The sequence below is a fragment of the Xenopus tropicalis genome, chromosome 9, assembly GCF_000004195.4.
Source record: "Xenopus tropicalis strain Nigerian chromosome 9, UCB_Xtro_10.0, whole genome shotgun sequence".
Lineage (NCBI taxonomy): Eukaryota > Metazoa > Chordata > Amphibia > Anura > Pipidae > Xenopus > Xenopus tropicalis.
This window is the reverse complement of record NC_030685.2, coordinates 16864456-16925403: the sequence shown is the minus strand read 5'-3', so window position 1 is coordinate 16925403 and position 60948 is coordinate 16864456. Positions and strand designations below refer to the sequence as shown.

At 42.4% G+C, this 60948-nt stretch overlaps 5 protein-coding genes and 2 long non-coding RNA genes across 12 annotated transcripts; 6 read left to right on the top strand and 1 right to left on the bottom strand.

Moving 5' to 3' along the window:
• Positions 1-511: 511 nt before the first annotated feature.
• Positions 512-45987, bottom strand: noxo1 (NADPH oxidase organizer 1). 6 transcript variants are annotated; one of them, XM_031892476.1, is made up of 9 exons: positions 45907-45977; positions 44719-44886; positions 6732-6812; positions 6521-6596; positions 5592-5769; positions 4143-4336; positions 3580-3690; positions 3231-3348; positions 512-2684 (listed from the first exon to the last, which is right to left on the bottom strand). In XM_031892476.1, exons 3-9 carry the CDS (start codon positions 6804-6806, stop codon positions 2090-2092), a joined length of 1347 nt encoding a protein of 448 aa, XP_031748336.1. In that variant the 5' UTR covers positions 6807-6812; positions 44719-44886; positions 45907-45977; the 3' UTR covers positions 512-2089.
• Positions 21662-23322, top strand: LOC116407532 (sprT-like domain-containing protein Spartan). The gene is made up of 4 exons (XM_031892928.1): positions 21662-21979; positions 22373-22472; positions 22827-22949; positions 23102-23322. The coding sequence occupies exons 1-4, from the start codon at positions 21681-21683 to the stop codon at positions 23291-23293; spliced, it is 714 nt and encodes a 237-aa protein (XP_031748788.1). The 5' UTR covers positions 21662-21680; the 3' UTR covers positions 23294-23322.
• On the top strand, positions 23704-25110 carry LOC116407536. Its single transcript, XR_004220394.1, has 2 exons — positions 23704-24044; positions 24399-25110. It is a non-coding gene; the product is annotated as an uncharacterized LOC116407536 (long non-coding RNA).
• On the top strand, positions 30192-31194 carry LOC116407535. Its single transcript, XR_004220393.1, has 3 exons — positions 30192-30249; positions 30633-30732; positions 31087-31194. It is a non-coding gene; the product is annotated as an uncharacterized LOC116407535 (long non-coding RNA).
• On the top strand, positions 34283-36996 carry LOC116407533 (sprT-like domain-containing protein Spartan). Its single transcript, XM_031892929.1, has 5 exons — positions 34283-34850; positions 35248-35347; positions 35702-35824; positions 35951-36346; positions 36796-36996. Exons 1-4 carry the CDS (start codon positions 34552-34554, stop codon positions 36140-36142), a joined length of 714 nt encoding a protein of 237 aa, XP_031748789.1. The 5' UTR covers positions 34283-34551; the 3' UTR covers positions 36143-36346; positions 36796-36996.
• LOC116407534 (sprT-like domain-containing protein Spartan) lies at positions 40029-41074 on the top strand. Its single transcript, XM_031892930.1, has 3 exons — positions 40029-40171; positions 40526-40648; positions 40787-41074. The coding sequence occupies exons 1-3, from the start codon at positions 40061-40063 to the stop codon at positions 40976-40978; spliced, it is 426 nt and encodes a 141-aa protein (XP_031748790.1). The 5' UTR covers positions 40029-40060; the 3' UTR covers positions 40979-41074.
• A 47-nt stretch (positions 45988-46034) lies between the features above and the next one.
• msrb1 (methionine sulfoxide reductase B1) lies at positions 46035-53903 on the top strand. Its single transcript, NM_001004972.2, is given in 4 exon segments — positions 46035-46164; positions 48320-48462; positions 49953-50067; positions 51409-53903. Coding segments are annotated over 4 exon segments (345 nt in total). The 5' UTR covers positions 46035-46109; the 3' UTR covers positions 51441-53903.
• Positions 53904-60948: the final 7045 nt, after the last annotated feature.

The following is a 60948-nucleotide window of genomic DNA, read 5'->3' as shown; positions in this document are numbered from 1 at the left end:
AGAACCTCAGAGGGTGGGGGTTTGAAGATTCACTCTCTTTTTTAATACAGCTTTTGGCAAAAAGTATCCTTCAGTTTTGAAAATGTGGCCTTTTTGCTTATATTGAATGTTACATGCCCCTCTTTCACTCAAAAAGCAGCAATTCTGTCATGCTTTACGGCTGACATCCTAGCTATCTTCATACCGGAACTTGCAGACCTCAGTGCTCAGATTTTGAAAATGATTGTTTATATATATATATCAACAGCAGCTCCCCATCTTGGATCTTGTTAGGCCATCTTTCGTGTGCCAGTGACACTGCACATGCTCAGTGTGCTCCGGGGCTGCTGCTGAGAAGCTGAACGTCAAAATGGGTATTTATACTGTATATTGAGAGTCAGACCCCATAGGCAACTGCCCAGCCCAGAGAAAGAAAATGTTGGTGTATTCTGCAACTCATATATATATATATCTCCTATTTAATGTTTCTCCTTTACTGAACCATACTATGTCAATATAAGAGAGCCATAGGTACCATTATAACGTTTATTAAAAACATTTGCTTAAATAAATCAAAACATACAGTGTGTGTGTGTATATATATATATATATATTTTGCAAACATCACAATAAGGTAAATATACAAAATTTACTTAAAGCGACAGTGTAACGACCTCTGTCAGTTTCTTTGGACAGCATGGCAAATGTTCTACCACGTTTTTTTCATAATGATTTGGCCACACAAGCCAAGGTGAACTGACCAATGAGAATGCTGATTCCCAGCACTGTGTCAGGCATCTTGCTGGTACCTTACATATAGAGATAATTATATCATTATTTCCCCTCATTATATGGCACAGGAATCAGACATGGGGATAAAGGGACAGACTTGTTCAGTGCTGGGAAACTGGGCTTAATGCTCCCAACTCCAATTGCAGGAACAGAGAACAGGGAGCCGGATTTACACAGATCAGCTGGGATTCTCATTGGAGGATTCTTTGCACTTTAAAGCAGCCGCTGGCTGTGGGGATTTGGGGAAAAGTTTTATTGTGCAATATTGCTTTAAGAATACAACCCTGATGTTGCTGGACTACAGCTCCCAGCATGCCTCACCCTTCATTATATGTTACATTATTCTGGGATTTGTAGTTCAGCAACAACTGAGTAAAAGTTGATGGAGCAGTGCAGCAGGGTTTACATCCCCTTAAAAATACAAAAATAAGCCTAATTCTGAATCACTCAGGTGCATCACTGTTTCTTCAGCCCCGGTAACAGGTTCTATAAATAATCACACTGTATGGGTCAAAATAAATAACATATAAATATAAAGTTCACTGTGTGGCCAAAAGTATGGGGACATCCCTTATCATTACTGGCATATTACTGAAATCAGCTCTCTAAGCCACGCCCATTATTAAAGACACAGGTACCGTGACATTCTTGATAATTCCATGCTTCCTACTTTGGGGCTAGAGTTGGGGAAGGTTTCCTGTTTCAGCACAACAAAGCCCCATGGACTAAAGGTCCCCATACACAGGCCGATTCTAGCTGCCGATATCAGTCCGTTAGACCGATTCAGCAGCTAATCGGCCCATGTAGGGGCACTACCGACGGGCCTGCCCGACCGGCATCTGGCCTGAAATCGGCCAGATCTCGATCAAGCAGGTTAGAAAATCTAGTCGGATCAGGGACCGCATCGGCTCATTGATGCGGTCCCCGGACCCACTTTGCCTATACCCGTCCCAGGGCCAAACGATCGAATTACCCTGGATTCTCCTGATATCGCCCACCCATAGGTGGGGGATATCGGGAGAAGATCTGCTCGCTTGGCGACATCGCCAAGAGAGCAGATCTTAAGGTGTATGGGGACCTTAAGCAAGGTCCGTACAGGTTGGGTTTGCTGAGATGAGAGTGGAACTGAGCCCTGGCCTCAACCCAAATCCCACCAACAATGTCCCACCATCCAGTAGAAAGCCTTCCCACACAAATAGAGGCAATCATTGCAGCAAAGAGAGGAGCAACTTCCTATGAATGGGAATGAGATGTTGGACAGGCAGGTATTCCCATACTTTTGGCCATATGTTGTCTGTTAGATTAGGGGAGGTGGGTCTCAGCTGATCTGTGGGGCTGGAACAGAGTTATCTATGAGTTCACTGGTTTTCTGTAGGGCATTTTTTGTCACAGTAGTGCATCTGTGTAGTATCTCATGATGCTTGGGGCGTTGGGGCATTAATGGGGTATGTGGTTTATAACTGATAGCGGGTGGCTCTGGCATGGTGGTAGGAGAATTAGGTTGTTCCTGGCCACCGAAATCCAGCTCTGTGGTGTTCTGCTTTGGTTTGTCCTTCCAGTCTGTGCTGAGAGTTTGATTGCTTCCCCCTCCGAGACCCTTTTGCCCATTCCCTAATCCACTGGCAAGTGATGGGAGAGCTCTCTGTATGTTTGATGGAAGCCCATAGAGAGATCGAGATTTTCTCCTGTCTAACATTAGTGGGGTTCTTGATGCCTGGTCGCCATTGGAGCCCATGTCCGGTGACTGTTGTGGCCTTCTGCCCACAGTGACCCTGTTCAAGGACAAATTGCTGGCTGCCTTGAACAAGTTTGGGGTGGATGTGAATTTCCCTTGGCTGATCATTTGTAGCTGCTGGTAAGTGCGATATGGCTTGAGATACATGGATGGGACGTACCCAGCTTTTCCATTATACCTGGCGAGAAAACATGCAAACGCTGGTCAACAAAATGACAAAAAAGATTTATTTGCCCATCACAGTTCCTTTAGATCAGGGTGCTGCAATTAGGGTTTTCAAGATGGACCTCAACGTTCCTATAACCTTTCCGTTTACTGTGTGTATCTAATGGAAATGGCCTACAAATCAAGTGGTCAGTCTTTGATGTGGAAGCTTATGCTAGGAACCCTCTGGCTACTCCTTGTGACCCTGGAACATGTCTGGACTGAGATGGCATTTGCCAGAATCTACACATTGCTAGTCCAAGCCTGCCCTGGATAAATCCTGCCATACTTAGTGCTCTTATCATGGCTTTGAGTTCCATGGTTGAATGAGCCATATATATATAATTCCCATTGCCTTCTATTGCCAGAGTCCTGCATGGTGAATTATTGGTGGGCAGTGATGTTGGATAATTGACTATATTGTGCATACACCGGCCCAGGGTAGCCTAAGGAATCTCTAGGAATTTGAGTCAAGACAGTGGCACCCCCATATAAAGTACATATTAGTATATATTCTCACCTGATCAGCCACCAGCCATTGTTGGACTTCTCTATGACCTCCACAAGGACACCGACAGTAATGGAAACCTCATCAGAGTTCATAGCTTCATAAGCTTTAGCTGCATAATAAAGGACCCCTGGAAGGATACACAAGCAGGACATGTTACAAATTCAACCTCAACTTGAACTTTTTACGATTTGCTTTGATGAGGGTTAGTATCTACAAATCACAATGAGGCTAGCTTGACTTGATGTCCTTTATGGAATTCCCCCCTCTTCCGTTTATGGAAGGTAAGCGCTACACTAGGGCTGCTGTACTAATCAACCAATACAAACAGCCCCATATCTAGCATTTTTTAATAACTTACCTTCATCTTCTGAAGTTCCTGAGTCTGTGTCCTCACTGTTATCAACGTCTTTGAGGTATGGAGCTGGAAACCAAGCCAAATGTTTCTCCTCGTTCTCCACCAGCCACCAGCCTAGACGCAACAGTGGAAATATTAAGCATGAAACTATAACCAACTTTCTCTTTCCTACATATTGTAAATTATATTAATGCTGGGTGGAAATATATTCCTCATTAATGTATATGTTTGAGAAGGCTTCAAGTTTCACTGAAGTACAAGACCCAAACACATATGTCTATCTGAGATAGAAACCTCCAAGTGATGTCTTTGCCACTTAAGTCATTTGTAGCTATTTGTAGTAAGTGGTGTGCTCCATAGAAAACAATGGAAGCTATAGTTAGACAGCTATACGAAGCTGCTCATGTGACATCATAACGTCTTTAGAAGAAGTCGCTACGACCATTATGGGACTTGCATCTCTACATGCCTCCAGATGGCATAACCAGCCCAGAGTTGCTTCAACTCCCTTAGCCCACAAGATAGTGATCTTGCAACATGGTAGTGAAATAGCCTCGGGCTCCTACCTGTGTTCTCCTTGATTAAGACCCCCACAAGCTCATGGCGCTTCACTTTTAAAGGTCGATTTTTGGTGTCTTTGGTCTCGTAGTCTTCCATGCATATGTACTGCTGGGATACAATGGGGTGTATGGCTGGGGCTTCAGGCAGAGGCTTCTTCTGTTCTTTCTGATCCTTGCTGTCGGAGGTCATCATCACTAAGCTGGAACAGACAGGGTAGGAATAGCTTAGTATCAACAACCTACATAAGTTAGGAAGATGCTTTCACTTAAATCAAGGCCTATGTGAGTCATTGTTTCCGTACTTTCTACCCCAACCATGCACCTTGCTGACCAACAAAACCCAGCATGCTTGAGGGCTTCATTATATGTTGGAGAAGTTTTTGGCTAGTAACATTTATAAACGCTAATACGGTAATATAACAGTTTGCACAAGGTCTAGTAACCCATAGCAACCAAACAACAGGTAACATCATTGACTGGTATATTCTTTTGAATTGTTATGTGTTATTGTACCTGGAGTAGGTTTAGGGGGTTACGTAATAAAAGGCACTAAAGATCCCCATACACGTTAAGATTTCAGGCCAGATATCGGTCGGGCAGGCCCCTCATTTCTGCCCCATACACGGGCCGATAAGCTGCCGAATCGGTCCAAGGGACCAATATGTATGGGGACCTTGAGTTTGCTCAGGAGCAGTAACTCATAGCAACCAATCAGTAGATTTTCTGGTCATTTATTAAAAATCCAAAATCTTATTGGTAGCTATGGGTTACTGCTTCTGGGCAAACTTGGTGCCTACATATGGGGGTTAGTGTCTATTATGATGTTGCTAGACCATTTGGAAGTCTTGGGGCCCTACCAAAGTTTCTTTTGGCTCTCTGTAGCCCCTAGATTTCTTTATATGGCATGATCATTTTAATCTAGACCATAAACATGGCATATTGAATAAACTGGCCTTTCATTGGGTGAAAAGGGCCATTAGCACTGAAGTAGACAAGATTATTCTCTAACAATTTGCAGTTGCCCTTCATTTCTAAATTTTGATTTTTGGCTTTTCAGTTTGGCATATAGGTTGGAGTGTAGAAGCTGAGGGTTATAGTCTTTGGAATGACTATTGGGAAAGGGCCTCAGTAGAAAAATGATACAAATTTAGCCTCTTCCCTATTAATACAAATGACTACAAATATTGTTATTTATTTACTGGCCAAGCCAATAAACTACTAGCCAGATGGCAAGCATCGACTTGATAGAACCAGATTTAATTAGTACTCCTTGCTACCTGCATTACCTGTTCCCAAAGGAGGAGGTACTACATGATTAGCAAAGAGGAAATAATGAGCAATCCTACAATTCAGTATTGGGTAATGTTGGGTGAAAGGCACATAAATTAATCTGAATTACTTCCTGTTTCAATCACATGATATAAGACTCTGATGGGGGAACCTTCACCAACTGACCTGTTTTCGGGGAATTTCGGATTCAGATCGTTATTGCTAGGAGTGAAAAACTTCAGGACCAAGTCGCACTGTGAGATTTTCCCGTCCGTTCTCAGCAGTTCCTGGGAATATTTCTCCAGGAGCCGGAGTCTCTCGATGAAACGATTTGTAGTCCTGTTTTTTCTGAAGATTGGGACATCTTGGTGGAAAAAAAAAAACATTTATGTGACAAGGATCCCCATTTCTTGGTCATGTTGTGCTTTTACAGTGCCAGTTGTAGCTATCTTTTGTAGCAGGACCTCAAGTCACAAAAGTCACAGATCCCCTATTTGACTTCTCCATAACCAAGAACATTAGTGGTTCCAAGTTGTGGAGGCACCAAGCTCTCATATCACTTAAGAGGACTTGGTGGCTTGTAGTGGGTTTTTACTGGGGCTTTTGCTACTGATTTGAGTTTATATGTAGGAGCATTAAGTCCATCAAATCCAAATATGCCATTTTATCTAGTTCTGTGTCCTTGAAATTTGACATTTTTGCTGTAAAAACCTTTGGTGTTTCTTCTACTCACCATCAGTATGTTATAAGCTACACCAAAATAGCTTTTATATCTGCAAATTTCTGCAATTTATTGAAATTGAAACATCACTGTTGGATGGGGACAAAACATAGAACCTGACGCCCTGTCCAACTCTCATAGCAATTAGATAGAGAAGGTGCCATATGGTAGAGGTCCTTTTTGGAAATAAGGGTCTTCTCCTAGACTGGGGCTTCTTAGGGCCTTTGCCCACCAAGAGTAGGAGCTCTGGTATTCTGGCCAGTTCAGCCCTCAAACCACCAGAGAAGAACCACTTTTAACTTGGTCTCCTAACCACAACATAAGTTCTGTGCTAACCATTATTTGGCAGGGAAGACAAAACAGAAATATTTAGGTGAGTGAGTTAAATCCTTACCTTTTAGTTTTGGGAGAAGATTATCAGACTTCCGGAATAATCCAGCTTCAAGGGGGAACTTCTTTTTTAGTTGTCTCTATAAGGAAAAATTAATAGTTATTTCCTAACATCCAAAGGTTGAAACATCTAAAGGTGAGTAGTCATCAATATATCCCGTCAATACCATTATTTTTGTTGGTAAACAAAGGTAAAGGGGGGTTCTTCAACTTACATTCAGCTTCTTAAAATCTTCAAATGTTCGGTAAATCAAAATCTCATTGTGGTCAGACCACAGGATGGAGAACATGTTATGCTAGAAGGATACAAATAGGCAGAATTACTAATGACATCTTATCATGCTTATGCAGACTAAACACAGATGCAGAAATCATGTTATCTTCAGAAATCCTGAATTCAATATCCTTATCAGTGGCCAGTATTTGACTGGACCTCCTAGGGCCCACCAGAGAACCTGATATTGAAGGCAAACCCATCTCAATGATAGGAATTGTCTGGGGCCCAATAGGGAGTAATGGAAGATCCTCTGGAACCCTGGCAGGCCAGTATCTCTCTGACTATGAGAACTCTGCACTATTCCTAATAGGAGGTTTAATGCACTACAGGTTTACACCTCTATAAGTCATGTACCCCCAAATAAGTCCAAATATCCTGTTAAACAGCAGGTGATACCATTCAGTGGGGGATGACCAGACTTGTAGCCCAATAAAAATCCACATTGACCAAGGAATGAGGCACTGGGCCTCCCCTATGCATTTATAGAAAACCTTACCAGTAACACTGCTGTACTGAGGTGGTTCAGAAACAGGAGAGCCATTTTAGTGAATGAAACCCAGTTTACAGATATGTAAAGCTAACAGTTGCCACTGACCACGGTGCCATTTAAAATATTAATGAAGCAGTGAAGAGCAAGAAGGAAGTGCAAACTACCAATCAGATATCAGCATTTGTCCAAAGAGCTGATTTTGTAGAAAAGAGGGCAGCAGAAAGACATGAGATGACTACATATGGGAAGTCACTTTGGCTTTTGATCCCCACCGCCAACAGAAATAGGCAAGAACAGGTCAAAGATGACTAGTGAATATTTCCACTTGCACCGGTTTTAGAACAGAGTGCAAGCTCTTTGCTGTATATAAGGAAGCAGTCCATTAAGCATCCAAGGATACCTTGAGTCGTCCATACTGGAGAACCCCAATAGCTGTGGCTTCCAAAGGATGCCGGGCTGTTCCACTCGCATGTGCTTCTGGCATCTTGCAACTGGCGGTTCTGTGTGAGTGCAAGTCAAGGAACTGACAGCTGATTTATTATGGAGCATCAGGAACGCCCAGTCTTGTAAGACTCATCTTCACTCCTTCCAGAGAGAGGAAGATTTGGCCCAGGGTTTTCCCCTGATATTACTAGTATATTTATTTCCTTCTCTTGTCTTGACACGCTTTCATCCACAGCAGCAACAACCTACCTCACTCACAAAATATGTGCTGTTGTTTCCTTTACAGGCGACCTTTGTACTGAACAACTTGTGTCATTTGGGCACTTCAGAAAAATAATCATGTTTTCCTGCTCGGGTTTCCTACCTGTGAGGATAAGGTGCATACTTCCCAGAGGTGAAAATACATTCTTGTGGCTAAAGCTGGTGTAAGCGTTTGGCAATACAGCAGCCCTATGAAGAAGAGGGATATTTGTAGTGTTGGTTATAGAAGGTTTTGTTATGGGCATCAAAAATGGCAGTGGTTGTTGGATGTTTTTGGTTCTAGAGACCCTTGGTGAACAGTGGTGGATCTATAGAGGAACTAGACCCAGCAACCCTGTCTTGGGCAAGTGGGCTTAGGGACATGGGGTTCCCCAGCCGCTCTCCTACCTAAAAGCAGGTGGGCAGTGTGAGAGGTGGGTCTGGGCGGTGGTGTCGCTGTGTGTGTCAGGCTCCTCCTAAGATTTTTGGTGGGGGAACCCAGCCTGGGGTATTTACACCACTGTTGGAGGTCCAATCTTTGTTCTGCCCACTCCTTAGCTCAGTGGTCCCCAACCAGTGGCTCGGGGGCAACATGTTGCTCACTAACCCCTTGGATGTTGCTCCCAGTAGTGCTTATTTTTGAATTTTTGGTTTATTGGTAAGTTTTGGAGGAATAAAGGCCATGTGTACTGCCCAACAGAGCCTCCTGTAGGCTGCCAATCCACATAGGGGCTACCAAATAGCCGATCACAGCCCTTATTTGGCACCCCCAGGTACATTTTTCATTCTTGTGTTGCTCTCCAACTCTTTTTATGTTTGATTGTTGCTCAGGGGTACAAAAGGATGGGGACCCCTGCCTTAGCTCATAACAAGATTATAGATATAAGAAAACATTGATCTATCCTTCATTCAGCGATAGTTCCAACATATATAGGACAGCAAATCAATGCAAACCCACAAAGCTTCAACATATATATTATCCCCCAAATCTCACTCTTACTGGCCTGTGCTTTACCTCAACTCTGCTACTGCCCAGTGGGAATTGCACCATGTCCCTTGGCATCAGGGGTATAGGCAAGGCCACTCTTACCTGTGTAGGTACAGTAAGTTGCATTGTCTATATAGAAAGGCCGCTGTACCGAGCTTCCCCTACTGTAAAAAACCGGGGCCATTAAATGAGACGTTGACACTCTATTTATTCTGCTATGTATTATAGGGGCATTAAATGTGAAGATGGCACTGCATTCATTCTGCTATGTGTTCTGGGTGCATTACATGTGAAGTTAATGCTGCATTTATACTGATATGTGTTCTGGGGACTTTAAATGTGAAGTTGGTGCTGCATTTATTCTATTTGTTCTGGGGGCATTAATGTGAAGTCGTGCTGTATTTATTCTGCAATGTGTTCTGGGGAAGTTGGCACTGCATTTATACTGCTGGGTGCATTTAACATGGAACCCAACAGTCAAAGCAATGAAACCGTTGCAGGTGAATTGGACTCAACTGCAATGCGTCTGACTCCACCTGCACTCGATTTTTTAGCTGCAAGGAAGCCTAAGCCCCAATTTTAAGGAAATCACCATGTTTCAAGATGAGGACCTTGAGTGGGTGTGACCAAAGCTCGAGGGGGGGGCAAAGGTTGAAAAAATACGGACCTACCATCCCAATATATAGTGACTGTCCATTGCATCTTACAGCAGCCCCTCTGGCATTTGTCGAAATCCACAGACTGCCATCTGGGCCTGTTGTGCACCTTTGTACATTTCCCCCGATGTGTGTCTTCCTACTACGTACCATGCAAGTGCTGGCCCCACAGTTACTGGTGGGGGAGCCGGCTTGGGTGGGTGGGGCATCAGGACCCACAAGAGAGCTGGGGCCCACCGGGTTTTATCCCAGGGCCCTGCCAGCCAGTCCGACCCTGGTGAGCTGCCAGTGTAGGAAGTAAGCAGACAGAAAATGCCCCAGGGGTGGGTAATTTGTAAACACTGCTACAAAATATTAACAGCATTGCACAAGAGTATCTTCCCGGAACAGATATTGATATCCGTGTATCAGTGTCATCTTCTCTGGGCTTTTGTGCCAAGGGAAATATTCAGACGGATATTCCATGATACTGACATGGGGCACACCTAACCAGGAGTGCCAGAGGGCACCTCTCACTAATATATCTTATTTATCACTGAGGGGCTAGCTAAGCCATAGTTACCTGTACTTCTAAAATGTCCATATCCCCTGACAACACCCAGCAGGGTGGAGCAGTGTGTATAGTAAGGCATGGGGCAAAGTATGGATTAGTGGGTATTAAGGCAAGATGGTGCCAGGGAAGCGCTATTTCCCCTTCCTTGCAGTTAGTGCCTTGGAATGAGGAAAGCCATACAAGGAAGTTCCAATGATGAACGTCTGTATAGGAATTGCCGGTCGCATCCTCGTGCATGTGTGACATCACCGTATTCCTAAAACCTGTTGGACCGGTGACATCATGCTGTGAGGCAATTACGGTTCTGCCTGCAACATTTTACACTGCATAACCTCTCTCTCTCACGGGCTTAGCCTTTACAGGGCTCTGCTATATCTATACATTCTTATAAGCTATCCTCACCCACTATTCAGAGGCTACAACTGAAGCGCTCCAGTCCCAGATTTGGAGCAGAGAAATGCAAGGACCCCATGGTTGGCACCAGAGCTGTTTTATTGGGGGCCCAAGAAGGGATGACAGCCCAGATGGTAATGGGCCCGGACTGGGATTCAAAATAGGTCCTGGTGTTCCAAGTACACAGAGGCCCAAACAGCCCCCCAACAAGCCCATTAAATAGTGACTGTCTATGGCAAGGGTCCTCAAACTTTTTAAGCAAGGGGCCAATTCATGGTCCCTCAGACTGTTAGGGGGCCGGACTAAAGTCCTCCCCCCGCATCTTCATACTATGGTCCGCTCCCCCCTGCTTCCTCCAGATCATAGTGGGGGCCAGGTAAATTACCTTGGGGGGCCGTATCTGGCCTGTGGGATACGCAGGGTCTGCTGGCAAGGGTCCTCAAACTTTTTAAGCAAGGGGCCAATTCATGGTCCCTCAGACTGTTGGGGGGCAGGACTAAAGCCCTCCCCCCGCATCTTCATACTATGGTCCGCTCCCCCTGCTTCCTCCAGATCATAGTGGGGCCAGGTAAATTACCTTGGGGGGCCATATCTGGCCTGTGGGATACGGCAGGGTCTGCTGGCAAGGGTCCTCAAACTTTTTAAGCAGGGGGCCATTTCATGGTCCCTCAGACTGTTGGGGGGCCAGACTAAAGTCTTCCCCCCGCGTCATTATACTTTTGGCCTGTTCCCCCCTGCTTCCTGCTTCCTTGGGGGGCCGTATCCGGCCTGTGGGCCATAGTTTGAGAATGCCTGGTCTATGGCATCTTACAGCAGCCCCTCTGGCATTTGCCAGAACCCACACATTGCCACTCTGGAAGGTAGAAAGTGCAAGGGCAATAACCCAACACAACTATAGGTGAGGGGGCTACTGTGGGCCAAGTTAGTGACAGTAACACTTTCTATCATTATTGCCCAACGTGTTGAGGTCAAGCCTGGCCCTACTTATGGGGTGGGTCTGCTTATCTGGGTTTCTATAACCTTCATGGAAAAACAAATTAGTGGCATCCGGGCAGCTTTACTGAGGCATTTTGCTTACTCAAGCGGATTCGCTCGCGGCACGACACGTGTTTAGTTATTATTATGAGATAATAAATAGCAATTTGCCTTCAACGGCTTTCTCTTTTATTTGGGCTGTGCCTCTCTCACTATCTAACTAATTAAATCCAAGTTCTGCCACTTTGCATGAGATGCCAGTTAAAATAACTGCGCCCATGGCCAGCGCCCAGGAAGGCACAGCGCCTAAGGAAAGTACATAGGGATCCACTTGGTATCCAATTTTAGTTCCCCCTATAGATTCCAAGACATGAGAGTTGTGGGTTAACTCCCCCAGAGCCCCAAATTGCAATTGGTCTTTATTTTTTATTATTAGTATTATTTCACTTTTTGTTCAACAGCTCTCCAGTTTGGAATTTCAGCAGCTATCTGGTTGCTAGGGTTCAAATTACCTTAGCAACTAGGGAGTGGCTTGGATGAGAGACTGATATATGAATAGGAGAGGGGCTGAATAGAAAGATAACGAATAAAAAATAACGATAAAACTGTAGCCTTGCAAAGCAAGTCATTTTTTGGCAGCCGGGGTCAGTGACCCCCTATTTGAAAGCTGGAAAGATGTAGAAGTGGAATAATTCAAAAACTACTTAGAATTGGCCATTTTATAACATACTAAGGGTTAATTTAAAGGTAAATCACCCGGTTAAGGGGATAACTGACATCCCTAGTGGCACGCAACCTACCATCTTCCATGGGGGGGTCAATTCCAAATATCGATGTTTTCCACACACATTTTACAATGTCATTTTCTCTAAAGCTCCACTCCCTGCTATTAAATAAAGCACAGTATGCAGGGTGTGGCGTTTCTTGGAAGTAGTGAAAGGAGGTGAGCGGGTTCCTTATTGCGCCAGTATACTGGCACGTGCTCATAAATGCATGGGGTTTGCCCATGCCGGGCGTGGGAGCCTATCACCCTCAAATAGTTTCCCCTATCGGAGGTGTGAGCTAATAAAGCCTCCACTCGGGTGGGAGGAAACAATTGAAAATATAGCCTCTGTGTGGGCAGCCATGTTGTGACACTAATGAGTGATTGGGGAGACACATTATGCTCATGCGTGGCAAACAACATGGCTGCCCACACCGGGAGCTCCCGTCTGTTGTGGGCAGCCTAGCAATTGCAGGGTGGGGGGACCAATTAGAGGGATAGGTGCCCTTTAACTGGGAACTTACTACAGGTATGGGATCCCTTATCCGGAAAGCCTGTCTCCCATAGACTCCATTTTAATCAATTAATTCAGATTTTTAAAATTGCTTTCCTTTTTCTCTGTAATAATAAAACAGTACCTGTACTTGATCCCAACTAAGATATAATTACCCCTTATTGGGGCAGAACAGCCCTATTGGGTTTATTTAATGGTTAAATGATTCCCTTTTCTCTGTAATAATAAAACAGTACCTGTACTTGATCCCAACTAAGATATAATTACCCCTTATTGGGGCAGAACAGCCCTATTGGGTTTATTTAATGGTTAAATGATTCCCTTTTCTCTGTAATAATAAAACAGTACCTGTACTTGATCCCAACTAAGATATAATTACCCCTTATTGGGGGCAGAACAGCCCTATTGGGGTTATTCAATGGTTAAATGATTCCCTTTTCTCTGTAATAATAAAACAGTACCTGTACTTGATCCCAACTAAGATATAATTACCCCTTATTGGGGGCAGAACAGCCCTATTGGGGTTATTCAATGGTTAAATGATTCCCTTTTCTCTGTAATAATAAAACAGTACCTGTACTTGATCCCAACTAAGATATAATTACCCCTTATTGGGGACGGAACAGCCCTATTGGGTTTATTTAATGGTTAAATGATTCCCTTTTCTCTGTAATAATAAAACAGTACCTGTACTTGATCCCAACTAAGATATAATTACCCCTTATTGGGGCAGAACAGCCCTATTGGGTTTATTTAATGGTTAAATGATTCCCATTTCTCTGTATTTATAAAACAGTACCTGTACTTGATCCCAACTAAGATATAATTACCCCTTATTGGGGGCAGAACAGCCCTATTGGGTTTATTTAATGGTTAAATGATTCCCTTTTCTCTGTAATAATAAAACAGTACCTGTACTTGATCCCAACTAAGATATAATTACCCCTTATTGGGGGCAGAACAGCCCTATTGGGTTTATTTAATGGTTAAATGATTCCCTTTTCTCTGTAATAATAAAACAGTACCTGTACTTGATCCCAACTAAGATATAATTACCCCTTATTGGGGCAGAACAGCCCTATTGGGTTTATTTAATGGTTAAATGATTCCCTTTTCTCTGTAATAATAAAACAGTACCTGTACTTGATCCCAACTAAGATATAATTACCCCTTATTGGGGGCAGAACAGCCCTATTGGGGTTATTCAATGGTTAAATGATTCCCTTTTCTCTGTAATAATAAAACAGTACCTGTACTTGATCCCAACTAAGATATAATTACCCCTTATTGGGGACGGAACAGCCCTATTGGGTTTATTTAATGGTTAAATGATTCCCTTTTCTCTGTAATAATAAAACAGTACCTGTACTTGATCCCAACTAAGATATAATTACCCCTTATTGGGGCAGAACAGCCCTATTGGGTTTATTTAATGGTTAAATGATTCCCATTTCTCTGTATTTATAAAACAGTACCTGTACTTGATCCCAACTAAGATATAATTACCCCTTATTGGGGGCAGAACAGCCCTATTGGGTTTATTTAATGGTTAAATGATTCCCTTTTCTCTGTAATAATAAAACAGTACCTGTACTTGATCCCAACTAAGATATAATTACCCCTTATTGGGGGCAGAACAGCCCTATTGGGTTTATTTAATGGTTAAATGATTCCCTTTTCTCTGTAATAATAAAACAGTACCTGTACTTGATCCCAACTAAGATATAATTACCCCTTATTGGGGGCAGAACAGCCCTATTGGGTTTATTTAATGTTTTACTGATTTTTTAGTAAACGTAAGGTATGGAGATCCAAATTACGGAAAGACCCCTTATCCAGAATACCCTTGGTTCCGAGCATTCTGGATAACAGGTCCTATACCTGTACTGGCATTCAGCACTCAGCGTGCCCTACTCTCTGTTATCAAGGGGTCTGTCCAATGTTTGGTTTTAAATGCGCAAGAGCCATGGATGCCCTGTAAAATACATCCTTATAAATAGTGTTCAGTGATGTCATCGGTTAGAATACATGCTTAATGCTATCAGGTCACATGACCATTTGAAATCTTTGTATAAAATACCCCCTGGGTATCTGGGTTATGTCACAAAAATATTAATGTTTTAAAGGAGAAGGAAAGGTAAAAACTAAGTAAGCTTTATAAGAAAGGTCTATGTAAATACAGCCATAAGCACTCACAGTAATGCTGCACTGAGTTCTCTGTCAAAAGATTTGTTGTGTCTGTTTTCCTCTGCCAGAGACACGCAGCTCTCTCCTCTCTCAAGAATACTAAGAACTCCCCCCCTTAGGAATGTGGATCTGAGCCAATCTGAGCCATAGTCTTACAAACTGAGCATGTACAGGGGTGAGGCATTATGGGAACTTTCATAACAGAGCTCAGCGTTTTTTTTTCCTATGAGGCTTCTGATCATCTGAACGGGAGAAATATGGGGAGACTTAAAGGCACTATTGAGAGAACTGAGGGTATGCCTGCAGCTTGAGATTAACTCTTTATTAGCCTTTCCTTCTCCTTTAACTGAAATCTAACCTTTTGCTTTGACATAATTATCAGCAATGGAAAAGCCATGCCCCCTGGGGCCTTATTCCAACTCCTTTATGCTGTTCCTTGTGTGATCCCTGCCAGTGTTTCCCCCACACACAGATACTTCCCAGTTTCCTATTAATGATGAATTGAGGGATGACGGCCTTGGTGCTGAAACAGCACATGAATAAAAACTCTATTCCTATAGCTACTGTACAGCGCTGCGTACATAAGTAGCGCTTTATAAATAAAGATATACATACATACATAGCTCCCATCATCCCTAGCAAGGCTGCCTGAGGGCTGCAGGTCTATTGATAAAGGGCAAGTGTAGCCTATAAAGAATAGATATGCAGTGCCATCTGCTGGGTACAGGTAGCACTGCAGTAAGCGAACAAAAAGACAATATATGACAGATATTCACTATCCACTCAGTCTGTAAGCTCTACGGGCAGGGACCTCCTTCCTACTGTGTCTCATACCTTACTCCCTGTGTATTTATACTTATTTATTGTATTTATTATAACACTTGTCCTCCCTGTGTGTAATTCTGTATATTGTAAGATTGTACAGCGCTGCGTACCCTTGTGGTGCTTTTTATGTAAGTTATACATACATACATACATGTTTATATATTATGGGGCAGCACAAATGCTGGAGCAGTAAGGAGTTGCACAGTTGCACCCTTTAGAGCATTGAGGGGCTGAACCTTAAAGGGGAACCTATCAGAGGAAAACTGTTCCCCTCACCAGAGTAGGCTGATAAAGCCCGGTGTGGTTGGGGGAAACAAGACTGTTAGGCGCAATAAAATGCTTGTAACAAGGAGAGAGCTCCTTGGGTAGGTAGCCATGTTTGGTGACATCATGAACAAGCTGTGACTCTAATTTGATCTTTTGGCCCTGGGGCCAAATAATAAACTTAGCTCAATATCACCCACCTTAGGTAGGAATATTGGGAGAAAGTCAAACCTGCCAATTTTCATCAGGATATCGGTTGAGCAGGCCTGTCGGGGGTCCCCATAAACGGGCAGATAAAGGGGTCGTTCACCTTAACATTAACTTTTAGTATGATATAGACACTGATATTAGAGACAATTTGCAATTGGTTTTCATTTTGTTGTTGTTGTTGTTTTCAGTTATTTAGCTTTTTTTTTTAATCTACTCTTCAATTTGGAATTTCAGCAGCTATCTGGTTACTAGGGTCTTACCTTAGAAACCAGGCAGTGGGTTCAATGAGAGCCTGGAATATTAAAAGGAGGGAGATTGAATAGAAAGATAAGTAATACAAAGTAATAACAATAATAACATTGTAAGCTCACAGAGCAATAGTTTTTGGCAGCCGGGGTCAGTGACCCCTATTTGAAAGCTGGAAAGATGTAGAAGTGGAAGGCAAATAAACAATGAACACCAGTTGCTAGGAATATGACACTTTATAACATACTAAAAGTTAATGTGTCGGACTGGCCCACCAGGATACCAGGAAAACTCCCGGTGGGCCCAGGTGTCAGTGGGCCCTCCTGCTCCTGACCATTTGGCCTGTTTCATGGTCATTCCCTATTTCTGAATGGGAAGGAAGAGTAGAAATAGATGGAAGAATAGATGCTAGCATGTAAATAAAAGAAACTAGGAAAATAAAGAGGTTGAGTGAGGAAAGGGAGGAAAAATAGTTTGGAAAGCCGGCCTAGGGTTTAAGGTTTTCTGGTGGGCCCCTGGGTTCCCAGCCCGACGCTGTACATAGGGTTGCCCCCTGGCCGGTATTTTCCCAGCCCAGCCAGTAGAAATGATGGTTGATGCCAATGTTATTAATAGGAAAGTAGGTTAAAAACATAGGAAGGCCGGGCCACACATTGGCCCTCTAGCATTTTTTGCCTGCACCAAAGTGACACACACATATTTCTTAAGCCTGACCATACACTCTTTTTGTGGTGGGGTTTTGCAAACTCACAGAACAAAGATATTTATATATAAAATACAAAGATGCCAGGAGCGAATAATCCCGTATGGGGCCCCCATACTCCCCCGAACCAAAGGCCAGTATGACAGGAAAAAATAGGTGGCAAAATAAGGTTCAGTCCCGGCTCACAGTTAGGGTTCTAATTCATCCCACAACTGTTTAGTTTGCCATTTTGAATATGTCAGGATGAGCACTTTCCTAATACAGGTATGGGATCCCTTATACGGAAACCTGTTATCCAGAAAGTTCTGAATTACGGAAAAGCCATCTCCCATAGACTCCATTATAAGCAAATAATTTGAATTTTTAAAAATGATTTCCCTTTTCTCTGTAATAATAAAACAGTACCTGTACTTGATCCCAACTAAGATATAAATAATCCTTATTGGGGGCAGAACAGCCCTATTGGGTTTATTTAATGGTTAAATGATTCCCTTTTCTCTGTAATAATAAAACATTACCTTGTACTTGATCCCAACTAAGATATAATTACCCCTTATTGGGGGCAGAACAGCCCTATTGGGTTTATTTCATGGTTAAATGATTCCCTTTTCTCTGTAATAATAAAACAGTACCTGTACTTGATCCCAACTAAGATATAATTACCCCTTATTGGGGGCAGAACAGCCCTATTGGGTTTATTTCATGGTTAAATGATTCCCTTTTCTCTGTAATAATAAAACAGTACCTGTACTTGATCCCATATAAGATATAATTACCCCTTATTGGGGGCAGAACAGCCCTATTGGGTTTATTTAATGGTTAAATGATTCCCTTTTCTCTGTAATAATAAAACAGTACCTGTACTTGATCCCAACTAAGATATAATTACCCCTTATTGGAGGCAAAACAAGCTTATTGGGTTTATTCAATATTTAAAGGATTTTTAGCAGAGTTACGTTATGGAGATCCAAATTACAGAAAGATCCCTTATCCGGAATACCCTGGGTCCCGAGCATTCTGGATAACAGGTCCATACCTGTAGCACGGTTACCTTAGGTCAACTCATGGTTATGGCTTTTGCAACATGATTTTCTTACCTTTTAGGGGCTTTTATTGCACATAAAATGCCGACAGTCTATTGTGTATGCAACAAGCTGTAACTATTTATATGAACAAGGTACATTTTTGGGTCACTGCCTGCTGCATCGTTGGGTAAAGTTGAGCATATGGGCATCAAACTATTCACTTGGCATTCATATCTATGATACTTTCTGTGTTCCTAATGTCATGTGGAAGATAAGAGACTGGAAAATGAGTCTTTCACCAAGTTTAATTCAATATTTAAGTGCAATATTTCTCAGAGACCTACTGTCCTCTAGCTTCAGCTTTCAACAAAATGATATTTATTACTTTTCCTGGTTTAAAGCTGAAAAGACCCCTAGTTAGTTAGGGCTGTCCCTAAAGTAAATAGATTACATATAACAATGCTGTGACCATTTGTTCAATCTATCATTTATTTCATTTTGGGATTTTACCATTAATATGGCTTATTCATCTCAGTGGGACACGGGACGGACACCCCACATGTGCCCAGGATCTTCCAACAAGTTATGCATCTCAGGTGCCCTGTTTGTAGATAATCCCTGTTTTTTAATTTCAGCCTTCATTCAACTTATTTTCATATAAAATACCCCCTGCTTGGAAAATGACATGCCCCTCGGCCATGAAAAGTTCTTAATAAAAGAACAAAATGAATATGTTGCATAATTCTTTTTTTCACACATTTTGTTGTTACGGTTTGGAGGTCTAAATACGGTATAGTTCACACGTTAATATTCTATAGGGATAAACTGATTCAGGGTCGGACTGGGGGGTGAAGGGCCCACCGGGGCTCCTGCCCCAGGGCCCTGCAGATGCCCCCTCCGGCCACGTCCCCTAATTCCCCCCCCCTAGCAGGGGGCCCCCTAACCCCCCTCGCAGGGCCCTCCACTCGACGTCCTCCCCCGAGCACGTGTAATTTAACGCGTCGGGAGGAGCAGCCGGGCAGGGGGAGCGCCGGCAAGGGATGGATCTGGGCCGCCGGGGCCCACCGGGACTTCTCCCGGTGTCCCGGCGGCCCAGTCCGACCCTGAACTGATTAAATATCACTTATGCCAATTGTTTAACGCAAGTGCTTTACACTAAAAATGGCTGAATTTTTCTTATTATGCTCAGGGGACACAGCTTGTATTTATGTCTGAACCCATAAAGAACAAACACAGCCCAAAATGATCAAACTTTAAAGACCAAGAACAGCTAAATATGCTGGGGGTGACTGGTTATTAGGCACTTACCCCTCTGCTTCAGTGATTTTAATTACTTATCTGCAAAAATTGCACCAGTCTAGTGTGGTTTTCCATAGGGCAAATGACTGCCATCTTCTGGCTCCCAGACATCCTAGATCAGGGGTCCCCAGGGTTTTTACCGTGAGTCACATTCAAATGTAAAAAGTGTTGGGAAGCCACACAAACATGAGAAAAGCTCCTGTGGGTTGTCAAATAAATGCTGTGGTTGGCTACATGGTAGACGTGGGTCTTTATACCTCCAAAATGTGTCTCAAGCCAGGAATTTAAAAATGAGCCCTTGCATTGAGGCAACAACAAAGGGTTTGGTGAGAAACATGTTATGAGCCACTGACTGAACTGGTGCCTGACTGTATTTAGCTTTTCTTGTCCTTTAATCCTTCTATACAAGTTTTTATACAGAGGGTCCAGAGAGGGGCAACTAAGCTGGTAAAGGGTAGGGAAAGTCTCAGTTATGAAGAAAGACTGGCCAAGTTGGGTCTGTTTACACTGGAGAAGAGGCGCTTAAGAGGTGACATGATAACTATGTATAAATATATAAGGGGATCATATAATAACCTTTCTAATGTTTTATTTATCATTAGGTCCTTCCAACGGACACAAGGGCACCCACTCCGTTTAGAAGAAGGGAGGTTCCATTTAAATATTCGGAAAGTCGTACTGGCTGATACATTATATAGCTTTAAGAAGGGGCTGGATGGCTTCTTAGCAAGTGAGGAAATACAGGGGTAGGGGAGATAGCTCTCAGTACAAGTGAGGGAATACAGGGGTAGGGGGGATAGCTCTCAGTACAAGTGAGGGAATACAGGGGTAGGGGAGATAGCTCTCAGTACAAGTGAGGGAATACAGGGGTATGGGAGATAGCTCTCAGTACAAGTGAGGGAATACAGGGGTATGGGAGATAGCTCTCAGTACAAGTGAGGGAATACAGGGGTAGGGGAGATAGCTCTCAGTACAAGTGAGGGAATACAGGGGTATGGGAGATAGCTCTCAGTACAAGTGAGGGAATACAGGGGTATGGGAGATAGCTCTCAGTACAAGTGAGGGAATACAGGGGTAGGGGAGATAGCTCTCAGTACAAGTGAGGGAATACAGGGTTATGGGAGCTCTTAGTACAAGTTGATCCAGGGACTGGTCCAATTGCCTTCCTCTGGATCAACTAGCAGTTAGGCAGGTTATATATAGGCATTATGGTTGAATGTGATGGACGTACGTCTTTTTTTTCAACCTAACTTACTATGTTACTATGTGTGTGGTTTAAAACTGTAACATTCCCATAAGTACACTGGTCAGGTTCTCATTTAATATTTATGCTAAAGAAACTGAAAATTTCCTACTGAATAGCCCCCTCCGCCAGGAAGGGCCATACATTAATAAGCTGTTCCCCTTTAATACGGGGGTGTAAGACTCAATCAGATGTCTTAGTATTGAGCACTGAATATTTGTAGTGTACAAACACATGGATTTAGGTTCCCATCCCTGGTTGAAAGTCAATTAAAATGTAACCTGTCACCTAAATCAAGATTTAAATACTAGTGCCTGATTGGTTGGACCAATGAACCTATTAATAGGGGAAAATTTTAAACGGAGGGTTGGAAAAAGGCATAAAAAATAAACTAAAAAAAGTCAGAATTCATTGTAATATTTTCCTTTGTAACACACTAAAGGCTCATTTACTAACACAGAGCAAACAGTTTAAAAATAACTGCTGTTTGCCAAATCTTTTTATTCATTGCAAAGATTTTGATGAATTCCAGTGAAATGGCAGAAGCTGCACAGTAGCGCAAAATGTACGTACATAGTATCCCTATGGGCGGGTATTTTATGTACAGAAATCGATTGGCCATTTTAGCTGCACCAATAAATAGTAAAGAAAGCCTCAAAGCTGGATTTTAGATGCACTTTTCCTTTAGGGCCTACATGTTGTGCAGTGAGTGTGATGTCACAATGGGCACCTCCAGCACTCACAGCCTGTAAACAACAGTCCCATGACATCACTATGACATCACAATGGGAGAACAAACACTGCTTGCAGTGCGCTCAAACTGGCCACAGTTGGTAAACAACTGCGTAAGAGGAGGTTAGAGAAGGAGGATGGGCTTATTTTTATCAACATCGGATAGCTCCTCGGAGTACTATACCGCACCAAATTCTCCTGATCTTTCTTTCAATAATCAATCTAATGAAAATTTCACTTCTTGGGCTCATGAAAAACATTCTGTGGCCTGTCAGACTGATCTGTCTTTTCAGACTGATCTGTCGGTTGTGGATCCATATTGGGAGGTGCTGGACCCCAAACCCGATATCCACGTCCTATTTGAAGAGTTTAATGCGAAATTCTTTGGTGGACAGTTGCCGCCAATAGAACTTAAATGGAGTAACAGGTTATGCATGTAAGTCAGGAACTAATGGGGTTTGTTGTTAATAGACCTTGGGGGGAAATTTACATTATTATTATTATATTATTAATAGAGCAATATATATAGATTGTAAGCTCTATGGGGCAGGGACCTCCATCCTCTTGTGTCTTTGACTCTAAACTAATTGCAACTGTATTTATCTTGTATTTATCTGTATTTATTGTTATACTTTGTATTTATCTATTATAATCTTAATAACCCCCTCTTTGTATTAATGTATTCTACTTTACAGCGCTGCGTACATAAGCAGCACTTTATAAATAAAGATATACATACATAATATTAATTGCTCTATTGATAAATAATATAAATAGAGTAGAGTTTATTCAGCACAGACACATCTCAAATCTGCATTATGTTTTCCAGCGATACGGGCGTTTTCATACATGATGATAAAACTGGAATATGCAAAATTCACCTGAACAAACCTCTCCTTGATTTACGGGCAAGGAAAGATACAGTGCAAGTAAGTCTTCTCTTTGTATAATAGATATAATAGTCAAAATCAGTTAAAAGGAGATAGGGAACTAATCTTTTATCTTGGGTCCAAATGGAATGGCAGATATAGTTTGGGCCCTATTAATAAATCCTGTTTTATATTGTCAGACTGTTGTGGCATCTGGTTGGTACACTACTCATTCCTTTTGTCCTCACCTGATGCCACAAAATTAATTATTAGAAAAAAATCTTGTTTGCTTATGAAATCAGATATGTGCATGTAATATCTATGAATAGACATGGGTTTGCCTGCAAAGATGTGATGCATTTTCTATACATGAAGGCAGAACAAGTAACATTGGGGCTGTTTCTTACCCTACAGACGCTCCTGCATGAAATGATCCACTACTACCAGCGACTCAGAGGAACGCATGACCTTGAGCATGGCGCAACCTTTCAGTATCACATGAAGCGAATCAATAGAGAAAGTGGCGCAAATATTACAGTAAGTAGTTTTATATATATATATATATATATATATATATATATATATATATATACAGTATATACAAACACATATACAAAATTGTATTGTACCATTAAGTTTGATATAAAGTATGTGTCAGGTTCCATGATATTTCTCCTGTTATTTTATAGATCTATCACGATTTCATTCAAGAATACGAGTCACTGAAGCGCCACTGGTGGAAATGCAATGGCCCCTGTCAACAAGTCGTGAAGCGGCTTATGAACAGGACTCCGGGCACCAAGGCGCACAAGCGCAAATGCGGAGGAGACTTTATAAAGATCCAGGAACCAGAGAACAAGAGAATGAGAACTGACCCATAGAATCACTTAATTAAAGACATCCTGTCAGTTTTTAGGTAACAACAAGGCTGCCCCAAGCGCAAATGGGCAGGGACACTTCTAACTACTGAGGAACCTCACAAGAGTCATTCAGACAAAAGAACTATGTTTGGACCTACAGAAGCACTTTCTACAGAGACTTTCTTCTTGGAAACCTAGAGGAAGACACTTTCATGTTCCTTTGATGTAAATAATGAATTACATTCTATGCTTTTATGTCTCAAGGATTATTTTCAGACTGACTAGCAGGATTAATCTAGAAGTTAAAAACCCAATCAGTGATCCAGCACATACTGACTGCTAGTGATATTAGCTGGGATGGGTTAGACCTGGGGGGGAGGGGGTTAACATTGCTAATTGGAACTTTCAACACAAGTATCTATAATGAATGGAGTCAATACATGCAGCATTGGCGTTTATTTTAGTACTTGCTACATGACCAAGTGAATGTGAATGAGAAAATAAATGTTTCCATGTAAAGTTTATCATGAGTATGTGGGCTGGGTGTGACTGTAAGAGGAAAGGATGTGTTGCCAATGGGATAGGATGGACTATTTCATTTTGATAAATAATATAAATAGAGTAGAGTTTATTCAGCACAGACACATCTCAAATCTGCATTATGTTTTCCAGCGATACGGGCGTTTTCATAAATGATGATAAAACTGGAATATGCAAAATTCACCTGAACAAACCTCTCCTTGATTTACGGGCAAGGAAAGATACAGTGCAAGTAAGTCTTCTCTTTGTATAATAGATATAATAGTCAAAAACAGTTAAAAGGAGATAGGGAACTAATCTTTTATCTTGGGTCCAAATGGAATGGCAGATATAGTTTGGGCCCTATTAATAAACCCTGTTTTGTATTGTCAGACTGTTGTGGCATCTGGTTGGTACACTACTCATTCCTTTTGTCCTCACCTGATGCCACAAAATGAATTATTAGAAAAAAATCTTGTTTGCTTATGGAATCAGATATGTGCATGTAATATCTATGAAAAGACATGGGTTTGCCTGCAAAGATGTGATGTATTTTCTATACATGAAGGCAGAACAAGTAACATTGGGGCTGTTTCTCACCCTACAGACGCTCCTGCATGAAATGATCCACTACTACCAGCGACTCAGAGGAACGCATGACCTTGAGCATGGCGCAACCTTTCAGTATCACATGAAGCGAATCAATAGAGAAAGTGGCGCAAATATTACAGTAAGTAGTTTTATATATACAGTATATACATACACATATACAAAATTGTATTGTACCATTAAGTTTGATATAAAGTATGTGTCAGGTTCCATGATATTTCTCCTGTTATTTTATAGATCCATCACGATTTCATTCAGGAATACGAGTCACTGAAGCGCCACTGGTGGAAATGCAATGGCCCCTGTCAACAAGTCGTGAAGCGGCTTATGAACAGGACTCCGGGCACCAAGGCGCACAAGCGCAAATGCGGAGGAGACTTTATAAAGATCCAGGAACCAGAGAACAAGAGAATGAGAACTGACCCATAGAATCACTTAATTAAAGACATCATGTCTGTTTTTAGTTAACAACAAGGCTGCCCCAAGCGCAAATGGGCAGGGACACTTCTAACTACTGAGGAACCTCACAAGAGTCATTCAGACAAAAGAACTATGTTTGGACCTACAGAAGGACTTTCTACAGAGACTTTCCTCTTGGAAACCTAGAGGAAGACACTTTCATGTTCCTTTAATGTAAATAATGAATCACATTCTATGAATTTTATGTACATTACTTTTCTTTCTCAATAAAAATAAACCTACTAAATAAATCCTTGAGCTGCTTTTATGTCTCAAGGATTATTTTCAGACTGACTAGCAGGATTAATCCAGAAGTTAAAAACCCAATCAGTGATCCAGCACATACTGACTGCTAGTGATATTAGCTGGGATGGGTTAGACCTGGGGGGGGGTTAACATTGCTAATTGGAACGTTCAACACAAGTATCTATAATGAATGGAGTCAATACATGCAGCATTGGCGTTCATTTTAGTACTTGCTACATGACCAAGTGAATGTGAATGAGAAAATAAATGTTTCCATGCAAAGTTTATCATGAGTATGTGGGCTGGGTGTGACTGTAAGAGGAAAGGATGTGTTGCCAATGGGATAGGATGGGCTATTTCATTTTGCTTTAACCCTTTTACTGCCAGCCATTTTGGTCAAAGCGGAACTTGTATTGCCAGACAGTTTTTGAACATTTTGCACTGTTTCACTTTAGGGGCCTTTCCTCGGGGGGACTTTTAGTTTACCAAGGAAAACAATATATCGTTTTTTTCAGAACAACCTAAGCTTTCAAAATATGGTAGAATTTTTGTGTAATTCCAATTCTGTAACAAGATATAGGCTTCTAAATGTCTAAAAATGCAAAAAAAATCAAATTTTCCATAATATAATCACACATACTAGAAACAAAAATTATTTTATGCACGAATATACAACTGATTTGGAAAGTCCCATGTCTCCTGAACGTGCCAATACCAAATATATATAGTTTTATGGAGATTTCTCACTTGTATAGGTCAAAAACTCCCAGCAGTACACTACCAAATTCCCAAAGCACTGCTCCAAAAAAACTGCATACTTTGGATTTCAAGGCCAAAATTCCACTAACAGAAGGTTTATCCCAGACAATTGTACATTTTTGGAAAGAACAGATTCTGGGGAATACAGAATAGGCACAACTGTCTGTCTACTCCAAACTATCAAGTCGCAATGCTTTCCTAAAGTTATTGGTTTTTATCAAAATTTGTGATTTTTTTTAAAAATCGCTTCAAAGCTTCTAGTGACAGTCTATAGTATCTTATCTCCTACAGGTCATAAAGTAACCAAATAAAACACCCTAAATATGAATGCCTGGGGTCCACTGAACAGTTTGATGCCCAATATGTATAGGTTTACCTAAGTATGTGGCATGTAGGGGCCCCAATGTGAACATACCCCATATGAACTGTCATTTCTGTCATTTCAGCTTCTGCAAAATCAACACATTTACATCATTATATGTGGGATGAAGCTAGTAAAAAGTACGCTCACCCCAGAAAGTCATATATTTTTGGAAAGTACACATTCCCCCGAATCTAAAATGGGTACCCATGTCTTTCTACTCCAAAGTACCAAGCCGCACAGCTTTTCTAAAGTTAGCAATTTTGATGACATTTCCAAAAATCCCCTCAAAGCTTCCACTTTGAAGCATCTTATCTCCCACATAGCATTAGGTACCAAGATAAAACACCCTAAATTTGAATGCCAGGGGTCCACTGAACAGTTTGATGCCCAATATGTATAGGTTTACCTAAGTATGTGGCATGTAGGGGCCCCAATGGGAACATACCCCCATATGATCTATCATTTCAGCTCCTGCAAAATCAACACATTTACATCCTTTATGTGGGATAATGCTACAAAAAAAGTACATTCACCCCAGAAAGCCATATATTTTTGGAAAATACACATCCCCCCGAATCTATAATGGGTAAATATTTCTTATTGCTACAAAGTACCAAGCTGTAAAGCTTTCCTAAGTTTGCAGATTTATATGACATTTCGAAAATCGCATAAAAATGTTGCAATTTGCCGCATTTATCTCTCACAATTTCTTGATAAAGATCAGATAAAGACAAATCACCCCAAAAAGGAACACCAGAGGTCTACTGAACAGTTTGATGCCCAATATGCATAGATATACCAAAGTCTGCGGTATGTACTGAACCCTAAATGAAAATAGCGCATAAGGATTTCTCGCCTGCCAGCTCAGCTTTTGCACACAGAGCCCCCTGTCAGTGTATTATGTGCCAAAACTTCCCCTAACTATACAGATCCCCCACAAAACCATATATTTTTGGAAAGTACACATTCTGACAAATCCAACAAGGGTAAAGAGTCCTTTCTACACCAAAGTACCAATCTGCAGAGCTTTCCTAAAGTTATTGGTTTTTATGACATTTCAGAAAATCGCCTAAAAATGTTGCAATTTGTCGCATTTATCTCACACAATTTCTTGCGTACAAAGGCAAGTCACCCCAAATAGGAACACCAGAGGCCTACTGAACAGTTTGATGCCCAATATGCATAGATATACCAAAGTCTGCGGTATGTACTGAACCCTAAATGAAAATAGCGCATAAGGATTTCTCGCCTGCCAGCTCAGCTTTTGCACACAGAGCCCCCTGTCAGTGTATTATGTGCCAAAACTTCCCCTAACTATACAGATCCCCCACAAAACCATATATTTTTGGAAAGTACACATTCTGACAAATCCAACAAGGGTAAAGAGTCCTTTCTACACCAAAGTACTAATCTGCAGAGCTTTCCTAAAGTTATTGGTTTTTATGACATTTCAGAAAATTGCCTAAAAATGTTGCAATTTGTCGCATTTATCTCACACAATTTCTTGCGTACAAAGGCAAGTCACCCCAAATAGGAACACCAGAGGCCTACTGAACAGTTTGATGCCCAATATGCATAGATATACCAAAGTCTGCGGTATGTACTGAACCCAAAATGAAAATAGCGCATAAGGATTTCTCGCCTGCCAGCTCAGCTTTTGCACACAGAGCCCCCTGTCAGTGTATTATGTGCCAAAACTTCCCCTAACTATACAGAGACCCCCAGAAAACCATATATTTTTGGAAAGTACACATTCTGATGAATTCAAAATAGGTAAAGTTATTTTTGTAGACCAAAGTTACACCTGGCAAAGCTACGCTAAAAACAGATCAGGAACACTTATATAGGGATAAAATGTGATAAAACCACAAAAATTGTGCAAATCAGTTAAACAACAAAATAAGTTACATGACAGTGTAATTAGTGGCCAGAATATCTGATCCAATAGTTACACTGTCAAAATAAACAGTTTTTAGGTAAAAGAAAATAAATACAAAGTGGTAAAATGAAAAAAAAAAAAAAAAAAAAGCAAAAAAAAAAAAAACCAAAGTGTTTCTGTATACATGTGTGTACATGTGTAAAAGTTGTGTGATAGTGTGTAAGTGTGTAAATGAGTGTAAATAAGTGTATAAAAGTGTGAAAAATGAAAAAAAAAAAAAAAATGCTAAAATGTGTGCTGTAAGTGTGTGTAAATGTATGTAAGTGTGTATAAATGTATGTAAATGTGTGTATAAGTGTGTAAAAGTGTGTAAATGCAAGAAAAAAAAACTCCTTACCTGTTCCTGAAGACCCGATCGCTCCTTGCTCATTTGGGCCGGCGCTGGGGGAGAGGGAGGAAGCAGGAAGCAGCAGACGCGATGTGATCGCGTCTGCTGCTTCCTGGAGGGTCCTGCGAGCGATCGGCTCGCAGGACCCTGATGACAGCCCCCCTGGCACATTGCCCAGGGGGGCTGTCATTGTTAGAAGCCCTCTGCAGTGGCGGCACATGCCGCCGCTGCAGAGGGCAGCGCTTAAACGCCAACGACGTATGAGACACGTCGTTGGCGTTTAAGCCCTTTTACTGCCAGCACGTATGCCATACGTGCTTGGCAGTAAAAGAGTTAAAGCTGCCATTGTGCCACGGTAAGGCTTAGTGGAAGGCTGCAGCCGATTGAATGATCTGTCCTGTATACATAAATACCCCCAGGGGGTCCTGCCCACTTAGTATGATGAAAAATTGCTCACATATAAAGCAAGTCTAAACATTAACCCAATGCATCCGGTCAAACTTGGTTACTCCCACAAAATCCCTTCTGGGCAAATGGGCAGTCCCCAGTGTGTGTAGTTATGACCAGTCAAATTCACAACTTTTGTAATGGGATTGGAGCAAGACGTGGTTTATTTTGCCTTTATTTTGACATGATAACTATGTATAAATATATAAGGGGATCGTATAATAACCTCTCTAATGCTTTATTTACCAGTAGGTCCTTCCAACGGACACGAGGGCACCCACTCCGTTTAGAAGAAGGGAGGTTCCATTTAAATATTCGGAAAGTCGTACTGGCTGATACATTATATAGCTTTAAGAAGGGGCTGGATGGCTTCTTAGCAAGTGAGGGAATACAGGGGTAGGGGAGATAGCTCTCAGTACAAGTGAGGAAATACAGGGGTAGGGGAGATAGCTCTCAGTACAAGTGAGGGAATACAGGGGTAGGGGAGATAGCTCTCAGTACAAGTGAGGAAATACAGGGGTAGGGGGGATAGCTCTCAGTACAAGTGAGGGAATACAGGGGTAGGGGAGATAGCTCTCAGTACAAGTGAGGGAATACAGGGGTAGGGGAGATAGCTCTCAGTACAAGTGAGGGAATACAGGGGTATGGGAGATAGCTCTCAGTACAAGTGAGGGAATACAGGGGTATGGGAGATAGCTCTCAGTACAAGTGAGGGAATACAGGGGTAGGGGGGATAGCTCTCAGTACAAGTGAGGGAATACAGGGGTAGGGGAGATAGCTCTCAGTACAAGTGAGGGAATACAGGGGTATGGGAGATAGCTCTCAGTACAAGTGAGGGAATACAGGGGTAGGGGGGATAGCTCTCAGTACAAGTGAGGGAATACAGGGGTAGGGGAGATAGCTCTCAGTACAAGTGAGGGAATACAGGGGTAGGGGAGATAGCTCTCAGTACAAGTGAGGGAATACAGGGGTAGGGGGGATAGCTCTCAGTACAAGTGAGGGAATACAGGGGTAGGGGAGATAGCTCTCAGTACAAGTGAGGGAATACAGGGGTAGGGGGGATAGCTCTCAATACAAGTGAGGGAATACAGGGGTAGGGGAGATAGCTCTCAGTACAAGTGAGGGAATACAGGGGTGGCTTGTCAGACTGATCTGTCTTTTCAGACTGATCTGTCGGTTGTGGATCCATATTGGGAGGTGCTGGACCCCAAACCCGATATTCACATCCTATTTGAAGAGTTTAATACGAAATTCTTTGGTGGACAGTTGCCGCCAATAGAACTTAAATGGAGTAACAGGTTATGCATGTAAGTCAGGAACTAATGGGGTTTGTTGTTAATAGACCTTGGGGGGAAATTTATATTATTATTATATTATTAATAGAGCAATATATATAGATTGTAAGCTCTATGGGGCAGGGACCTCCATCCTCTTGTGTCTTTGACTCTTAACTAATTGCAACTGTATTTATCTTGTATTTATTGTTATACTTTGTATTTATCTATTATTATCTTAATAACCCCGTTTGTATTAATGTATTCTACTGTACAGTGCTACGTACATAAGTAGCACTTTATAAATAAAGATATACATACATACATTATTATAAATTTCTCTATTAATAAATAATATAAATAGAGTAGAGTTTATTCAGCACAGACACATCTCAAATCTGCATTATGTTTTCCAGCGATACGGGCGTTTTCATACATGATGATAAAACTGGAATATGCAAAATTCACCTGAACAAACCTCTCCTTGATTTACGGGCAAGGAAAGATACAGTGCAAGTAAGTCTTCTCTTTGTATAATAGATATAATAGTCAAAAACAGTTAAAAGGAGATAGGGAACTAATCTTTTATCTTGGGTCCAAATGGAATGGCAGATATAGTTTGGGCCCTATTAATAAACCCTGTTTTATATTGTCAGACTGTTGTGGCATCTGGTTGGTACACTACTCATTCCTTTTGTCCTCACCTGATGCCACAAAATAAATTATTAGAAAAAAATCTTGTTTGCTTATGGAATCAGATATGTGCATGTAATATCTATGAATAGACATAGGTTTGCCTGCAAAGATGTGATGCATTTTCTATACATGAAGGCAGAACAAGTAACATTGGGGCTGTTTCTCACCCTACAGACGCTCCTGCATGAAATGATCCACTACTACCAGCGACTCAGAGGAACGCATGACCTTGAGCATGGCGCAACCTTTCAGTATCACATGAAGCGAATCAATAGAGAAAGTGGCGCAAAAATTACAGTAAGTAGTTTTATATATATATACAGTATATACATACACATATACAAAATTGTATTGTACCATTAAGTTTGATATAAAGAATGTGTCAGGTTCCATGATATTTCTCCTGTTATTTTATAGATCTATCACGATTTTATTCAGGAATACGATTCACTGAAGCGCCACTGGTGGAAATGCAATGGCCCCTGTCAACAAGTCGTGAAGCGGCTTATGAACAGGACTCCGGGCACCAAGGCGCACAAGCACAAATGCGGAGGAGACTTTATAAAGATCCAGGAACCAGAGAACAAGAGAATGAGAACTGACCCATAGAATCACTTAATTAAAGACATCCTGTCAGTTTTTAGTTAACAACAAGGCTGCCCCAAGCGCAAATGGGCAGGGACACTTCTAACTACTGAGGAACCTCACAAGAGTCAATTAGACAAAAGAACTATGTTTGGACCTACAGAAGCACTTTCTACAGAGACTTTCCTCTTGGAAACCTAGAGGAAGACACTTTCATGTTCCCTTAATGTAAATAATGAATCACATTCTATGAATATTATGTACAATACTTTTCTTTCTCAATAAAAAAAACCTACTAAATAAATCCTTGAGCTGCTTTTATGCTTTTATGTCTCAGGGATTATTTTAAGACTGACTAGCAGGATTAATCCAGAAATTAAAAACCCAATCAGTGATCCAGCACATACTGACTGCTAGTGATAGTACTTGGGATGGGTTAGACCTGGGGGGGGGGTTAACATTGCTAATTAAATTGGAACTTTCAACACAAGTATCTATAATGAATGGAGTCAATACATGCAGCATTGGCGTTCATTTTAGTACTTGCTACATGACCAAGTGAATGTGAATGAGAAAATAAATGTTTCCATGCAAAGTTTATCATGAGTATGTGGGCTGGGTGTGACTGTAAGAGGAAAGGATGTGTTGCCAATGGGATAGGATGGGCTATTTCATTTTGCTTTAAAGCTGCCATTGTGCCACGGTAAGGCTTAGTGGAAGGCTGCAGCCGATTGTATGATCTGTTCTGTATACATAATATATACAGTACCCCATGGGGGTCCTGCCCACTTAGTATGATGAAAAATTGCTCACATATAAAGCAAGTCTAAACATTAACCCAATGCATCCAGTCAAGCTTGGTTACTCCCACAACATCCCTTCTGGGAAAATGGGCAGTCCCCAGTGTGTGTAGTTATGACCAGTCAAATTCACAACTTTTGTAATGGGATTGGAGCAAGACGTGGTTTATTTTGCCTTTATTTTGACATGATAACTATGTATAAATATATAAGGGGATCGTATAATAACCTCTCTAATGCTTTATTTACCAGTAGGTCCTTCCAACGGACACGAGGGCACCCACTCCGTTTAGAAGAAGGGAGGTTCCATTTAAATATTCGGAAAGTCGTACTAGCTGATACATTATATAGCTTTAAGAAGGGGCTGGATGGCTTCTTAGCAAGTGAGGGAATACAGGGGTAGGGGAGATAGCTCTCAGTACAAGTGAGGGAATACAGGGGTATGGGAGATAGCTCTCAGTACAAGTGAGGGAATACAGGGGTAGGGGAGATAGCTCTCAGTACAAGTGAGGGAATACAGGGGTATGGGAGATAGCTCTCAGTACAAGTGTGGGAATACAGGGGTAGGGGAGATAGCTCTCAGTACAAGTGAGGGAATACAGGGGTAGGGGAGATAGCTCTCAGTACAAGTGAGGGAATACAGGGGTATGGGAGATAGCTCTCAGTACAAGTGAGGGAATACAGGGGTATGGGAGATAGCTCTCAGTACAAGTGAGGGAATACAGGGGTAGGGGAGATAGCTCTCAGTACAAGTGAGGGAATACAGGGGTATGGGAGATAGCTCTCAGTACAAGTGAGGGAATACAGGGTTATGGGAGATAGCTCTCAGTACAAGTGAGGGAATACAGGGGTAGGGGAGATAGCTCTCAGTACAAGTGAGGGAATACAGGGTTATGGGAGATAGCTCTCAGTACAAGTGAGGGAATACAGGGGTAGGGGAGATAGCTCTCAGTACAAGTGAGGGAATACAGGGGTATGGGAGATAGCTCTCAGTACAAGTGAGGGAATACAGGGTTATGGGAGATAGCTCTCAGTACAAGTGAGGGAATACAGGGGTAGGGGAGATAGCTCTCAGTACAAGTGAGGGAATACAGGGTTATGGGAGATAGCTCTCAGTACAAGTGAGGGAATACAGGAGTATGGGAGATAGCTCTCAGTACAAGTGAGGGAATACAGGGGTATGGGAGATAGCTCTCAGTACAAGTGAGGGAATACAGGGGTATGGTAGATAGCTCTCAGTACAAGTGAGGGAATACAGGGTTATGGGAGCTCTTAGTACAAGTTGATCCAGGGACTGGTCCAATTGCCTTCCTCTGGATCAACTAGCAGTTAGGCAGGTTATATATAGGCATTATGGTTGAATGTGATGGATTTACGTCTTTTTTCAACCTAACTTACTATGTTACTATGTGTGTGGTTTAAAACTGTAACATTCCCATAAGTACACTGGTCAGGTTCTCATTTAATATTTATGCTAAAGAAACTGAAATTTCCTACTGAATAGCCCCCTCCGCCAAGAAGGGCCATACATTAATAAGCTGTTCCCGTTAAATACGGGGGTGTAAGACTCAATCAGATGTCTTAGTATTGAGCACTGAATATTTGTAGTGTACAAACACATGGATTTAGGTTCCCATCCCTGGTTGAAAGTCAATTAAAATGTAACCTGTCACCTAAATCAAGATTTAAATACTAGTGCCTGATTGGTTGGACCAATGAACCTATTAATAGGGGAATATTTTAAACGGAGGGTTGGAAAGAGGCATAAAAAATAAACTAAAAAAAGTCAGAAGTCATTGTAATATTTTCCTTCGTAACACACTAAAGGCTCATTTACTAACACAGAGCAAACAGTTTAAAAATAACTGCTGTTTGCCAAATCTTTTTATTCATTGCAAAGATTTTGATGAATTCCAGTGAAATGGCAGAAGCTGCACAGTAGCGCAAAATGTACGTACATAGTATCCCTATGGGCGGGTATTTTATGTACAGAAATCGATTGGCCATTTTAGCTGCACCAATAAATAGTAAATAAAGCCTCAAAGCTGGATTTTAGATGCACTTTTCCTTTAGGGCCTACATGTTGTGCAGTGAGTGTGATGTCACAATGGGCACCTCCAGCACTCACAGCCTGTAAACAACAGTCCCATGACATCACTATGACATCACAATGGGAGAACCAACACTGTTCGCAGCGTGCTCAAACTGGCCACAGTTGGTAAACAACTGCGTAAGAGGAGGTTAGAGAAGGAGGATGGGCTTATTTTTATCAACATCGGATAGCTCCTCGGAGTACTATACCGCACCAAATTCTCCTGATCTTTCTTTCAATAATGAATCTAATGAAAATTTCACTTCTTGGGCTCATGAAAAACATTCTGTGGCCTGTCAGACTGATCTGTCTTTTCAGACTGATCTGTCGGTTGTGGATCCATATTGGGAGGTGCTGGACCCCAAACCCGATATCCACGTCCTATTTGAAGAGTTTAATACAAAATTCTTTGGTGGACAGTTGCCGCCAATAGAACTTAAATGGAGTAACAGGTTATGCATGTAAGTCAGGAACTAATGGGGTTTGTTGTTAATAGACCTTGGGGGGAAATTTATATTATTATTATTATATTATTAATAGAGCAATATATATAGATTGTAAGCTCTATGGGGAAGGGACCTCCATCCTCTTGTGTCTTTGACTCTTAACTAATTGCAACTGTATTTATCTTGTATTTATCTGTATTTATTGTTATACTTTGTATTTATCTATTATAATCTTAATAACCCCCTCTTTGTATTAATGTATTCTACTTTACAGTGCTGCGTACATAAGCAGCACTTTATAAATAAAGATATACATACATACATAATATTAATTGCTCTATTGATAAATAATATAAATAGAGTAGAGTTTATTCAGCACAGACACATCTCAAATCTGCATTATGTTTTCCAGCGATACGGGCGTTTTCATACATGATGATAAAACTGGAATATGCAAAATTCACCTGAACAAACCTCTCCTTGATTTACGGGCAAGGAAAGATACAGTGCAAGTAAGTCTTCTCTTTGTATAATAGATATAATAGTCAAAATCAGTTAAAAGGAGATAGGGAACTAATCTTTTATCTTGGGTCCAAATGGAATGGCAGATATAGTTTGGGCCCTATTAATAAACCCTGTTTTATATTGTCAGACTGTTGTGGCATCTGGTTGGTACACTACTCATTCCTTTTGTCCTCACCTGATGCCACAAAATTAATTATTAGAAAAAAATCTTGTTTGCTTATGGAATCAGATATGTGCATGTAATATCTATGAAAAGACATGGGTTTGCCTGCAAAGATGTGATGCATTTTCTATACATGAAGGCAGAACAAGTAACATTGGGGCTGTTTCTCACCCTACAGACGCTCCTGCATGAAATGATCCACTACTACCAGCGACTCAGAGGAACGCATGACCTTGAGCATGGCGCTACCTTTAAGTATCACATGAAGCGAATCAATAGAGAAAGTGGCGCAAATATTACAGTAAGTAGTTTTATATATATATATATATACAGTATATACATACACATATACAAAATTGTATTGTACCATTAAGTTTGATATAAAGTATGTGTCAGGTTCCATGATATTTCTCCTGTTATTTTATAGATCTATCACGATTTCATTCAAGAATACGAGTCACTGAAGCGCCACTGGTGGAAATGCAATGGCCCCTGTCAACAAGTCGTGAAGCGGCTTATGAACAGGACTCCGGGCACCAAGGCGCACAAGCGCAAATGCGGAGGAGACTTTATAAAGATCCAGGAACCAGAGAACAAGAGAATGAGAACTGACCCATAGAATCACTTAATTAAAGACATCCTGTCAGTTTTTAGTTAACAACAAGGCTGCCCCAAGCGCAAATGGGCAGGGACACTTCTAACTACTGAGGAACCTCACAAGAGTCATTCAGACAAAAGAACTATGTTTGGACCTACAGAAGGACTTTCTACAGAGACTTTCCTCTTGGAAACCTAGAGGAAGACACTTTCATGTTCCTTTGATGTAAATAATGAATTACATTCTATGCTTTTATGTCTCAAGGATTATTTTCAGACTGACTAGCAGGATTAATCCAGAAGTTAAAAACCCAATCAGTGATCCAGTACATACTGACTGCTAGTGATATTAGCTGGGATGGGTTAGACCTGGGGGGGGGGGGGGGTTAACATTGCTAATTGGAACTTTCAACACAAGTATCTATAATGAATGGAGTCAATACATGCAGCATTGGCGTATATTTTAGTACTTGCTACATGACCAAGTGAATGTGAATGAGAAAATAAATGTTTCCATGCAAAGTTTATCATGAGTATGTGGGCTGGGTGTGACTGTAAGAGGAAAGGATGTGTTGCCAATGGGATAGGATGGACTATTTCATTTTGATAAATAATATAAATAGAGTAGAGTTTATTCAGCACAGACACATCTCAAATCTGCATTATGTTTTCCAGCGATACGGGCGTTTTCATACATGATGATAAAACTGGAATATGCAAAATTCACCTGAACAAACCTCTCCTTGATTTACGGGCAAGGAAAGATACAGTGCAAGTAAGTCTTCTCTTTGTATAATAGATATAATAGTCAAAATCAGTTAAAAGGAGATAGGGAACTAATCTTTTATCTTGGGTCCAAATGGAATGGCAGATATAGTTTGGGCCCTATTAATAAACCCTGTTTTGTATTGTCAGACTGTTGTGGCATCTGGTCGGTACACTACTCATTCCTTTTGTCCTCACCTGATGCCACAAAATTAATTATTAGAAAAAAATCTTGTTTGCTTATGGAATCAGATATGTGCATGTAATATCTATGAAAAGACATGGGTTTGCCTGCAAAGATGTGATGCATTTTCTATACATGAAGGCAGAACAAGTAACATTGGGGCTGTTTCTCACCCTACAGATGCTCCTGCATGAAATGATCCACTACTACCAGCGACTCAGAGGAACGCATGACCTTGAGCATGGCGCAACCTTTCAGTATCACATGAAGCGAATCAATAGAGAAAGTGGCGCAAATATTACGGTAAGTAGTAGTGCTGGGCGGTATACCGGTATATACCGAACACCGGTTTTTTTAAAAAAGATGATAAAAAATTTTAACTTACCGGCATACCGGTGTGGGCGCCTCCTGGCAATTTTTCTTACTATTTCCGGGTTGTGCGCGCTGACGTTACGTGCGCGCTGACGTCACGCGCGCAACCCGGAAATAGTAAGAAAAATTGCCAGGAGGATCTGTGAGCTGTCGGGGGTGCCTGCGGCTGCCTGGCCCGTAAGGTTGGATGGGGGGTTGGATGGGGGGGTGTTTGGGGTTGGGGGGGGTGTTTGGGGTTGGGGGTGTTTGGGGTTGGGGGGGGGGGTGTTTGGGGTTGGGGGGGGGTGTTTGGGGTGGTCACGTAATCATGCATGGGGAAAAAAAAATACCGTCAAATACCGTGATACCGATATAATAAAAAAAATACCGTGATATAAATTTTTGGTCATACCGCCCAGCACTAGTAAGTAGTTTTATATATACAGTATATACATACACATATACAAAATTGCATTGTACCATTAAGTTTAATATAAAGTATGTGTCAGGTTCCATGATATTTCTCCTGTTATTTTATAGATCTATCATGATTTCATTCAGGAATACGAGTCACTGAAGCGCCACTGGTGGAAATGCAATGGCCCCTGTAAACAAGTCGTGAAGCGGCTTATGAACAGGACTCCGGGCACCAAGGCGCACAAGCGCAAATGCGGAGGAGACTTTATAAAGATCCAGGAACCAGAGAACAAGAGAATGAGAACTGACCCATAGAATCACTTAATTAAAGACATCCTGTCAGTTTTTAGGTAACAACAAGGCTGCCCCAAGCGCAAATGGGCAGGGACACTTCTAACTACTGAGGAACCTCACAAGAGTCATTCAGACAAAAGAACTATGTTTGGACCTACAGAAGGACTTTCTACAGAGACTTTCCTCTTGGAAACCTAGAGGAAGACACTTTCATGTTCCTTTAATGTAAATAATGAATCACATTCTATGAATTTTATGTACAATACTTTTCTTTCTCAATAAAAAAAAACCTACTAAATAAATCCTTGAGCTGCTTTTATGCTTTTATGTCTCAAGGATTATTTTCAGACTGACTAGCAGGATTAATCCAGAAGTTAAAAACCCAATCAGTGATCCAGTACATACTGACTGCTAGTGATATTAGCTGGGATGGGTTAGACCTGGGGGGGGGTTAACATTGCTAATTGGAACGTTCAACACAAGTATCTATAATGAATGGAGTCAATACATGCAGCATTGGCGTTTATTTTAGTACTTGCTACATGACCAAGTGAATGTGAATGAGAAAATAAATGTTTCCATGTAAAGTTTATCATGAGTATGTGGGCTGGGTGTGACTGTAAGAGGAAAGGATGTGTTGCCAATGGGATAGGATGGGCTATTTCATTTTGCTTTAAAGCTGCCATTGTGCCACGGTAAGGCTTAGTGGAAGGCTGCAGCCGATTGTATGATCTGTTCTGTATACATAAATACCCCCAGGGGGTCCTGCCCACTTAGTATGATGAAAAATTGCTCACATATAAAGCAAGTCTAAACATTAACCCAATGCATCCAGTCAAGCTTGGTTACTCCCACAAAATCCCTTCTGGGCAAATGGGCAGTCCCCAGTGTGTGTAGTTATGACCAGTCAAATTCACAACTTTTGTAATGGGATTGGAGCAAGACGAGGTTTATTTTGCCTTTATTTTGACATTATAACTATGTATAAATATATAAGGGGATCGTATAATAACCTCTCTAATGCTTTATTTACCAGTAGGTCCTTCCAACGGACACGAGGGCACCCACTCCGTTTAGAAGAAGGGAGGTTCCATTTAAATATTCTGAAAGTCGTACTGGCTGATACATTATATAGCTTTAAGAAGGGGCTGGATGGCTTCTTAGCAAGTGAGGAAATACAGGGTTAGGGGAGATAGCTCTCAGTACAAGTGAGGGAATACAGGGGTAGGGGGGATAGCTCTCAGTACAAGTGAGGGAATACAGGGGTAGGGGGGATAGCTCTCAGTACAAGTGAGGGAATACAGGGGTAGGGGGGATAGCTCTCAGTACAAGTGAGGGAATAAAGGGGTAGGGGAGATAGCTCTCAGTACAAGTGAGGGAATACAGGGGTGGCTTGTCAGACTGATCTGTCTTTTAAGACTGATCTGTCAGTTGTGGATCCATATTGGGAGGTGCTGGACCCCAAACCCGATATCCACATCCTATTTGAAGAGTTTAATACAAAATTCTTTGGTGGACAGTTGCCGCCAATAGAACTTAAATGGAGTAACAGGTTATGCATATAAGTCAGGAACTAATGGGGTTTGTTGTTAATAGACCTTGGGGGGAAATTTATATTATTATTATATTATTAATAGAGCAATATATATAGATTGTAAGCTCTATGGGGCAGGGACCTCCATCCTCTTGTGTCTTTGACTCTTAACTAATTGCAACTGTATTTATCTTGTATTTATTGTTATACTTTATCTATTATTATCTTAATAACCCCCTGTTTGTATTAATGTATTCTACTGTACAGTGCTACGTACATAAGTAGCACTTTATAAATAAAGATATACATACATACATTAATATAAATTTCTCTATTAATAAATAATATAAATAGAGTAGAGTTTATTCAGCACAGACACATCTCAAATCTGCATTATGTTTTCCAGCGATACGGGCGTTTTCATACATGATGATAAAACTGGAATATGCAAAATTCACCTGAACAAACCTCTCCTTGATTTACGGGCAAGGAAAGATACAGTGCAAGTAAGTTTTCTCTTTGTATAATAGATATAATAGTCAAAAACAGTTAAAAGGAGATAGGGAACTAATCTTTTATCTTGGGTCCAAATGGAATGGCAGATATAGTTTGGGTCCTATTAATAAATCCTGTTTTATATTGTCAGACTGTTGTGGCATCTGGTTGGTACACTACTCATTCCTTTTGTCCTCACCTGATGCCACAAAATTAATTATTAGAAAAAAATCTTGTTTGCTTATGGAATCAGATCTGTGCATGTAATATCTATGAATAGACATAGGTTTGCCTGCAAAGATGTGATGCATTTTCTATACATGAAGGCAGAACAAGTAACATTGGGGCTGTTTCTCACCCTACAGACGCTCCTGCATGAAATGATCCACTACTACCAGCGACTCAGAGGAACGCATGACCTTGAGCATGGCGCAACCTTTCAGTATCACATGAAGCGAATCAATAGAGAAAGTGGCGCAAATATTACAGTAAGTAGTTTTATATATATATATATATATATATATATACACAGTATATACATACACATATACAAAATTGTATTGTACCATTAAGTTTGATATAAAGAATGTGTCAGGTTCCATGATATTTCTCCTGTTATTTTATAGATCTATCACGATTTCATTCAGGAATACGAGTCACTGAAGCGCCACTGGTGGAAATGCAATGGCCCCTGTCAACAAGTCGTGAAGCGGCTTATGAACAGGACTCTGGGCTCCAAGGCGCACAAGCGCAAATGCGGAGGAGACTTTATAAAGATCCAGGAACCAGAGAACAAGAGAATGAGAACTGACCCATAGAATCACTTAATTAAAGACATCATGTCCGTTTTTAGTTAACAACAAGGCTGCCCCAAGCGCAAATGGGCAGGGACACTTCTAACTACTGAGGAACCTCACAAGAGTCAATTAGACAAAAGAACTATGTTTGGACCTACAGAAGGACTTTCTACAGAGACTTTCCTCTTGGAAACCTAGAGGAAGACACTTTCATGTTCCCTTAATGTAAATAATGAATTACATTCTATGAATTTAATGTACAATACTTTTCTTTCTCAATAAAAAAAACCTACTAAATAAATCCTTGAGCTGCTTTTATGCTTTTATGTCTCAGGGATTATTTTCAGACTGACTAGCAGGATTAATCCAGAAATTAAAAACCCAATTAGTGATCCAGCACATACTGACTGCTAGTGATATTAGCTGGGATGGGTTAGACCTGGGGGGGGGCTAACATTGCTAATTAAATTGGAACTTTCAACGCAAGTATCTATAATGAATGAAGCAAATACATGCAGCATTGGCGTTCACTTTAGTACTTGCTACATGACCAAGTGAATGTGAATGAGAAAATAAATGTTTCCATGCAAAGTTTATCATGAGTATGTGGGCTGGGTGTGACTGTAAGAGGAAAGGATGTGTTGCCAATGGGATAGGATGGGCTATTTCATTTTGCTTTAAAGCTGCCATTGTGCCACGGTAAGGCTTAGTGGAAGGCTGCAGCTGAATGTATGATCTGTCCTGTATGCATAAATACCCCCAGGGGGTCCTGCCCACTTAGTATGATGAAAAATTGCTCACATTGGATTGGAGCAAGACGTGGTTTATTTTGCCTTTATTTTGACATGATAACTATGAATAAATATATAAGGGGATCATATAATAATCTCTCTAATGCTTTATTTACCAGTAGGTCCTTCCAACGGACACAAGGGCACCCACTCCGTTTAGAAGATGGGAGGTTCCATTTAAATATTCGGAAAGTCGTACTGGCTGATACATTATATAGCTTTAAGAAGGGGCTGGATGGATTCTTAGCAAGTGAGGGAATACAGGGGTAGGGGAGATAGCTCTCAGTACAAGTGAGGGAATACAGGGGTAGGGGAGATAGCTCTCAGTACAAGTGAGGGAATACAGGGGTAGGGGAGATAGCTCTCAGTACAAGTGAGGGAATACAGGGTTATGGGAGCTCTTAGTACAAGTTGATCAAGGGACTGCTCCAATTGCCTTCCTCTGGATCAACTAGCAGTTAGGCAGATTATATATAGGCATTATGGTTGAACGTGATGGAAGGGTCATACATTAATAAGCTGTTCCCGTTAAATACGGGGGTGTAAGGCTCAAGCAGATGTCTTAGTATTGAGCACTGAATATTTGTAGTGTACAAACACATGGATTTAGGTTCCCATCCCTGGTTGAAAGTCAATTAAAATGTAACCTGTCACCTAAATCAAGATTTAAATACTAGTGCCTGATTGGTTGGACCAATGAACCTATTAATAGGGGAATATTTTAAACGGAGGGTTGGAAAGAGGCATAAAAAATAAACTAAAAAAAGTTAGAATTCATTGTAATATTTTCCTTTGTAACACACTAAAGGCTCATTTACTAACACAGAGCAAACAGTTTAAAAATCACTGCTGTTTGCCAAATCTTTTTATTCATTGCAAAGATTTTGATGAATTCCAGTGAAATGGCAGAAGCTGCACAGTAGCGCAAAATGTACGTACATAGTATTCCTATGGGCGGGTATTTTATGTACAGAAATCGATTGGCCATTTTAGCTGCACCAATAAATAGTAAAGAAAGCCTCAAAGCTGGATTTTAGATGCACTTTTCCTTTAGGGCCTACATGTTGTGCAGTGAGTGTGATGTCACAATGGGCACCTCCAGCACTCACAGCCTGTAAACAACAGTCCCATGACATCACTATGACATCACAATGGGAGAACCAACACTGTTCGCAGCGCGCTCAAACTGGCCACAGTTGGTTAACAACTGCGTAAGAGGAGGTTAGAGAAGGAGGATGGGCTTATTTTTATCAACATCGGATAGCTCCTCGGAGTACTATTCCGCACCAAATTCTCCTGATCTTTCTTTCAATAATCAATCTAATGAAAATTTCACTTCTCATGAAAAACATTCTGTGGCTTGTCAGACTGATCTGTCTTTTCAGACTGATCTGTCGGTTGTGGATCCATATTGGGAGGTGCTGGACCCCAAACCCGATATCCACGTCCTATTTGAAGAGTTTAATACAAAATTCTTTGGTGGACAGTTGCCGCCAATAGAACTTAAATGGAGTAACAGGTTATGCATGTAAGTCAGGAACTAATGGGGTTTGTTGTTAATAGACCTTGGGGGGACATTTATATTATTAATAGAGCAATATATATAGATTGTAAGCTCTACGGGGCAGGGACCTCCATCCTCTTGTGTCTTCGACTCTTAACTTATTGCAACTGTATTTGTCTTGTATTTATTGTTGTACTTTGTATTTATCTATTATTATCTTAATAACCCCGTTTGTATTAATGTATTCTACTGTACAGCGCTACGTACATAAGCAGCACTTTTTAAATAAAGATATACATACATAATATTAATTGCTCTATTGATAAATAATATAAATAGAGTAGAGTTTATTCAGCACAGACACATCTCAAATCTGCATTACGTTTTCCAGCGATACGGGCGTTTTCATACATGATGATAAAACTGGAATATGCAAAATTCACCTGAACAAACCTCTCCTTGATTTACGGGCAAGGAAAGATACAGTGCAAGTAAGTCTTCTCTTTGTATAATAGATATAATAGTCAAAATCAGTTAAAAGGAGATAGGGAACTAATCTTTTATCTTGGGTCCAAATGGAATGGCAGATATAGTTTGGGCCCTATTAATAAACCCTGTTTTATATTGTCAGACTGTTGTGGCATCTGGTCGGTACACTACTCATTCCTTTTGTCCTCACCTGATGCCACAAAATTAATTATTAGAAAAAAATCTTATTTGCTTATGGAATCAGATATGTGCATGTAATATCTATGAAAAGACATAGGTTTGCCTGCAAAGATGTGATGCATTTTCTATACATGAAGGCAGAACAAGTAACATTGGGGCTGTTTCTCACCCTACAGACGCTCCTGCATGAAATGATCCACTACTACCAGCGACTCAGAGGAACGCATGACCTTGAGCATGGCGCAACCTTTCAGTATCACATGAAGCGAATCAATAGAGAAAGTGGCGCAAATATTACAGTAAGTAGTTTTATATATATACAGTATATACATACACATATACAAAATTGTACTGTACCATTAAGTTTGATATAAAGAATGTGTCAGGTTCCATGATATTTCTCCTGTTATTTTATAGATCTATCACGATTTCATTCAAGAATACGAGTCACTGAAGCGCCACTGGTGGAAATGCAATGGCCCCTGTCAACAAGTCGTGAAGCGGCTTATGGACAGGACTCCGGGCACCAAGGCGCACAAGCGCAAATGCGGAGGAGACTTTATAAAGATCCAGGAACCAGAGAACAAGAGAATGAGAACTGACCTATAGAATCACCTGAAGACATCCTGTCAGTTTTTAGTTAACAATAGGAATGTGTTTACAGTGTTAAGTGTAATGACATACCATAACTTTTTTTTTTTAAAAATGACCAGAAGCAGTAGCTGTAAAACTGTGCACGAGCCGACTTTCTCAAAGCTCTATGGGAACAAAAAATAGCTGAACTCTCCTGAGATTACCTCTCAACCATCTGAATGTGCAGGAGAAGAACAGAGAACGAAGAACAGAGACCTGTGGCCGGAGGGTTTCCGCTGAGTCCGTGCAATGCTCTGTTCCCATCTGCAGCCCTCCTTGCTTTGCCTGTGACCGGGGCCGGAGGAGTTCTTTCTGCAGCTGCCCCCCCCCACCTGTGAACGGAGGAGTATCAATTAAACTGCATAAGGACAGGGGAACGTGGGGAGATTAGTCGCGCCGCGACAAATCTCCGTTGTCGCGGGCGACTTATCGCCCCGCAATGCCACCCCACCGGCTAGAGTGTAAATCGCCAGTGGGATGGTATACGCTGCACTGCGATTTGCTGAAGTCGCCCGAAGTTTCCTCTCAAGGCACTACATGACCAAGTGAAAATAAAACTGGTACATAGTTATAACTCACTTATAACTGACTGCCTTCTCTCTATATTTGTATTTTATATGTAGGAGTTGCTATTTTGTTTTCCTTAGGTAGTACAGTATGAGGGAATAGCACATTTGCGTCTGATCCCGCCATTTCATCTATATAAAAAGGAGTATTTTTTAAAAAAATGGGGAGTGGCAACTGGGGCGTGGCCACACAAAGTGGGCATGGTCAAATCTTTTTGTCCCTCTTTTCATTTTTCAAATGTTGGGAGGTATGCAGTACAATAGAGAGAGAGGTGTGTGACAGGGAAAGGTTGTGCTGCGTAGTACATAGGCAGTGTGGGACTGGCCCACCAGGATACCAGGAAAACTGCCGGTGGGCCCAGGTGTCAGTGGGCCCTCCTGCTCCTGACCATTTGGCCTGTTTCATAGCCATTCCCTATTTCTGAATGGGAAGGAAGAGTAGAGATGGAAGAATAGATGCTAGCATGTAAATAAAAGAGACTGGGGGAATAAAGAGGTTGGGTGAGGAAAGGAGGGAAAATAGTTTGGAAAGCGGCCTAGGGCCTAAGGTTTTCTGGTGGGCCCCTGGGTTCCCAGTCCGACACTGGGCTCCCACATTAACAGACACTGCCTAATAAGCTCACCTCCACTTTCATACCAGGTATGGCGTCTAAACGTACATTCACTAACTCAAAACGTTCATTTCCGGCACCCATACGGTATGAATCCTTTAAAACGATATAGAAGCCGCTTAATAGATACAATACAACAACTTCTCAGGTGTATCCCACGCAAACTCATTTTTACCTCAGCTAATACGGCCAACAGCGGTATTTTCCCCAACCAACATGGCTGCCACGCATGGGCGTGAACGTTCAGTCCTTTCTTGTGTGACGTATTTCCCTCCGCCCCTTCAGCCTTTAGACGGCCTGACCCAGGGACCTGCTGGTGTCAGTGTGTGGCAGCACTGAGGGAGAGTGGGGGAAGTGCGGTCGGAGGAGTTTGCAGCCATGTCTTTCTGCTCGTTCTTCGGAGGGGAGGTCTACAAGGATCACTTCAAGACCGGTATCCCCATGCTGTTCATTTATACATACTTATACCCACTATGTACTGTATATGCCTGTGTATAAGCGCCTGTTATAAACTATACAGCCATGTATTTGTACTGTATATGCCTGTGTATAAGCGCCTGTTATAAACTACACAGCCATGTATTTGTACTGTATAAACCTGCGTATAAGCGCCTGTTATAAACTATACAGCCTTGTACTTGTACTGTATATACCTGCGTATAAGCGCCTGCTGGTAAACTTCAGCAATGTATTTGGATTTATTGAAAAAATAATAAATGCAGTGGGTTACAGTGAGATGGAAGCCTGGTTATGTAAGTCTGTTTGTTGCTACACATTGCCTGGGAAAGCAGGGGTGTGTGAGATTTGTAGTTCTGCAGGTGTTGCACATTCCACATTTACTTCATGTGCCCTTCATATCGACAGTTAGTATTAATGTTTGTGTGTATATATATATGTGTGTGTGTATGTATGTGAGTGTATAGATTTGTAAGTATAGGTTGTGGGTGCTGGGTTTACTTGGAAGGGTTGAACTTGATGGACTTTTTTCAACCCTATGTAACTATATGGACAGAGAGGCAGCTTAGATACAGTACAGGGAATCTCCAAGTGCCGCCCTTGCATAACTGTGGTCCTTGTGTAACACACACTTTGTAGCAATATCCTAGCGATGCTTGTGTAACCGTGCCAGTAACCCCGGCTTATGATTTACTAGTTGTGTAAGGCAGTGTTTCTTCTCAGGGAACCCACATATGGCTCAGGAATCAGCTTTGTGACCCCAAAAGCGGGTTAGAACCAGCCCTTTATAGGTTAGGAATGTCAGGTCATTAAAGGGGAACTTAACCCTGTTATACCTAGTGTCCCCCATACCCTTATACAGAGTTGGGGGGGCTGGAGGTTTTACATCTTTCTGCTCAAAGCTTCCACTAGTTAGAACACCTGGGGGAAAAGTAGATCTGGTGCCAGAGGTAGGGTGTAAACAACAGGGGGAGCTGTTTTTGGGGTTGGGAATATCGGTCAAGCCTTCTTCGCAGTCCGTTTGCCACTTGCTTAAACTGTCGCCCACCAGATTTTGGCAGCGAGGCCCCATAAAGATGCAGTGGTACCCAGGTCTGGACTGGGATCCAAAATAGATTCTGGCATTTCCAGTACACAGAGGCCCAAACAGCCCCCCCACCAGCCCAATAAATAGTGAGTGTCTATGGCATCTTACAGCAGCCCCTCTGGCATTTGCCAGAATACACAGATTGCCAGTCCGGGCCTGGTGGTGCCCGCTTGCCATAATTTGGCTCATTAGCCATTTATTATTATCCATATACACTGCTATGGTACATGACTCCAGGCCTGGAAATGTTGGGCTTGTTTGTACCAGTCTAAAATACAGACATTGGCACACAGGGTGTGGTTCAAAGTGTTTTGCCAGCTTGAAAAATGTTCTCGCTTGCCCACGTACTTCAGTTGTAATGACCTGCACCAACTTGGTGCCCTTGTGGGTCACATGTTTAGGAATCACTGCCAAGCTGAAAATAGCGTGGGTGGCATCATGATCCGATCTCCCTGTGTGCCAGTGCCCTAAAGGACTGATATGCAGGGGGGGGTGGCATATTGGGCCTTCCTGCTGCTCTGTCAGCCATAGTGGACGTTATAGCTCCAACAGCAGCCAGGGGGCGACACTGAGACAGCCCCTTCTGTGCCAGTCACATGGTTATTAACATCATTCAGTTGCACAAACAATTAGTCGTCAGTTCATTAATGATTTAATTTCCTCAATATCTAATTAATGAGTTGCTGATCTAACAGTCGTTATAGTCATCTATTAACAGGACAGAGGCGCTGGGTTCATTCCTTAATGGTTACAGGGAGGTGGTGCCTTTGCTGAGTCTGCACATTACGTGTGACTTGCAAATGGGATAACTATCACTACTGCCCCTACTGGGGGCAAATAAAGAGGCTGTGGGTAATTAGGAAGGGGGACCGGCTGTGCAAGCTAAGGCAAATGGGCAAGTCCCCAGTGTGTGTAGTTATGACCAGTCAAATTCACAACTTTTGTAATGGGATTGGAGCAAGACGTGAGGTTTATTTTGCCTTTAATTTGGGACTCAATGTGTTATATTATAACTATTAGCTGTAATATGCTGGCCTTTCTGCAGGTATATACGTTTGCTCGGAATGCAACTACGAGTTGTTCTCCAGTCGAAGCAAGTACCAGCACTCTTCCCCGTGGCCGGCCTTCACAGAGACTGTCCATAAAGACAGCATCTCCAAATACCTGGAGCGGCCGAACGCATACAAGGTAACTCATTGGAATCGGCAACAATTTAACTTTTAATGTGTTATACAATGGCTAATTTTAAGCAACTTTTCAATTGGTGTTTATTTTTTTATCTTTTTATAGTTTTTTAATTATTTGCCTTCTTCTTCTGACTCTTTCCAGCTTTCAAATGGGGGTCACTGACCCCAACAGCCAAAAAACGATTGCTCTGTGACAATTTTATTGTTATTGTTCCTTTTTATTACTTAGCTTTCTATTCAGCCCCTATACTATTCATATATCTATCTCTCTCTTAAATCACTCCCTCGTTACTAAGGTAAATTAGACCCTAGGAACCAAATAACTGCTGAAATTCCCAACGGGAGAGCTGCGGCACAAAATTTCAAATAATTAAAAAAAAACAAAAAAAAAACTACCAGTAATAAAAAATGTAGACCAGTTGCAAATTGTCTAAGAATAGCTACATCATACTAAAAGTTAATGTAAATGTGAAAAACCCGTTTAGGGCTCTGGTACACGGGGAGATTAGTCGCCCGCGGCAAAACTCCCTGCTCGCGGGCGACTAATCTCCCCGAGTTGCCTTCCCCCTGCCATCCCACCGGCCAACATGTAAGTCGCCGGCGGGATGGCAGACGCGGCGGGGCGATTTCGGGAAATCGACGAAAAAGACTAGCTAGTCTTTTTCGGCGATTTGCGCGAAATCGCGCCGCCGCGTCTGCCATCCCGCCGGCGACTTACATGTTGGCCGGTGGGATGGCAGGGGGAAGGCAACTCGGGGAGATTAGTCGCCCGCGAGCAGGGAGTTTTGCCGCGGGCGACTAATCTCCCCGTGTACCAGAGCCCTTAAGGTTGAAGACACTCTGAGCTACTAGTAGCAGCTACTTTTTCATGGCTACTAAATGCCAGAAAATACGCTGCCATAGACAATACTGAGAATTGCCTCTGTTAAAACTCACGTAGAGACAGTTATCAGTAAATGATCAGCATTGTCTATTTTAGTAGCCACAACAAGTAGCTGCTACTAGTAGCTCTGTGTGTCTTCACCCTCAGAGCATCTAGATGGTCTCTTACAGACTCTTAGGGCTCTGGCACACGGGGAGATTAGTCGCCCGCGACTAATCTCCCCGAGTTGCCTACCCCTGCCATCCCACCGGCGAACATGTAAGTCGCCGGCGGGTCTTTCGCGAGTCTTTTTCGGCGATTTGCGCGAAATCGCGCCGCCGCGTCTGCCATCCTGCCGGCGACTTACATGTTTGCTGGTGGGATGGCAGGGGTAGGCAACTCGGGGAGATTAGTCGCCCGCGAACAGGGAGTTTTGCCGCGGGCGACTAATCTCCCCGTGTGCCAGAGCCCTTAATGGCAACTGCCCGTCACGGCCTGTACCAACAATGCCAGACATTTTCCCTCTATAGTCAATGGAAACAACACAGGTGGTTGTGAGAATTACCTGCCCTATATACACCATTAACCTAGAGGTGAGTGCTATAACCTTTCTGCTTTCTGCCCAACAGGTCTCTTGTGGGAAGTGCGGTAACGGACTGGGCCATGAGTTTATAAACGATGGCCCTAAGAAGGGTCAGTCCCGCTTCTGAATATTCAGCAGCTCGCTAAAATTCATCCCCAAAGGTAAGTGTCCTCTTCTGCTGCTTCTTATTGTCCAACAGAACTTGCCCACAAGGGGTGTGTTGTGCCACCCTAACTGGCCTTCAGGCTGGGCTGGGGTAACAGTCACCCTGCTATAGTTCCAGGGGTACCCAGGGCACAAATAAGCACTCACCCCAAATCCCCCCCTAACTGGCCTTCAGGCTGGGCCCCCTTAGCCCATAACAAGGTTACAGATATATAGAAACATTGGGGTAACAGTCACCCTGCTATAGTTCCAGGGGTACCCAGGGCACAAATAAGCACTCACCCCAAATCCCCCCCTAACTGGCCTTCAGGCTGGGCCCCCTTAGCCCATAACAAGGTTACAGATATATAGAAACATTGGGGTAACAGTCACCCTGCTATAGTTCCAGGGGTACCCAGGGCACAAATAAGCACTCACCCCAAATCCCCCCCTATCTGGCCTTCAGGCTGGGCCCCCTTAGCCCATAACAAGGTTACAGATATATAGAAACATTGGGGTAACAGTCACCCTGCTATAGTTCCAGGGGTACCCAGGGCACAAATAAGCACTCACCCCAAATCCCCCCCTAACTGGCATTCAGGCTGGGCCCCTTAGCTCATAACAAGGTTACAGATGTATAGAAACATTGGGGTAACAGTCACCCTGCTATAGTTCCAGGGGTACCCAGGGCACAAATAAGCACTCACCCCAAATCCCCCCCTAACTGGCCTTCAGGCTGGGCCCCCTTAGCCCATAACAAGGTTACAGATATATAGAAACATTGGGGTAACAGTCACCCTGCTATAGTTCCAGGGGTACCCAGGGCACAAATAAGCACTCACCCCAAATCCCCCCCTAACTGGCCTTCAGGCTGGGCCCCCTTAGCCCATAACAAGGTTACAGATATATAGAAACATTGGGGTAACAGTCACCCTGCTATAGTTCCAGGGGTACCCAGGGCACAAATAAGCACTCACCCCAAATCCCCCCCTATCTGGCCTTCAGGCTGGGGCCCCTTAGCCCATAACAAGGTTACAGATATATAGAAACATTGGGGTAACAGTCACCCTGCTATAGTTCCAGGGGTACCCAGGGCACAAATAAGCACTCACCCCAAATCCCCCCCTAACTGGCATTCAGGCTGGGCCCCTTAGCTCATAACAAGGTTACAGATGTATAGAAACATTGGGGTAACAGTCACCCTGCTATAGTTCCAGGGGTACCCAGGGCACAAATAAGCACTCACCCCAAATCCCCCCCTAACTGGCATTCAGGCTGGGCCCCTTAGCTCATAACAAGGTTACAGATGTATAGAAACATTGGGGTAACACCTGCTGACCGTTCTCTTCCTTTTACAGATAAAGTCGATGGGGAGGTACAGCGAGAATAAAGTTTGTGCCTATTTTTGAAGCCACCGGGGGGCGCTGTGCCTTTCCTAATGGTCCAGCACCGAATGAGTCACTGCAGATAAACCCTCACTGGACGTCTGGGGTGATGAAGATGATGTGCTGGGGGTTGGGCATTGGTACAGTGGGATCCCATAATGCACGCTTGATGCAGTGGCAGCAGTTTCACCACACAACCTTAATTGTACCTTTCTCTCCTTAAAATTATTAATTCTGTCCCTATGGGGGTGGAGTTAGATTAACCCACTGGGTACCTACCCTTGATCTGATGCATTTAGCACCCATTGCTTTTATTTATAGGGGTGCCCATGTATCTGCCAGTTGCTAACCGGTGTTGCTGATACCTTTTGAGTTAACTTTTAATATGACCTAGAGAGTAATATTCCAATTAATATTGCAATTGGTCTTCATTGTTTGTAGTTTTTTAATTATTTCAGTGTTTGTTCAGCAGCTTTCCAGTTTGGAATTTCAGCAGCTATCTGGTTGTTAGGGTCCAAATTACCTTAGCAACCAGGTAGTGGTTTTAATGAAAAACTGGAATATGAATAGGAGAGAACCTGAATATAAATATAAATAATAAATAACAATAGAACTGTAGCCTCACAGAGCAATAGTTTTTGGCTGCGGGGGTCCCCCCATGTGAAAACTGGAAAAAGGCAGAAGAGAATAATTCAAAAACTACAAATAATGAAGGCCAATTGAAAAGTTTCTTAGAATTGGCCTTTCTAATACATACTAAAAGTTAACCACCCCCTTAAGGCAAAGTGAGGGACATCGGGCATGGGGGAAGTCCAAATGGAACCAGTGTCCCAGCCTATCAGGACTTTGCCCTGCCCCTTGAAGTCTGACATCACTCACCAACACCAGCACAGCCAATGGGAGGCACCAGATTGCCAGTACACAGTACTTTCTATAGAGGCACCCAAGCGCCCCTGCCTAGGGCCACAGCTTCCGGGGGTGCCGGTATAGAAAGCAATATACTTTGCTGGCGCTACTGGCAGATACACACATGTAAATATATAGCCCCCCCAGGTACTTACACAGTCCCATTATTGGGGAAAGCGCGGTACATAAACCCACCAACACACTGTGCCGAATGGAACCACGGGCACCTCACTTTTTGCTAATTCCGAATCACGTGGTTTATATCCGACCTCAGAATCTTAGTCGCACTGTGATTAGTAGGGGAATCTGTTAGCCCATATGGGTAAGTAATGGTTACATTAAAGGTGAAGTAAAACGGTAAGGGTCTGTTGTACATAGTGAGTGCCCTTATAGGGCCGGGGCATATTCCCTGCTGCCCAAGTTACGAAGGGGCAGGTGTGGCTTAGGCAAATTCTGAACCTTGGGATAGGGTTTAGATAGGATCTCTAATCAACACTCATGTTATAAAGAATCTCAGCCATAAAGTAAGGGGGAACTGCTGTTTTATGAGAGACAGGAAAATGTTTTCATCGTTTAATGACATTTCCCTATCCAAGGACTAAAGTTATGATACCATTTCTGCAATGTTTTCAACAGATTATAAGTAGGGAATAGTCTCTTACCACTGGAGTAAATACCCCTGTGCTGGTAGGCTCAGTTGGGCAAATACCTCAATGAGAATTCTACTGGTTAAACCTTCATTATAAATGCAAAAGAATTGACCAATGAGAATGCTGATTCCCAGCACTGTGTCAGGTATCTTGCTGGTACCTTACATATAGAGATAATTTATGTCGTTATTTCCCCTCATTATATGGCACAGGAATCAGACATGGGGATAAAGGGACAGACTTGTTCAGTGCTGGGAAACTGGGCTTAATGCTCCCAACTCCAATTGCAGGAACAGAGAACAGGGAGCCGGATTTACCCAGATCAGCTGGGATTCTCATTGGGGGATTTTTTTTGTATTTTAAAGCAGTCGCTGGCTGTGGAGATTTGGGGAAAAAGTTTTATTGTGCAATATTGGTTTAAAATACAACCCTGATGTTGCTGGACTACAGCTCCCAACATGCTTAAACCTACATTATATGTTAAATTATTCTGGGATTTGTAGTTCAGCAACAACTGAGTAATTCTTGGTTGAGCAGTGCAGCAGGGTTTATATCCCCTTTAGCACCACAGATATCATAGATTTGAAACAGCGCCACCTGCTGTTCATTTCAGCTGAACTGTCACAGTCAGTAGAAGATTTTGCTATTGAGAAAAGGGTTGACATTTCCTCCAGTTGCTCAGCAGTTATTAATGGTGCCTCACCGGCAGGGGGCGCAGTCCCTTGGGGAACACCTTCGGCACAGCGCCGTTCATTTCAGGGACTAATGGTTGTTCTGCGCCTCTCCTGCAGCTTATAGGGGGATATGTAGCCAATTCATACGTCTTAATTAGAACAATTACTTCTTAATCACCATGAATGTATTTGTACTATTTTTGTTATTAAAATAAACATGATTTTCACTTTTATCCTACTCTGCTGCTTTGTGTTTTCTACAAACGCATTCCACTGCCTGGCGTTGGCCGCTTTCCTCCATAGGCCAGTTCATTTGTACCCACAGGAGCCATCCCCCAGTGCTCATTGGTGAGTGATTGAGATCATGATGGGAGCTGTAGTTCAACACCGCATCAGGGGTGGAGGCTTCTACTCAGTAATACTCCCCCATTGCCAGCAGCCTACATAAAGGGGGACATAATCCTTCCCTAAAACTCTGATTGCACCCCTAGTTCTTCATAGCCTTATTACATATATATATATATCAAAACAGGAGCTGAAAAGGGGTACAGTCTATACACTTTTTAGGTTTGTATATTTAATTTGTAATTATGTCACGTTTCCACTAGAGGGTGCCATTGCCCCACACTAATCCCACTGACCAACTGCACACATCTATCAGGCTATTATTATTATTATTAACATTTATTTATAAAGCGCCAACATATCCCGCAGCGCTGTACAATAAGTGGGGTACATACATAGGACATACAGAGTAACGTATAAAGCAATCAATAACTGATACAAGAGGTGAAGAGACCCCTGCCCAAAAGAGCTTACAATCTACTGCCGCACATTAGGCTCCTCTGCCGGGGGACAAGTTGCCCGTATCATGTTGAATGGGGCCCTGTGTGACATGGGGGTATTACTCTAAAGGGGTTGTTCACCTTGGATTTATATTCTGAGACAAATTGCAATTGGTCTTCATTTTTTATATTTTGTAGTTTTTTAATTATTTCACTTTGTGTTCAGCAGCTCTCCAGTTTGGAATTTCAGCAGCTATCTGGTTGCTAGGGTCCAAACTACCTTAGCAATCAGGGAGTGGTTATAATGAGAGGTCGGAATATAAATAGGAGAGAAGCTGAATACAAAAAAAAGTAATAAAAAGTAACAATAACAATAAAGCTGAAGCATCACAGAGCAATAGTTTTTGGTTGCCGGGGTCAGTGACCCCCATTTGAAAGCTGGAAAAAGGCAGCACCACCCCTTTAACTACAGTACCATATGCTGTGACGTCTGTGGGTGGCTATTAGATTAAGTTAAGGGGTGCTGGGTGACCTTCCAACCTGATCTAGGGAAGCTGCACCATTAAAGGGGAACTAAACCCTACCACATAACTAGCACTGCACCTACTAGCTCACTATAGAAATTGATGGAAAACATAATTACACTTTGTAAACAATTCACCAATGAGAATGTTACTGACCAGAATATGTAATTATCCATGCAATAGAATGTTCCCATTCCCTACTGGTGTTTATCAGGCATCTTATTGTTATCTAACATTCTGGTTAAATGATTCCCTTTTCTCTGTAATAATAAAACAGTACCTGTACTTGATCCCAACTAAGATATAATTACCCCTTATTGGGGGCAGAACAGCCCTATTGGGTTTATTTAATGGTTAAATGATTCCCTTTTCTCTGTAATAATAAAACAGTACCTGTACTTGATCCCAACTAAGATATAATTACCCCTTATTGGGGGCAGAACAGCCCTATTGGGTTTATTTCATGGTTAAATGATTCCCTTTTCTCTGTAATAATAAAACAGTACCTGTACTTGATCCCAACTAAGATATATTTACCCCTTATTGGGGGCAGAACAGCCCTATTGGGTTTATTTCATGGTTAAATGATTCCCTTTTCTCTGTAATAATAAAACTGTGCTTTGTATTTGATCCCAACTAAGATATAATTAATCCTTATTGGATGTAATATAATCCTATTGGGTTTAATTAATGTTTTATTGATTTTTTAGTAGACTTAAGGTATGAAGATCCAAATTACGGAAAGACCCCTTATCCGGAATGCCCTTGATCCTGAGCATTCTGGATAACGGGTCCCATACCTTTATTACATTGCATTTCAAGCCTCAGGAGGCTGTGTATGGGTTCAGAGCTAGAGGTTCACAGCTCTGCACTGTTGGTTCTGACTCCTGAAACAATGTAGCAGAGGTCAGTTCTCCTCCAGGTCTCCTAATCAACTGCATTCTGTTTCAGGAGTCAGAACCAGCGGTGTAGAGAATAAAAACAGCCAGACAAATCCTGCTGTCAATAGCAGGTACAGTCATATAACTAAAAAAAAAAAAGTTTGGGGGGTTGATTTCCCCTTTAATGTATCATGTGAGTGAGAAGTAGAATCACCTCTCCAAAGACAAAGCAGACAGGGAATTCTGCTGAAAATGAGATAAAAGAAGGCTTGCCATTATGCATTATATCTGCCCCGGGTAACCGCAGCGCTGAGAAACTGCCTCTGACATCTGTCTTTCTATATTCCCAGCCTGTGTATGGGGCAGTGTTTGTTTAACCATATGGCTCCCATTATAGTGACCAGATAATGTCTGTAATGAGCCCAAACTCACAGAACATCGTGAAAGGAAGAATCCAACTCAGATCTGCATTGCCCGAGGCCAATGGTCCGGCTGCAAAAGAATCCTAAATATACAAGGGAAAGCGTCCCGATTGGTAGGAATGAACATATATGGCAGCCCCCACACTGCTCATTGGTACGAGGTTTCAGATAATTGATAGCACGCTGGGAGCCTATGTACTGAGCTACTTTGAAGGAGAAATAAAAAAAAGAAGAATAAGAATATAGAAATGGTGTGTTTTATGCACTGATATCACAGCCCAGGGGTCCAGCAGCCCTATAACTGTAATGATCCAGGCCTTCACAGTTACCCCCAGCAGCTCCCCATCTTGGATTTCGTTAGGCCATCTGGATCATTTGAAATCCTGGCAGGGGAGGAGGGACTAAAACACTGATGTTACAAATTATAACAACTTCTCCACAGCTTACAGACAGCATGCAGGAACTACATAACCCACAATGCATTGCACAGGGATGTTCCTTTCCTTATTGACATCACGTGAGCAGGGGATTGTGGGATTGGGAGGATGCAGGCTGAGGACAGTCGACTACTGTCACATTTTATTTGAGCATCAAAGTAGTCAGATCAGCAGGGGAACAGGGGGCGGGGCTTAGGGAACTGTTCCAAACCACATTATTACATTACAAATCATGAAAACGCTTAAATTGTGTTTGGGTGGAGTTCCCCTTTAAAGAGGAGTCATAGCTGGTTGGTAGTATCCCTTTAAAATCCCAACCTTTCCATATAGATCTGAGAGATACAGAATTCGGAGCACTTTCCCCATTGTAACATCACCCGCATTGTGACGTCATTGCTTCATTTCTCACATACGCTGACAGCCTGTGAGAATGTGACCTTTAAACCCCCGAGCGAGGGGTGGGGGCTGGGGGAGTCGTCCGTTTGAGGATATAATGGCTGACAGGTTGAGGCAGAATAATTTGGGATTAGCTTAAACTGCTGTTGATTCCCTTAAGTACCAGTGTCTTTCCTGAATGAGCTTAATTCCTGCAGCTCACACAAATACCGTGGGTTCTACTGACAGCGAAATCACATAATAACTGTAATCGTGCCACGAAAATCCCTCACTTGCCCCAAAGGAATCTCCCAGGGAAATAGTGGCTGTAAATTACACCGAGCTTAATTTTGATTCGGACATGGCTGTGGTTTTGTACAGTTATCTTTCCGAGCCAATGTCTGCGTGGGTTCCTTCTGTCTGGTACTGCAGATTCCTCCCAACATACAGGCAGGTTCATTGGCTCCTGATAAAACTGACCCTAGTAGGTGTGAAAGTGATAGGGTCCTTAGACTGTAAGCTCCACTGGTGCAGGGACTGATGGGAATGTGATAGGGACCTTAGATTGTAAGCTCACTGGGGCAGGGACTGATGGGAATGTGATAAGGACCTTAGATTGTAAGCTCACTGGGGCAGGGACTGATGGGAATGTGATAGGGACCTTAGATTGTAAGCTCCACTGGGGCAGGGACTGATGGGAATGGGATAGGGACCTTAGATTGTAAGCTCACTGGGGCAGGGACTGATGGGAATGGGATAGGGACCTTAGATTGTAAGCTCACTGGGGCAGGGACTGATGGGAATGTGATAGGGACCTTAGATTGTAAGCTCACTGGGGCAGGGACTGATGGGAATGGGATAGGGACCTTAGATTGTAAGCTCCTCTGGGGCAGGGACTGATGGGAATGTGATAGGGACCTTAGATTGTAAGCTCACTGGGGCAGGGACTGATTTGAATGTGATAGGGACCTTAGATTGTAAGCTCCACTGGGCCAGGAACTGATTTGAATGTGATAGGGACATTAGATTGTAAGCTCCTCTGGGCCAGGGACTGATTTGAATGTGATAGGGACATTAGATTGTAAGCTCCACTGGGGCAGGGACTGATGGGAATGTGATAGGGACCTTAGATTGTAAGCTCCTCTTGGGCAGGGACTGATGGGAATGTGATAGGGACCTTAGATTGTAAGCTCCTCTTGGGCAGGGACTGATGGGAATGTGATAGGGACCTTTGATTGTAAGCTCCACTGGGGCAGGGACTGATGGGAATGTGATAGGGACCTTAGACTGTAAGCTCCACTGGGGCAGGGACTGATGGGAATGTGATAGGGACCTTAGATTGTAAGCTCCTCTTGGGCAGGGACTGATGGGAATGTGATAGGGACCTTAGATTGTAAGCTCCACTGGGCCAGGGACTGATGGGAATGTGATAGGGAGCTTAGACTGTAAGCTCCACTGGGGCAGGGACTGATGGGAATGTGATAGGGACCTTAGATTGTAAGCTCACTGGGGCAGGGACTGATGGGAATGTGATAGGGACCTTAGATTGTAAGCTCCACTGGGCCAGGGACTGATGGGAATGGGATAGGGACCTTAGATTGTAAGCTCCTCTGGGGCAGGGACTGATGGGAATGTGATAGGGACCTTAGATTGTAAGCTCACTGGGGCAGGGACTGATTTGAATGTGATAGGGACATTACATTGTAAGCTCCTCTGGGGCAGGGACTGATTTGAATGTGATAGGGACATTAGATTGTAAGCTCCACTGGGCCAGGAACTGATTTGAATGTGATAGGGACATTAGATTGTAAGCTCCTCTGGGCCAGGGACTGATTTGAATGTGATAGGGACATTAGATTGTAAGCTCCACTGGGGCAGGGACTGATGGGAATGTGATAGGGACCTTAGATTGTAAGCTCCACTGGGGCAGGGACTGATGGGAATGTGATAGGGACCTTAGATTGTAAGCTCCACTGGGGCAGGGACTGATGGGAATGTGATAGGGACCTTAGATTGTAAGCTCCTCTTGGGCAGGGACTGATGGGAATGTGATAGGGACCTTAGATTGTAAGCTCCTCTTGGGCAGGGACTGATGGGAATGTGATAGGGACCTTAGATTGTAAGCTCCACTGGGGCAGGGACTGATGGGAATGTGATAGGGACCTTAGACTGTAAGCTCCACTGGGGCAGGGACTGATGGGAATGTGATAGGGACCTTAGATTGTAAGCTCCTCTTGGGCAGGGACTGATGGGAATGTGATAGGGACCTTAGATTGTAAGCTCCACTGGGGCAGGGACTGATGGGAATGTGATAGGGACCTTAGATTGTAAGCTCCTCTTGGGCAGGGACTGATGGGAATGTGATAGGGACCTTAGATTGTAAGCTCCACTGGGCCAGGGACTGATGGGAATGTGATAGGGAGCTTAGACTGTAAGCTCCACTGGGGCAGGGACTGATGGGAATGTGATAGGGACCTTAGATTGTAAGCTCACTGGGGCAGGGACTGATGGGAATGTGATAGGGACCTTAGATTGTAAGCTCCACTGGGCCAGGGACTGATGGGAATGTGATAGGGACCTTAGATTGTAAGCTCACTGGGGCAGGGACTGATGGGAAAGATGAGCCATTGTTATAAAGTGAGAAACATGTGGAGCCTAAAGTGGTGGGTGGGAGTGCCCAGTCCAGTTAAAGATTTCTTTCCTGTCCAAGAGCCCATCAAGCCATTTTGCTACTCATGACAGTAGGACTAACCAAACTTTCCACCTTTTCTTGAAGCTGGGCCACTACAATGGTGGATTTTTCAAACACTTCATTCCCTCTGATACTTAACCATAAATTCTAACATCCAAAAGGTCCAGCTACAATATGATTGTACAACATGAAGATGCTGACTTGATGCACAAAGGTATTGAAATTGCTCATCCTCTGCTCTCCTAGGCCCCGCACCATAGCAGGGTCTGCGTATCCCAGACCTTCTACAGATGTTTCCATAAGGGATTTATGGTTTAATTTGTCTTCATAATAGTTCAGGTGGGTCCTCCATGAGACCTTTTGTCTGCCATCACTTTCCATGCCAGACTCCTCAGACAGATATCTCATTTTAATTAAATACAAATGCTTGGCAGCATAGGCTTTCACTTATTATTGGGGAAAATGTTCCCCGTGAATCTTTCTAATAAAACCTGGCATCTGTAGAGTGGTTGTTTTTGTCCTTGTGGTGTTGGTTGGTTTGGTTTCTTCTTATTCAAGAAGCACAACATGAGGAGATCTCTTGGTTACTTTGTTTCAGCTTGTCTTATTATATTTCAGTTCACTCATTGAGGGTTCAACTGCCACAATTCCATTTCTTGGAACGCCAGTGAGACCTTGGCCTTGGGCCCATTGGTACCTTAGAGCAGCCCTGTCTGTATGTTTAATCCCAGGGTCAATGTTTAGCCTCCCTCCATATGAGATTTCTGGTTTTGTTTGTCATAGTCGACCTGCGGGTCCCACCATAAGACATTTTATCTGATAGATATTTCCTTTGGAGCTTCCCACAAAAGATGTCTCTCCCTCTCTCTCTCAAATGGCCCCACTTTCTAACTGCAAGTGCGCTACAACTTCTTCAACTTTTTATTGGAACTAATGTTCTTCGAAAATCTTTCTAATAAAGACTAGTATCTTCTGTACTGGTGATGGTTTTCTTGTAGTGTCCCATGTAGAGGTGGTTTGTCTGGTTCTACTTATTTGTCTTCCATCAAGGAGCACAAGATGAGGGTGTCATAAGTTGCACTATTCACCTGCTTGAGGACAAATTTCTTGGGGGGGGGGGGACACCAATGAGATCTTTGCCAGGGGCCCATTTGGTACCTTAAAGCA

Coding starts and splice junctions, on each gene's coding strand:
- noxo1 (XM_031892474.1), bottom strand. CDS start 7,767: ATGCCAGAAGCACATGCGAGTGGAACAGCCCGGCATCCTTTGGAAGCC. Junction 3,691..4,142: donor CTTAATCAAGGAGAACACAG/GTAGGAGCCCGA, acceptor TGTTGCGTCTAG/GCTGGTGGCTGGTGGAGAAC. Junction 2,685..3,230: donor AATGGCTGGTGGCTGATCAG/GTGAGAATATAT, acceptor TTTTCTCGCCAG/GTATAATGGAAAAGCTGGGT.
- LOC116407532 (XM_031892928.1), top strand. CDS start 21,681: ATGGGCTTATTTTTATCAACATCGGATAGCTCCTCGGAGTACTATACC. Junction 21,980..22,372: donor TGGAGTAACAGGTTATGCAT/GTAAGTCAGGAA, acceptor TATGTTTTCCAG/CGATACGGGCGTTTTCATAC. Junction 22,950..23,101: donor AAAGTGGCGCAAATATTACA/GTAAGTAGTTTT, acceptor GTTATTTTATAG/ATCTATCACGATTTCATTCA.
- LOC116407533 (XM_031892929.1), top strand. CDS start 34,552: ATGGGCTTATTTTTATCAACATCGGATAGCTCCTCGGAGTACTATACC. Junction 34,851..35,247: donor TGGAGTAACAGGTTATGCAT/GTAAGTCAGGAA, acceptor TATGTTTTCCAG/CGATACGGGCGTTTTCATAC. Junction 35,825..35,950: donor AAAGTGGCGCAAATATTACA/GTAAGTAGTTTT, acceptor GTTATTTTATAG/ATCTATCACGATTTCATTCA.
- LOC116407534 (XM_031892930.1), top strand. CDS start 40,061: ATGTTTTCCAGCGATACGGGCGTTTTCATACATGATGATAAAACTGGA. Junction 40,172..40,525: donor CAAGGAAAGATACAGTGCAA/GTAAGTTTTCTC, acceptor CTCACCCTACAG/ACGCTCCTGCATGAAATGAT. Junction 40,649..40,786: donor AAAGTGGCGCAAATATTACA/GTAAGTAGTTTT, acceptor GTTATTTTATAG/ATCTATCACGATTTCATTCA.